Below are 70,784 nucleotides of genomic sequence, written 5' to 3' on the forward strand. Positions count from 1 at the left end.
ATAGCCTAATATTATGGTGAGACTTTATTCTTTCTTTAGGTTTTTAACAGCTCGAAACAAAATTAAATTTTCCTGATAAAAATAAAAAAGAAAAAGAAAAAGTCTTGTCGATATAGAACTTCTGTAGAGATTTCTTTTAACAATCATAGTTAATATCATGATTATCATAGTTTATATAAACAATTCTATCCCGAATAAAAGAATCAAAGGCTTTACAAAGAGCAGAAGTCGGGCATGTATTTCTAGCTAAAAATGATTTGATCAATGCAAAAATTTAAAGAGCATTATGTTAGCTGTGTCCCATAGGCATAAGTAATTGGAGATGTGAATTGATAAGAACTCAGAACATATAGTGAAGTGAAGTTATAGCGATATTTATTTACATTATACACAATGTAAAACAAAAGTAAAAAACATAAAGGAATGGTCAACGAAGAGACTTCAATCCCTGACCCTCTTTTATGGGTCCTTTATATTAGGGAACATAATCATAAAAATGGAAAACTAATTTATTTTGATTACCCAAAAATTTAAACAAAACTGTCTTAGCTATCTTTCTATAAGTAGTTGGATATGGGAGTTGGTAAGAATTCCCTACTTATACCTACGTCAAGTACAATATTGTGTACGCATATACACCATTTAAAAGAAAATGACCAAATCTTTCTCTTTTCCTTTTTTGGTTTTATAAAATTAGTGTGAGAGAGGATGGGAATTTTAATCTTAAAAGTTAAACCTAAGCTTTTAAGAAAAAAATAACAATTGTTTATAAATAATATATTTTCATTAAGTATTAGAGGTGTTTGTGAGTTTAAATCGAGTCAATTTAAAATGAATTATAAACATGACTTTTTAAATTTAAAGTCGACTTTAAAAATAATATACTTAACTTGAATGGATGGTGGGAGCTTGATTTTGGGTTTGCAAATATCATTGGGCTGAATTTGACTCATAAATGTTTTTATATTTTATATTGTCAGTACGTCATTAAATATCAAAAAATAATATTAATGGCCTTTTAAATAAGAGAAATGTGAAAAAAAATAATATAAAATCTCATACTTATCTTGTGAATTTGTCAAAAATTATGAATTTATGTAAACCTCTAATTTCATGCTCCCATTTTTTATTGTTTTCAATGATAGAAAAGAAATTATTGCTCACATAGAAAAATATATTTTTTGAGAGGAGAAAAAAATTGACCAAATTACAAAAAAAAGAAACTTGCCATATTTTGGACATTGACAATGCTATAAACCCATTTGAAGAGTTAAAAGTTAACCATGGTTAGGATTCTCAACCAATTATATAAAAAAAAATGCTTAGGGTTAACAAGAAAATGCAAATTGAGAGACAAAGAAAAGCCCATACCACTAAAAAATATTTGTTAATGTTATTGTGGTTTTATGGTCATAGGGGGAAAGGCTTGTCCTGTCTGGGTTAAGAGGGGTTTTGAGAAAAGGTCCAGTTTTTGGGGCATTTTTTAAGATTTGAGAGAGAAAAGAGGGGGGCATAAAAAAAAAATTGGTGATGGAGGTATGTCCATGGTGTCTCTCTGATACAAAAGAATGTTCCATCTATTAGCTCAGTTCTTATTATAAGGTAATAATTTCACCATATTTTTTTTCCTGAAAAATACTCTTCATAAGCTGATCATTTGATATGAAATTCTGGGTCTTGATTGATTAATCGTGATTCGCCTGTTTGCCTTTTGCATAAGCTTGACGTAGATCCATTGATGTTAGTTTGCGTGTTAATATGGATTGGTTTTCTTTGTAACTTGGTTTGGATTAGTTTTATTCTTAAACGTTTCTTTATACCATTCGATGTATCTTTGTCTACAATAATTGCCAGATAACTCATGTGGGAGAAGGAACATGGTTTGTGTTTACTTTTCTCTCTTTCTTTTCAGATGTCGCACTTTGTTGGCTTGTTAGTACATTTGGAAATGAATAACTTGACTGAGCTTTTCGCCTTAACAAGTTCTTTTCTTGACGATAATTGCATGCTCTTTTCAATTTGTTTTTCCTTTTTTGTTACGTATCCCTGTTTTTATGATTTTGGGCAGTGTTCTTACCTTGGTCTTTTGTGTTTGTATCCGTTTTGAAGTAGGCTTTGGGCTTTTTCTGTTTTTTTTTCCTCAAGTATGAGAAAACACAGAAGCTGAGGAATTGTTAAGTGGGGTGGCTGAAATTTGTAGAAATTTTCTGGTGGCTCTTCCATTAGAGAGCAACGCTGGCAAAGGGAAATGGAGTGCAATAAAGATGAGGCCACCAGAGCTAAAGAGCTTGCTGAGAAGAAGTTCATGGCCAAGGATATTGTGGGGGCAAAGAAATTTGCTTTGAAGGCCCAGAATTTGTATCCTGGGCTTGAGGGTATTTCCCAAATGATAGCAACACTCGATGTTCATTTTTCTGCGGAGAACAAAGTAAATGGGGAAGCAGATTGGTATGCCATACTCGGTGTGAATCCACAAGCTGATGATGAAGCAGTGAGGAAACAATATAGGAAGCTTGCTTTAATGCTTCACCCTGATAAAAATAAGTCTGTAGGAGCTGATGGGGCATTTAAACTTATTTCAGAGGCATGGAGTTTGTTGTCTGATAAGGCTAAGAGAGTAGCATACGACCAGAAGAGGAGTGGGAAGTTAATGCAAAAGGTTTCAACACCTAGTGCAGGTTCAACAGCATCAAAAGTGGCAAATGGTTTTCACAATGTCACCAAAACAACCACTTCAAGTGTGAGGAATTCCAAGAGTAACGCACGTGCTGCTCAGTCTTCGACCCCTGCTGGTCGTACGTCAAACCGTCCTGGTCAGTCTTCAAATCCGGCATCATCTCATAAGCCAAAACCAAATACGTTCTGGACTGTCTGTCACCGATGCAGGATGCAGTATGAGTATCTGAGAGTGTATCTTAATCATAATCTATTGTGCCCCAACTGCCATGAGCCATTTTTGGCTGTAGAAACCGCTCCCCCAACCACATCTACCTCTACCTCTTGGAATTATTCGCAACAGCGGCAGAGCACAAATAGTCAAGCAGCTAACAGAAACACAAGTAATTCAGGAAGAAACCATGCTTCCGCATCTAATGCCACAGGATTCAGTAGTCATGATTCATATAGTCAAAGCAACTTCCAATGGGGTCCTTTTTCCAGGACAGGTGGTGCCTCAACTGCAGCTCAAGCTGCAAGTGTGGTCCAGCAAGCATATGAGAAAGTGAGGAGAGAGCGGGAGGAAGCGCAGGCAGCTATAAAAAGAGAAGAGGCCATGCGGAGAAAGCATCATGCCTCTAAAAGGGCAAGCGGTGCTTCTTCAACTGGATACACTAATGCTGCTAAGAGAAGGAGAGGCATGGAAGATGGTAGTGGAAGCACCCATGGAACTAATATTACCAATCAAATGGGTGTAGGAAATGGAGGTACAGCTAATCTATCTGGATCTAAACTAGGTAGTTCAGAAACAGGTTGGATCAATGGAACCACTAAGCACAACAGTGCAAGAGATATCTCTCAGATAGAAATTGAAAGTCTGCTGGTGGAGAAGGCCAAGGGAGAAATTCGAAAGAAACTGCTAGAATTGAATTCGTCATCAGCAGCTACGGCATCCAAAGATATTATAGGCAATGAAGATGCAAATGAGAAACAAAACAAATCTTTGGTAAACAAGGAAGCACAGGATCAGAACAAGTTAGGAGGGTTTGTTGATAAAATCAATGGGGATCATTGTCCCAAGACTTTTCCTGGCAGTTGTGTCAAAACTGATGCGGAAACATTGGAAGCAATGTCCATAAATGTCCCAGATCCAGATTTTCATGACTTTGACAAGGATCGAACTGAAAAATCTTTTGGAGATAACCAGGTATGGGCTGCATATGATGATGATGATGGGATGCCTCGATATTATGCCATGATCCATAATGTTATTTCTCTGAATCCATTCAAGATGCGGATCAGCTGGCTTAATTCAAAAACTAACAGTGAGTTGGGTCCACTTAACTGGGTAGGTTCTGGTTTCTCAAAAACCTGTGGGGAGTTCAGAATAGGCAAGCATGAGATCAACAGCTCACTTAATTCTTTTTCACACAAGGTTAGATGGACAAAAGGGGTGCGTGGGGCCATTCATATATATCCAAGGAAGGGTGATGTTTGGGCTATCTATAGGAACTGGTCCCCTGAATGGAATGAGTTAACAGCCGATGAAGTAATACACAAGTATGATATGGTAGAAGTACTTGACGACTACAACGAAGACCTGGGTGTGACAGTTACTCCGCTTATCAAGGTTGCTGGTTTCAAGACAGTGTTTCACCAACATCTGGACCATAGAGAAATTAGAAGGATTCCAAGAGAAGAGATGTTTCGTTTCTCTCATCAAGTTCCTTCATACTTGCTTACAGGTCAAGAGGCTTCCAATGCTCCAAAGGGTTGCCGGGAGCTAGACCCAGCTGCTACTCCAGTGGAACTTCTTCAGGTAATTATAGATGTTAAGGAAGAAGAGATTCTGGAATATGATAAGAAGATTAATGAAGAACATGTTTTGGATGTAGAAAAAGCAAATGATAGAGGGGTAGTGGAGAATTGTGAAAAACCTAGGCAAGAAGAGGACAGTGGTTCTCAAGTTGAAGAAATAGAAATTATAGCCAATGGTAGAAATACTTAAAGAAGATGGGAGAATGGAGCATGATGAATAAGGCTGATTAATTGAGTTCAAGATTAACTGGTTTTGATGTGGATAGATGATATGGACGGTTGAAAAATTGGGTGGAACTGGTTTCATGATCATCCAATGTGTACAACCTTGGCCTGTTATCTCACTTAAACTTTTGGAGGTGACCTCAAAATGTATCTAACCTTGTGATAATCTGCAAGTTGATGATGTTTTAGGAGTAGATCCACAGGTTTTTGGGGTTTCCTGCAGTTCATCGTGAAAGCTTATTCTGGTGCCAGTTGTCATAAATGGAACTTCTAAGGGTTTTGAAAGCAGAGAGCTATACATGCTATTGTATGCTGTTTCAGCCTAGAGAACAGCTCTTTCTCTATCATAACTCCTTAACCTGCAGGCTTGCTGATAAGCTGCACTCTTACTATTTCAATTTTATAGTGTTTTTCTTGCACAATTTTCTCATCCTTAGTATTTGACAGTCATGGATTCATGTTCTTTTGTACTTGGCTGTAGAGTTGTACTATTAGTTCAGATTAGAGGTTCAATAACAGTGAAGATTGTGAGTAGATACAATTATTGCTTAAATCATATTAGAAATTATTGTTTACTTTTTACCAGAATTTATCTTTTGTCAATCAGATAGCCCTATTTCATCTAGTATCTTGATGTTATCTTGGAGTTGATGTCTACTTTGTTAATTTAAATTATAAAAATGTACTGAATGACTCAAATTGAGGTAATGTTTGGGGCAAAATGCTGATGCTTAAACCCTCATTTTCAAGGCACTACCATAACACTAAGAAGTTGGTTTCATCCCAAAGCATGTTATTTTCTGGCTTTGGATTGTGTATCAAATGTGTATATATAGTGGTTTTGCCTGCTATCGACAAGTGAATGAGGACTTTGATTTGGTTACATAGTGTGAAAACGCCTCACCATGTTTGAAACATTTTTATGGAGTTTGTTCTGCTAAATTCAGAAATGCTAGTTTATTAATAATAGACCCTTTGTTGAATGATTCTTTGCAGTTTCAATAACTAAACATTTTTGGTTTTTTTTTTTCTTGAGTCTGTGTTGTGTGCTTCAGAAAAGTAACATCTGAGCTCGCCCTTTACCTGTTTTCTTTGTTTTGCGTTGAGCTTGGCCTCCCACAATATTCAAATTTCAAACTTAAAATATGTTTCGCAATTCATTGTTCTTTTTCCCTTTTATTTTTTTAGAAGAATGATGTAAATTATTGATTCATCAATATATCTTACAAACTAAGCATAACTAGAACTTTTAATAAAAACATATCAGTTTATCTTAAATCCTTTCTTTATACGTAACTAAGAGTCTCATTAAAAACTTTTTCATAAAAAAACCTAATAAAATAAAAACCATGGAAAGGGAAAAAAGGTATCCTATAGTCACATAATCATCGAAAAAATACATTAACCTCTCCACATCTTAATGCTTTCAATTTGAGCTCCTTCTATCTCTACGCACGGCATATTGAACAATGCTGAACACATCCTCTATTTTCCTCCACACCACAGCTTCTTCAACCATCTCCTTCACTCCTTTTGCAATCAAGTGAGCTACATTGTTACACACTCTTGGACAATATTGTATAGATTCACAGCCAACCTCGTGCATTAGAACAATGCAATCTCCCACTATATTACCCAACACTCCATTAACTTCCTTCTCTTTAATCCAGTTAACTACCATCAAGTTGTCCAATTCTAATTCAGGTATCGTTAATCCTTCCCTCTTACAACACTGTAAAGACCACACAGCAGCTACCAATTTAGCTTCTTCAGCAGAGGTTCCAAATTCAATTTGGCCCCCCAGCAAGAATCAGTTTTCCATTCTCGTCTCTAACTACAAAGCCCGCACCCGTTTTCTTCCCAACTAATGCCGCATCCACATTCATTTTACAGACCCTTGGGAGACACCATGTTACTATCCTTGTTTGCTGAAGAGACAAGCTTCCATGTGCCTTATTAACATCTGTATTGCGATATAGTGCTGATGCCAATTTCCAACTCCTACACCGGCTGCAGCTTGATTTTTAAAAACCGCCGAGGTTCAAGCCTTCCAGACAGCCCATAAAACCCCCCATTATTTCTTCAAGTTGCTCTTTCTCCATTATATCACATAAATATTGCAGTCAATCTATCACTGTTCTGAAATTTTCTTCAAGGTATCGGAAACCCCATTTAGATATCATCCATACAGCCCTTTCCAATGGGCAACAACACAAATAATGGTATTCAATTTCCAGCTCATCTCTACAATTAGGACAGTTTCCTTCAACATATGCTCTTCTTTGAATCAGTGCTTTTTGTGTTTGAAGAAAACCGTTAATGGTTTTCCACAAGAACAAAATGATTTTCCTAGGAATATGTAATTGCCAGATCTTTTTCCAACGTCCCAAACAATTACCATTTGAGCAGTCCACTACATTATTCAGAGAAGTAGCTTGGATAAGTCTGTAACCCGATTGCACTGTATACCTCCCATGGTTGTTGAAGAACCAAACTTGCCTATCTCTAGACCTTCTAAAGCTCAAAGGTATTGACAAAACGAGATCCCGTTCACATGGAAGGAATATGTTATTTATTTTTTCCACATTCCATGTCACTGTATTTTCAATTATCAGCTTTGAAACCCACAAGTCGTCTTCTACAGCGCATTTAAAACTCATAATCGGTCTAGGTGAATCACATGGCAGCCAATTACCTCGACTAACACTAATTTCCTTCCCATCTCCTACTCTCCGAATTAGACCCTTAACTCTCTTTAAGGCTTCTCCACAAGTAGCTAGGATTAGATCCAATTGGAGCATTCTTAAAATCGGTTGTTGGGAAATATCTTGCTTTAAGAACCATAAACGCAAGAGTTGTCTCTTCCATTTGTAGTCGCCAGCCCTGTTTAGCAAGCATTGCCAGATAGAAGCTCTTGATGTCTTTAAAACCCATCCCTCCAATGAATCTTGAAGAGCACAATGACTTCCAATTCGTCCAATGAATTTTTGTTATCTTTACTATTACCACTCCACCAAAATTGAGCTATCACTGAATCAATTTCTTGACAAGTTGAGTCAGAGAGCTTAAAACAGCTCATTACATATGCTGGGATTGCCTGTGCTACTGCTTTAATGAGAATCTCTCTCCCAACCACAAAGAGTAATCTATTTCTCCAATTTGTGATCTTCTTCGCAATCTTTCCTTCCACAACATTGAAAATCTGCTTCTTTGAACCCCCTGCAATTAACGGCATCCCTAGGTACATTCCTCCCCATTGTACATCATAAAGACCAAGAATTCTCCTCACCATTTGTCTATCCTCTTCTGCAATATTCCTGCTAAAAAGCAAAGCCGATTTCTCCATATTTATTTTCTGTCCTAAGCTTTTTCGTATTTCATAAAAATGGCCTTCGAAGCACAAACCTCTTGTCCACGAGCCCTACCAAATATCATGCCACTGTTTGCAAACAACAGATGAGTAATGTTCAGTTCTCCTCGACATAAATTTATGCCCTATTAAGCAAGCCAGATAAAGCTCCACAAACAATTACAAAAAAGAAAAGAGAAAGAGGGTCACGTTGACGTAATCCTCTCGTTGGCACATATCTGTTGCTTGGCACACCGCTTACAAGAACGAAATAAGATACCGAGGTCAAACATCTCCATATCATTTCTACAAAAGTACCAATAAAGCCCATCTTCAACATTATCTCCATCACACAAACCTACTCCACTCTGTCATAGGCTTTGCTCATGTTTAACTTTAGAGCGAAATTTCCTACCTTACCCTAACGTTTATTATGCAAGGCATGAATAACTTCATGGGAAACAATCATATTGTTTGAAATTAGTCTTCTTGGCATGAAGGTGCTCTGATTTTCAGAAACAGCAACCGGTAGAATAGGTTTTAAGCTGTTGGGAAGGACCTTCGAAGCTATTTTATATAACACATTACATTGACTTATAGGCCGAAATTGGCTCACCTTTTCAAGTTGACAAATTTTCAGTGTGAGAACTATGCGTGTGTGTGATTAACATTGGAATTTTGGGCCCTCCCTTCCAAGAAGTTAACAACAAATCTGTCAATTTCATCCCCTATACTATTCCAAAATTTTTGGAAGAACATGGTCGAAAGACCATTAGGACCAGGAGCCTTTGATGGGTTCATTTGAAATAGGGTTGTACGGACTTCATCTCTTGATATAGAATTGTTCAACCTCACATTCATACATGAAGAGATCTTCGATTGAATACCGGACAAAATGTCATCTAAATCCGTAGGTCTTGAAGTAGAAAATAAATTAGAGAAGAAATCCATCACCTCTATGTGTAGTTCTTCTTGTGAGTCTATCCAGGCACCGTCATCCTTGAGACAAAATGTCATCAAAGCCCAAATGGTGCTTTTTTTTTTTTTTCCTTCTCTTTTTCGCTCTTTGATGGAAAAATTTTGTATTTGTATCGCCATCCTTGAGCCATTCTACTCAAGACCTCTGTTTCCGCGTCATCTCTTCCTCCCTAAGTAAACAATTTATTTCACCTTGAATCTGCTTAATCTTATGTAATTCAAAGCCGGATTGATGACTGGCCTGCAATTCGTCTATCTTTTTCATTATTGCTGCCTATAAGTTGTGTAATGGATTCGATTTGCTGTTACTTAGCTTACCTTTGACCAGTCCCAATTTTTTCATCAGACTTCTGTGACTGCCATCATTGTTACTCAACACTTCCACAATCATTCGCTTACAATCATCATCATATAACCACGCTTCTTCATAGCGGAGCCTTCTTTTCCACCTTACACGCTGAAGATGAAATAAATCAAGTCTTTCGGCGAAGTGATCAGATGCCCCAGGAGATTCATTAAAGATCGCTGCCCTCGGAAATAATTCATGCCAACTATCAGAACGCAATGCTTTGTCCAAACGACATTTAATGAAGGCTTCTTCCTCACGGTTGTTCCACCATGTAAACTTTGGTCCTCTGAAACCCAAACCTTCTAGTTCACAGTTATCACTTACTTCTCGAAATTCCCTCATCTGTGACTCTCTTCTGTCTTTCCCACCCTCCTTCTCGCTTGTCAAAAATATTTCATTAAAGTCTCCCATGCGTAACCACGGAAACTACGATCTGTTTTACAATTACCGAAGTAATCACCAACTTTGAAACCTATCAATCGCTTATGGCATCCCATAAAACCTAGTAAATCTCCATTTGTGACCTCGCACCTGAACCTTTGAATCAATATGGTTTTTTGAATATGAAACTACAACAATATCAACATCTCTTCTCCACATTAAAGCCAAACCCCCTTAATCTTCCTATAACATCCATTAGTAGACAACCATCCATCCCAAACAGAATCCATAACCTCTCCATCTCCGTACTATTCTTTTTTGTCTCCATGAAGAAGGCAACATCGGCATTTTGGCTCTTAAGATATTTTAGGAGCATTAGAATTGTCCGAGGATTCCCGAGTCCTCCACAATTCCAACATAGTATCCTCATTTTTCCCTTCTTTTTAAGAGAGAAAAGTAAAAATTTTCTCATTACTCCGTACATTTTAGGGATGTAAATAGGTTATTGTTATATAGGTACATGTGGGTATTCCACCGGATAACATAAGATTAGGGTATTTTTAAATCCAAACCTGATTACATATAATGTTATAAAAATTTTAAATTTAGTAAAATTTTAAACCTTTATCTTTTTTTCTTAACACTATCTTTTCCATCCCACTTAACCTACCTTTTTTGTAAAATAATAAACGTCATATTAATTTATATTAGTTGAACCAACCCACCTTTCTGTAAACTAATTAATATTACTTTTATATTAGTTGAACTATGATGCAAACTTAATCTTTACCAATTTTGTCAATTATTATTTGAATAAATATTAATAATATATTATTACACAAATATTTAACAGGTATCCAAATGAAAAAATTTACTTTATATAAACGAGTATTTAACGAGTTTGGATAATTAATGAATAATTCTTTACAATTAGGATTTGATTTTAGATAGTTTTTTGCAATTTTATACGAGTTTTAATAAAGTTCAGATATCGATAGCTAAATGGTTCCGAATTAGGCACCTAAAAAATAGTAAGTATCCCACCTGTTTATATCTCTAATACCTTCAAAGTTAGACTTCATCTTTCATATTTGCAGATTCAGCAAATACAAAACAACAAAATTCCTTACTTGTTTATATCTCTAATGACTTCAGGATACGTTTAGTTCACATAATAGAATAGATAATGAATAGAATCGTTATTCTGTAGAAATAGAATAAAATAAAAATAGTTATTATATAATTTGATTCATGAGAATAGAATAGGATAGAAATTATTATTATGATTTATTTCAATGATTGGTTGACAAGAATAGTTTTAGGAATGATTAAGGAATAAGTGGTAAATGATAAAAATACATTTTATTAAAATTAAAGAATTTTATTTTGTTAAAAGATAAAAGTATTCTAAGTAATAAAATCAAAATACCTTTTTACTATAATTAAATAATATTTTCACCAAAATACAAACATATTTTTGTTATAATTTAATGATATTTTGTATTAGAAGATAATTAAACTTTAATTATAATTAAATAATATTTAATATTAAAAAAATAAAATATATTCTTCATTAAATTTAAATAATACTAAATGATATTTTTTATTACATTTATTATATTCAAATAATATTATTAAATAATATTCTTCATAATATTTATTATAATTAAATAATATTAATATATTAAATAATATTAATATATTTTCATTTCTTTTTTCTTAAATAAAATAAAAAATTTTGTATCTTCTGTGCTTTTCACCACCACCGCCCATTAGGGCCCTTCGGAGCAGCACCTTGGGAGCATTACCTTTACCCTATGTCTTATGTGTTTTGGCCATCAGTTTTGCTTTCTTTGCCTTCCTCTCATCATTTAGCTTTCTTGATCTTCTCCTTGATTTCACAAAATGCAGCCTCTCGGGTAGCATCTCGCACTTGATTGGAAATAGATGGCGAAGCAACAAATAAGAGAGAATGGATAGCAGTGGAGCGAGGCGGCAATGATCAAAGCTCCAAAATGCAACTGCTTTAGAAAGAGTGAGGAAGAGAGAGAAAAAATAAGTTTAGTATTATTTTATAGTGTAATTTTTTAAATTGTAAAAAAGTATTTTTATCTAATTTTCTTTTTTTATTCCCAATAACTCAAAAAAGCCATTACCAACGGAGCCTTTGAAATATCTACTCGAGCCTCTCTTAGAATGGCTACGTTCCATTGAACTAAATGTAATTTTATCTCAAGAATGAGAATGGAGAAAAAATAGTTATTCATTCCCCTAATCAAGCATGCCCTCAAAAGTAGACTTCATCATCATATATTTGTGGATTCAGCAAATACAAAACAACTACTACTACAGTGATATACACATCATCGGATTTTATTTGTCCACAGCTTCTGCTTCATTAAAATAGTTGTCGATATCCTATTTCTAAAAATGTCAACAAATAGGATACTTGCTTCTTTTAGATATTCTAATTCAAACATAATTATTTGATAAAGTATCTGTGAACTTTATAAATTTTCGTTTAAATTGTAGAATTACTATTTGAATTTGTACTAGAATATTTTAGACATTTAATCATTAAATACCTCTATTTGTTAAATATCTTATTAAAATAAATTTAAAATTAATTTTTATGTATATTATTATTTGAAAATTAAATTAATAAATTAAAATTTCAAATAATATTTATAACAATTAATGAATTTTAGTGAATATTACATTCATTATGAAATATTTATAAATAAAAACAATATATAAAAAATTAAAAAATTATGATTTATAATTAGATTAGATAATGAGAATCCTAAAATGATTACTCAAACTCTACCCAAACTTGTAACAATTAATAATTATACTACTCAAATTGAATTCGATCATAAAATACTTTAATCTTCTTTAATTGGATTTTGGATTTGGGTACATACGCCTTACATACATATGGTTCTATCCTTTCGCATCGAACGTACGTTTTTTTCTTAATTACTTTTTTTCCTTCCATAAAAAGAGAAAAATATCGAATTTATTTGGATTCGGCCCAACGCTTATAAGGTCACACGTCCGATTAACCAATTGAACCTCGCCACGTGTTTCAATTTGGTCAGCACCAATGAGAGAGAAGTCGGTGACGTTACGCCCCGAACCCCTTCAATTGTCCGTCTTCCGCTATAAAGAGGTGACTCGTAAATCAGAGACCCGGAGATTTTCGCAATAAAGGGAGAGAGGGAGAGGGGGAGAGAGAGAGAGCGAATAGGCCTAGCTGGAAAGGGAAAGAGAAGAATTTGCCTGAAATTTTCGTACGCTTTCTCCCTGCCACCGTCTCCGGCTACCTGATTCCTCCGTCATCACTCATCATGGTAATTTTTCTATTTCCTCTTTTATTTGTTTTTGTGATCATCGGTTTCCGGTTTTTACATTTGTCTCTTTTATTAATTTGTTTATATTTTTCTTGATCTGTTTGTAGCTGAATTCGATCTGATCTGATTCTCTGTTTTTCTTTCTTTTCCTTTCATTTATCTTTTCGAATCCTCCTGGAAAGAATCGATTGTAGATTCCAGAGATTAGCTAAGAACAAAAGCTTTGTAGATCTCAATTTAGCAGATTTATATACCTAATTATTGGATCATGTAATCGTTTGAAAATTATTTGATTCATTTAATGGGAATTTTAAGTGCATTATCTTTTTGAAAAGTATTATTCATCATTGTTATAATCACTTTAGAATTTTTGAATGAAAATTTCTTTCTTTTCAAATTTCATGTAAATCGAATGTTTTTCTAATGTGTCTTTATAAATGTTAAATTCCGTCACCCAAAAACATTTTTTTTTGAGTGATTGGAAAAAGTTAAATTTTTTTTTTAAAAAAGAATAATTTGTAGTATCCAACATTAAGCGTTGTCCCATTTTTTCTGGTTTGTGCAGACAACATCAAGGCGCCTTGCAGACAGGAAGGTGGAGAAGTTCGAGAAGAACATTACAAAGAGAGGAACTGTGCCTGAAACAACCACCAAGAAGGGGAAGGATTATCCTGTTGGCCCTTTGCTGCTTGGGTTCTTCATATTCGTTGTTATTGGGTCATGTAAGATTCTTGCCAGTTAATCCTTCACCAGCCATCCTATTTCCTTATACCTTAATAGTCAACGCTGACTTTTTCATATAGCGGATGCAAGACATTAGTTGATGATGTAGTTTGTTATGTGCATGTTGGTCGTTGGCATATGATATGTGCTGCTTCTGTATCCATGAGTTTTCTTTGGGTTCATCAATGTTTTGTTTGGGTTATGTTCTTGGGTTGTAATCTTCAAGGACATTACAAATTAGAATCTAGCGTTTGCTTCCTAGCAATACAACCCACCAGGGTTAGTTGGTAATGAAAAATATTTGCACGGTTTACTGATCAAATTCTTTTTCATCTCTGTAACAGCTCTCTTCCAGATCATCAGGACAGCGACCAGCGGAGGCATGGCATAAGTCTGCATCATCCATGTCAAGAAATGGCAGAGGAGACTTGTCATATTGTGTCCGTTTTTTCTGCTAGTTTGTAGGGAACTGATGATGCATTTACTAGATGTGCTTACTCATATTGTGAAGTACTAAGATTTTGAATAAGACCTCCCGTCTTGTCTCTTATGTTCTATTTCATAAGTACTCGTTGTTACCTTTTTCATTTCATGAGAATCCAGTTATTCCTACTGCATGAATATGATGCTGCTTAACCAACAGATTCACCAGATAATGGTGTTTAATGTCAGCGCAAACTATGGTTTAAAGTTTTGACATGATGATACCTCGATGTCATGGCATATGGTTAGACTGGATAATCAATTTGCTTCTAAGTTATCTTGGAACTCTTGGTTCATAAATTTGCTTCTAATTTTCATGGAAGTTTTAATTCCAAAGATTAGATGTGTAATGTTCTTGGAATGTGCGCCCATTGAACTTCTATCTCGGCCGTAGATGGTAATACGGTTTAAGTGCTCCACTTTATTCAGGCAGAACTGACTTGCTGCCGATCCTCTGAGTCTTAAGAGAGAAGACAGTTGGGCAATGGCTGATCTTGGATTCAGAAAAAGATTCAGTGGTGGTGACATACCACCTGAAAGCCCTCTTTCCATCAAAGATTCAAAATCATCATTTCTAGTTAAAAAGTATGTTCTTCAGGCGTGCAACTGGCTCCCCGTGATCAAACGGTAGGTTGACTGAGATTTCAACAATCTTTTTACAAGGACTACCTAGCCAACCAAATATATTAAAACTAGAACTCTGTTCAGTAACAAACCTATCAGGAGGCAACTAACCACTCAATTCTCTGTGTACTATTATCTTAATTCACCATAATTAAACAGACTAACAGAGCTCTTGCACAGCTATTTGCAAACGGCTGCACTTAAAACAAGTCTCTTCTGAAACTAAAGTTATTCATCCACATGTTTGTACAAAACAAGAAAATAAAGAAAATGGTCAATCTTGTAGAACTGTCATTTACTCCATTAAAACAAATAAAGAAAATTCGGCTGATGAGAAACTGGCAGCAAAAGCTTGTTATCTGCCAAGCATAAATGCAGTGGCAGATTCAGAAAAATTGGAAAAAACCATCTTTTAAATGCCAGTGCTGCCAGAAACACAGTGAAGGGTTGGAAATCAAGCAGTCGCAGTCAGGCACGGGTGAAATGCAGTGCCACATGCAATCCACTGTCGCTTTCTTCCCCGTGGTACAACACATCCAGGAACCTTCAGCCATTCCCTGCTCATCACATTGTATGTAACTAATCGGTTCATTTGTCTTGATCTCAATGACAACATGAGCAAACCTTTGTTGCCCAAACAAGTCATTCTAACGTGCTTCCCATAAAACTCTAAGCACCATATGTTTGGCATTCTGTCAACCTCCTTCCACAAGAGCGTCATCTTCTGCAGCTCCCATATGCACACACAAGTGGCAGCATTTTTGGTCAGCAATCCCACAAGCATGATCCTGCCCTCACACTCTGCAAGTGTGTGGTCACTCAGATGTAGTGGGGCTGGGATAATAAATTGCTTCCACACCCCAGTAACCATATTGTAGGACACAATCCCTTCAGGGTCTGACCGCATGAAGTAAAGTGTGCTATCAATGGAAACTGCTTGTGACCGAAAGTTCAGTGATAGTGGCAGCTTAATGTTTGGGGGCATGTTTCCTGGTCGACTCCATAAATTCTTTACTGAGTCATAAACTTCATACTCTCCATCACAACCCACCCACAGGATCTGGTAACCTCTAACAGTTGAATACCCATTCAGAGTCATACCCACAGCAACACGCGACCACACTTTAACTGACCTAGCTGGCAACTCTTTAAATGACTGAGTCAAAGGGTTGCAGACATAAAAGTTCCTATGACCAATATCAAGAAAGCAAACTAGACCACCTGCAGAAGCAACTGGCAGAGCAATCATCTTCGCTGGCAGAAAAGTGATTGTGGGGTGGTGCCATTTCCTAAAGGAGGGGTCATACATGGCTCCAACATTCATATTTTCATGAGTAATGGTATAGAACCAGGGATTGGCTTGTGGGACTTCGGCACAATGCTGAGAGAAACTTTGTGAGTCCAGCAAAGAATTCCATTTACGGCATACTGAGCGGAAGCGAAAAAATGTGGCAATGGGAAGTCTAGCAATGACAGCTTCAAAAAGGTCTTCTGGGAATTCTTTCCAAATAACTTGTTCCATAACCTCATGTGTAGGGGTACTTCCAGGTAATTTCCCTCGGTTCCGCTCCTTTCGTGATTTCTTGCTTGGCGGAGGCTTGAAAGATTCCAACATCTTACAACTTCCAGATTTCCCAGCAGCCATTACGAGACTGTAGTAATCATCTGCAGAACTATCATCGATATTGGGGAAGCACCACCTGTATGGAAGCTAACATGAGTTAGTCATGTTTCCTACTTTCTACTTAAATTTGATATAACCTTAATGATTACTAGATAACTACAATAAATTTTAGAACATTTGCTTAAACATGTTTAAATCTTTAGTAGTAGTGCCAATTGCACCATTGAGCACCTCACATGGTACATATTTAGAATTATTATGATCTGTTTAGTTTAAGCAGGCATAAAGAGATAGTTCATCAACTTTCCTGTAAAGTGAGTGCAGACTGCAGAGAGATCCCAGATTATCTTTATAAATGAGTGGTGGCAGTAAGTAAAATTGGCATTCACACGTAAAAGAAAAAAAGAGGGACTTTTTAGCAGCATTTACAATAAATTTTCAGGAGAATTAGTTCACGACTGCAGTGAGTAAATTGATAAAAAACCAAACAGTCATAGAAAAAATTGAAGGATGAATAAAAATACAAATTATAGTAGAAAATTTCAAAACAGCATAATATTAATTTATTTGCATCCAATATGAGATGGTTGTGAATCAAATTTGAAACTGCAGTTGGTCTCTATGCCCTTTACTTGCAACCTAACCATACCCCCAAGCAGCAACTAGGATAAAGCTATAAGCTACTAATCAAATTTACAAAAAAGACAAATGTAAACATCCTACCATTACCCACAAATCAAAAAATCTTTCAACATCATATCCACATAAAAAAAAAGTTGCCTGTGTATGCGGAGCAACATGTTTCATACGTAACTACAGCCTAATGCTAGAGATTATATCCAAATTTAGTAGGTGATCATGCAAGTAACTAGCAATGCCATCTGGATTTCAATGTTCACATCACTTTTGAACTATGATCATTCAACCTGTCACCTGATTTCAATTAAGCCCTTATGTTGCTGGCATTCACTGGATAAACATCTTCGTGGACATTTTGTAATAAAAATAATGATGAGCCCAAGCAAAAGTATTGTGCCATGAGAATTTGTATGCTCCAGCCATGATATAATATCATGTTTCCAAACAAGTAAAATGTATCTTAGCATCTTCATAACAAAGTAAAACACACTTTAAAATTTTCCTTACCGGCCTTTACCTAACATTTAGAAAAGGAACCTCGAAATGCACCTTAGCAAGATATATGTTAACCAACTAACATTTTTGTTAGAAAAATAATAATCTTGACCAACTCCAGAAATTGCCTCCGGCACTAATATTTGGACAACGTGAGATGCCTATACTAGTTCTAACATACACTAATGTTTCTTGATTAACAGATGAACGAAATTATACTTGAGATATAACTGTTACTGGCTCTTAATCCTTTGAATTTCAAGAATAGCATGCCTGATAGGTCTACAGCAATCCCTAACAAGTAATCGTGGTATAAATTTAAGCTTAGGAGTTGAAATTTTTTGCTAAAATTTGGACCAAACATCAAGTACAGGAATGCATCAGAATCACAAACATAACATTCACAGTACTCATCAGAGTTTGTCAAGAATAAGTAACATTGATGAAACGATACATAGAAGGTAAATGTACAACTGGACCATGACAAAGCTACCTACCTAATCAGTTACACATAACTCTCCCAAGTCATTGTAATTGCTTTCACCATTCAGTCTGTATTTCTTAGTAATTTATATGAATCCAGAATATGTGCAACAGGATGTTTATGGTATCTAGTGAAAGAGCCCAAATTCATATCACTGCACAGCCAAAGACCTCATTTCTTCCTGTCATTTAATAGAATGTTGACACCAATATGCTGTCAAACTACATGAACTATTAAAAGAAACTTTCAACTATGTGAGGAATGCTTTTCCATAAAGCATATCTATACAGAAATATTGAGAGAAACACCTACCGTGGAGTATCAACAAGGGAACCAACAGAATTGACAAATGAAATGAGCACACACACACACAAGCTGAGCATTATGAATTGACCAAGAAGCCAGTCCACTCCACATTCATTTGAAAAATCAAAAGATTTTAAGGAGACCTTGACATGAGTAAAGTCCTACAACAGTTTGCCCAAGGCCCTGGATTTTGTAGAATTACTAGTAAATTAACTTTCTATATTTCTTGTCATTTAGGAAGGGAAAAGAATTAGGAGAGCTGATTGGTCTATGGACTGATAATTAGTACAAAATTAAGGTTTACGCCAAGGTTTTCCTGGAAAATCATGAGGCAAACAGTTAATAAATGAGATTCCACATTCATAGTCAACCATAATCACAGACTAATCAACAAGAGTAGATATTCAAGTATCATTTATCAAAAGGCAATGGTCAGCAAGTTCAAAGTTGACCATGACAAGATGAAAGGAAACAGCATCAACCCCTAATAAAGAAAAAAAAAACTAAAAATTACAAAAAGGGGATAAGGAAAACAAAAGCGCAAAGGAGTTAAAAGAGAATCTACGTGATTGGAATACGATGAAAGAATAGTGGTGAAAACTTAAAAATGGCATCACTCACTAATTGTTGTGCAAAAGAGTAGAGATAAGTAATAATGATATTTGCAATGTAATAAACATGCGGAAGCCTGAAAAGAAAAACAAAACAACAAATTGACAGAGAAACACGACAGCCGCATAACAGCAATTAAACAAAAATCTCAAAACGAGAAATGCAAACGAAAGGACCTAACATTGGACAACAGAGTAACACAAGATAACCTACGACTAAATCACCTAATAATTGTCAGAAATAAAAAGAAGAAAAAAAACCCAGAAATGACAGAAGCCGCGAAGGAAATACAAACAAAAATCGTGAAGAAAGACAGAGAAATGTGAGGCGAGAGAGCAAGAAGAAATTGAAGAGATCTATCTAAGGAGAGAAAGGACTGGAACCTGCGGTGGTGGTCCTCGGGGGGATGGGGCAGTTGGTGGAAGTGAAGAAGGTGAAAGGGAGAGGGAGGGGGAGGAGGAAGAAGAGGAGGAGAGCCGTAGAGTTGCAAGAGCTCTTGAAGCTGACCGATGAGCTGCCTGAGCATGGCCAGCCCTTCCATGCCCCAATAGCACCTCCCCAACAACAAAAAATGAAATTTCCTTTTTCTTTTTTTTGACTCTCCCACCCTTCCTACAAGGAAAAACCAACGCTCTTTCCTTTGCTTTTGTTTTTTCTCCCTTCAATTCTCTTCCTTTCCCTCTTGAAATGCTGCTCTCTGTCTTTCTTTCTCTTTCTTGTGAGTTAGCCAGTCATCTTTTTCCACGTCATCTGGCCCATTACGATAATTTCCTGTAATTATTCTGACCCGCACGCAACTTTGTCCTTGCAATGATCCCACTTGATTTTTACTCGAGTGTCATCTACCTTCTTTTCCACTTTTGTCCTTTCTTTTTTCTATGGTTGCCCTCCTCTTTACTTTTTGTCCTTTTTTTAAAATTTAAGAAAGAAAATGAAAAAAAAAAGCTTCAGTAAAAAACATATTTATCTCTTTAAGATTATTTGAAACATATAGTTTAGTAAAAAAATACATTCACCCTTTAAATGAAAAGATAAATATATTCTTTGTTATATTTATTTTTTAGTTCTTTTTATCTTAGGCTTTTTTGTAACTACAAAATTATGAAATTTAGTTAACCGTATTAGTTTTAAAATCATATTTAATTACTATTAAATTAAATTTTAATTAAGTTAGATTTTAATCGGATTACAGACTTTTCTTTAATTCAGATATATATTAACTTTGAGATGAATGTATTAAACTATTCCTAGTTCAAAAAAACAATGGTTAGTAATTTGTAAGAAAAAGTTCAAGGACAAAGAAATTGATTAAAACCAAAAAAAAAAGAAAACGGACAGAAAAAAAAAGGAAAAAAATAAACAGATTGATGGTATTTTTAGTGCTTGAAGTACAATTTGAACAAGAATCCTATCATCAATTACTCTTTCAAGAGAGACAAAGAGTGTTTTTCAAACTAATGGGAGTAAGTTTATTTTCAATAAAATTTCATGAATGATAATTATTTTTCCTAATTGAATTATATAATTTAACATATTTAATACATAATTCAATTATAATTTAATCTGATTAAAACTTAATTTGGTAGTAATTAAAAATGATTTTAGAACTAATTAAATCTTTTAACAGACTATATAGCTGATTAAATCTCACAATTTTGTAACTAGAAATAAAATGTCTTGAGCAAAACAAAAAAAGAGAAAAGTAATAATAAAAAAAGAAAAAAAAAGGGATAGTCTTGTCTTTTTATTTAAAATTAACTTGGTAATTAGCATCATTACATCTTTTAACGTGGTAATTAGCGTCATTCCATCTTTGGTGCATTTTCAACCGAATTTTAGAGAAGGAAGGGGGGGGGGGGGGGGTATGAGGCTATTTTCCGAAAGTAATGAGAGGTAATTATATTTTCTACCAAACTTGAAGAGAGTCTATATATATTTTATCTTTAAATTTACGTCAAATTTAATCAGGTATTATAATTGAAAAAAGAGAAATCAAAACTCACTTTAGGATGGAATTGCTCCTGGATATTTGTTTTGGTGATAACATGCATGTATTTTCAACTTTATATTAAAAATTATATCAAATATTGATAAAAAAATAATTGGAGTATGGAATAGAAAAGTTTTATGCATTCTTCAAATTCCAAATAAGTTTCGCAATGACCACCAAACAAACATAAGTCAATTTTTATGCCAAAAAAGCATGCTACTTGTGTTGTGATTAGACTTAATATCCAAATATTTACAGAGTTCATTAGATCCATTTATGAAGAGGTATTGGAATAGTCTGTTACCTAAATATTTTTTGAAAATTTTCAATTTTGCAAGAAATAATTTCGAGGTGAAGTAGGATAGATATGGGCTTGATCTAAAGGAAAGTTTTTGTGATTCATGCTCTCTCTCTCTCTCTCATCTTCTCCTTTTTCTCTTTTTCTTTTCCCTTAAGGGTTGTTACTAACTTAGGTATAAGAGAAGAAAACACTAAAAAAACCTTCGATACTCCATCTTTTGTAAATCCAAATGCCTCTTTCCAATCCAATTCATCCTAATTCAAGTCCAACCTTGGAAGAGACATTAACCATTTGTAGAAGCAAATCTTTAGTATTTTAAACTATTTTGACCAACGCATAATGCATCGATGAGTTTGAAGATTCAAAACAAGTTACCATATTTTATAAATTAAAGAATATATATATATATATATATATATATCTATTTTAATCAATCAGGTGATTTATATTCATTTCTTTAACACGAAATATTAACTCTAGAAATTACTTAGAGCATGCATTTTTTCATTCCCTAGAGCAAAAATCATGGAAGAAAACTAAGTAGATAGTAATATTGAAAAATTTAAAACTTAAAGCAAGAAACACTTTTTTACTACATTTTTAGACGAGGGCATTGAAGTAAAAGGAAAAAAGTGAACACGGTTGGGGTATATGATACCTTCAACAAAGTGGAATATTTAGTTTGGGGGGCTTAGAGTTAGAGCTTCCACGTGTGTCAAGTGTAAGTGTAGGCTTATTATGGTCAAGAAGACTAACTGACCTTTTTTGAACTATCTTTGCCTTTACAGGAAGAATATCAACGGCCGAGATAAGATCTCCTCCCGACACTTTCTCTCACTCATTCTTCGTTCCACGCACACGGCATGATTGTCCCCACCACTTTTTCCATATTATGATGATTTTGTTTGATTTACGGAAGTACCTACTCGAACTCGATGATGCCCTGCCCGTCTTCTTCTTCTTCTTCTTTCTTCCCTCTCAAATGACTTATTTGTCCTCCTTTCTCCATTTTCGTTTAGTCAAATTTTACTTTTATTTTTTAAGCTGAGTTAAAACATAACATTAAACAAATCAATGCTTATTAGTACACCATTAACGCAACCAAAGAAATTACATAAACGTATGAAAATGGAATAAATTTCAGATTTACCGCGAACATAAAATAGGATCTGTAATTTGCTACTATTAGATATGTACTTACAAAAAGTAATGGAATGATGAACATGATAACAAATTAATAAATTTTTTTTTCTTTTGCTACTCAACACAACATGAAAACTTTGTTGAATGTTTTGCCTTTTATGGTGTATGTGTTGTACCTTACCTTGGAAAAATATAAAAATCGATGGAGTTAGGAAAAGTATTTTCCAAGAAAAGCTTTTAAAACAGAATTAAAATGGGCTAAAGGGAAAATCAAGTGGGAGATGAAAAATAACGAATAAAACAACCTATTAATTGAAATGGGGGCGAGCAGCGACAAGTTCAATAAATAGATATATTTATATATGTATCAAGATTAAACATACTGCCACGTGGCATAGAAAGGAAATCAAAGAAAAGAAAAACAAAGATTAAGGATGGTTGCTAGTAATAATCATGGAGAAACTGCCAACTGGAATTAAAGCTCATTGTAAATTGGTTTGGTGGACACGTGGTTGGTTGCTACTGGTCGTTCTCGAGCATTAGGGTTCACTGCGGATTTCCCGATTCCGTGTTTACCTTTAAGAAATAGAAGCTGTTGTGGGTTCACTGTCATAATTGATGAAATCCTCAGCCCGGAAGTCATGCGGCGAATGATGCATCAACAACCCCGATCCTAAACGCCCCAGGTTTGCTTCAACGTAGCACTTGAACGTCCAAAACATTTGCTTCCCTTAATTCCCTACCTAAACTTCACGTTTCATCCTCACTTCTTTTTTATATATATATTATTAGCGAAAACTACTTCAACTTAAACTGACCAATTATCGCACATAATTCAAATATCACTCAGAAGCAAGAATCAATCTTCTCTTCTCTCTAAGTTATGGCTCTTTTTCTTTTTCTTTGGGAGGTCTGATTTTCTTTGATATTCTAATAAGTAGGACCGCCTCCCATTCAATTCGATTCAATTTTAATAAATTTTTTGATTAATTTACAATATTTTGGATTTTGCCCTAATTGCACTGATTTTTTGAATTTTAATGATTTGGATTGCAAAGTTCCTCTAAAAAATTAAAGATTTTTAACTTTTTTTAATATTATCTTTAGTTTATTTACTTAAAATTTAAAAATTTATCTTTAAAAATAAAACAAAACTTAATCAGTTTGGATAATTTTGATTTTTATATCTATAAATAAAAATTGAAACAAATCCAATAATTGTTGTTAATGTTCAAACCGAACACTATAATTGGCCTCTATTTTCGATTTTTTTTTTATCAATTATTTTCGTCAAGCCCTCTAAGAAGGAAGAAAAAGAGGAAGACTTTGGAGTGTGAAATTGAGGGGGATAAGCTCATGATAAAGGAGAGCGGGAAGTCATGATGATGGAGAGAGGGTAAAGTTATGGTAATAGGGAAGGGATTTAGAAGTGATAATGATTAGGTTTGTCAAAACCAAGGGCATGGGAAGGCGGTGGGTAATCATTTCAGCTGGTCTAGGGAACACAATTTCTTTTCTTTCATTTATTTATTTTGGTGGGAAATGATGGTGGGTATGTGTATTATGGCTCATCATGTTCATCATCATGGATTGTCTTCTTTTACGTGTGCAGTTCTTTTACTCGTGTGGGTTTTGCATTTTGTTTTTAATAACTAGGTCCCCTTTCCTGCTCTTAGTAGTCTGTACTGCACTATTTTTTGCAATTTGGTCACAGAGCTCTTTTGACTCAACCATACAAGTATATCACATCAGTCTTCAGGTGCCTTTGGTAAATGTAATTTTGGCTTGAAAAACAAAGTTGGGTGCTAAAGTTTTATGTTTCTCCTAATTTTAAAATTTTCAAACTCAATTTTAAAGTAAAATAAATAAATATTAAAAAATTAATATATTTTTTCTTTGTAAAAAAAAATCCATTATTAATTAATCGTTGAAAGACACTTTCTTAATAAATAAATTTAAAAATATTTTAAATTTTAAATTTTAATAGATATATTCTTCTTTACTATTTACTTTCTCTTTCACTTTTGACTAAATTTCCTCTCCTCTCGTAAAAATTAAAGATATCAACGAGTAGGGTACTCGTTAATTTTAAGATAATTAATAAGTAAGGTACTCGAGAACCCTGTAACTACATGAATACTTTTAGTATTTACTATCCAAACATGAACTTAAATACCATACCTATTAATCAGTAATTACCTGAACCCGTTTAAAAATTCGATTATATAAAAAAAATTATTAAAATTTTCATGAATATCGAGTTACCTAAACTTGAATCTGTATCCGTATATAATAATAAATTATATTTCATATCCATATAATTCATTAATAATTAAATTTATAAAAGTAAACAACTAATAAAATTAAAATTTAAAATCAAAAACTAATATCTCAAACAACAACTTGAATAACCCAAAGTAGATATCTCAAATAATAACTTATAAGTTATATTTATTATCTCTATTATGTTCTTATTGGTACTAAGGTTGTTAGCAGTTGTTTTTTGGTAGATGGGAGCGCAAACTGCTTAATCTACCATAGCTTTGGGCCTAGTAACTATTGGGATGAGCCCTGCAGTCAATTAGGATTGGTTAAGGTTTGATTTCAATCATGCAATAATATCATTCATGTTGAATGATTAAAGGTTTTTCTCCATTAATAAGACATCATTTATAACAAGTTATAAGTCTAATTGGATGAAGTCCATCAGATTAATATGTCTTGCAAGGGAACTGTAATGAGTTGCAGTTATGAGATCCTTATGTATCAAAGCATACTCTCTAAATATTCCTGGTCGATGTATAATTGAGACTGGTATATTCTATGTTCCTTACTTGATAAGTAAGTAACCGATCTTATAGGTTGAAGTATAGAGATACTTAGAACTAGAATGTAGGTGCTTGCCTAGGAAAGCAAGTTCATTGAACTTGACCTGCCATGATAAGTGCATTTGGTATTTCACTCAAGTATCTATGCAATACTTCGTACGTGTCAGTTGTGTAAATACTTCCTAGACTTGAGACATCAGGTTGTCTTATGTGTGAGGTACTATGCTTTGATTTCATCCCTAAGATGATTATTTCTAGAAATTTTCATGGCCAAACAAGCTGATTTAAGCCAGTAATTATTGAAAGTTTGAAAACAATTCAGAGAATACTTATAGCTTGGAAATCAGTTTTGAATGGCTAGGTAATCTTGCAAAATTAATTTTGAAAAATTTTATAATATTATCTTCATTTGAAAGGTTCAATTAAAGGATAAAATTTTGTATTTGAATTAATTTTTGAGTGGCTAGACACTTACTAAATTAAAGGAATGCCCTTCACATGTGAAACGGCACTCATGACAAAGGTTGTGCATGGCGCTGCCACACATGGATGCCATACCTCCCATTGCCATGGATGCAACCACTTTATGGAAAGAGGCTGTTTGCTGGAGAAATTGGACACTCAATGATTAGGAAGGATTCTTTCCTTAATTGATCATTGACTCATAAATGTTAAGGATACATGCCTAAAATCAAGGAGTTTGAATCCTTGATGGAATCAATCAATTTTAAATTGATTGATATTAAATCTCCAAAAAATATGAAGTCTTCCTTATTTGATGAGAACTCCCTAACTTGAAGGATTATGATTTAAATTATCAACATCTAATCAGATTAGATAATTTTAATTAAAATGGAAAGTCAACTTGAGTACATGACATCCTAATCTGATTAGGATAGATTTTAATTAAGATAAATTTACTAATAAATTAAGACTTTTAAAAATGATTAGAACTCTACAATTAGTGAATGGATAATACAAGATTAAAAGGTGGATAAGAACCTTCCTAAAATATTTAGGACACATGATTTGGATCATGTAACCTTTTAAAATGGTTTATGACAAATACTCAAATTAGGAAGTTTCCTAAATTTGTTTAGGTTTCTAATTAAAGAAGTTTAATTAGAAAGAACTTACTAATAGAATTAATTCAAATATTATTTGAGCTAGGTAAAGGCCTTGATATGATCAATTCCTTTACTAAGTAATTTTTAAAATTATTTTTTAGAATTACTAAATCTTTTCAAACCTAAGCACCACATGATTTGCACTATGATCCTTAATGGTTGAGTGACATTTTTCAAATGAAATGCAAGATCATCATCATATTGAGCATGTTTACTTTATATGTTTATAACTAGATTGTGGATGTTTGTTGATGGTTGTGGACCATAGATCCAATATGTTTGTGGATGTTTGGTTAAACTACTATTTATGGAAATCTTTTCAAATAGGGTCTACGAACCCTACATTATCTCTTATATTCTGGGTTTGTAAAATTCTCTTCTCATCTAACTCCCCTCGAATGTAACTCTAGGTTTCTACATTCATTTGTAATTAGAAATAGGATTAGATTAGCAAAGAAATTTTGTAAATTTGAAGATGGAGATTTAAGGTGCCATGAAGAGTTAAAGGTGGATTCAAGCTAAGGTATGAAGTGCTTAATGTATGTTATCCCCCAGGATTTGGCCAACTAGTTTCCTTTTATGGCTCAAGGAAACTATAGTAGAAAAGTCCATAACCATCTTAGTAGAATAGCATGTGATAGATTTAATTTTATGCGATATATTAAATGCTATACATGCTAATCAAATGAAACCTTAATAAAATGAAAAGGATAAAATCCCTCGGTAAATATTGAGTCACATACCGCGTATGATTAAGTTGTCTTCCACCATATAGCAAGATAACCTAGTTGTTCTTTTAATGGGAGGCTTGTTGAGCACACTTAAGGCCACACTTTTACACGAGTATGTTTGGTTATTAGTGGGTCTTACTCAACTAGTTTCATAAAATCTGAATGCTTGGAAACTTGATTATTATGGAAACTAGAGGCAAAGGCTAGGTGAAACATATATGATATGTTTAGGCAATGTGTTGTCACCTAACTGATCTAGGAGTTGTATAGAGATACAATTGGTAAGATCAGTTACCTACCTAATCCACTTATCATAGTTTATTGAGCACACTCAAGGCCATGCCTAGATGGATGGATCCTAGCCCATTAATAGAATTCTAGTAGAAATCTCTCGAGGTGATATGGAGGGTTACCATCTTGTAGAAAATAGTGAGAGAACTATTTAAAATTTTAAAACCTTGTTTTAAATAATTTATGCATGATATTTACTTATTGCTTTATTTTATCTATTTAGGCATAATTTATATACATGGCTAATAATCTGTCACTGCGGAGCATTTTGGATACAAATAAACTCACTAGCCCAAACTTCCTCGATTGGTTTTGGAACTTCAAAATCGTCTTGAAATAGGAGAAGAAATCATATGTTCTTGATACTCGTATTCCACCAGTCTCTACTACTGATGCTAGTGATTAGGATAAGGAAGGATATCAATGTCATAAGGATGATGATGATCAGTCAGCATGCATGATGCTAGCCAATATGACCTTTGAGCTTCAAAAGTAGCATGAGCACATGGATGTCCAATCCATGATTCTTCACCTTAGAGAACTGTTCGATAAAGAGGGGCGCATTGAGAGATATGAGATCTCTAAAGAACTATTCCGATGTAAGATAGCAGAAGGCAGTTCTGTTAGACCTCATATGCTGAAGATGATTGGACTCATCGAGAGACTTGGACAATTGGGATTAGCAATGGATCATGAGCTAAGTATAGACTTAGTTCTACAATCTCTTCTTGATAGCTTCAGTCAGATTATGTTGAACTTCCATATGAATTGATTGGAAGCCACTCTTCCCAAACTCTTGAATATGCTAGACATGGTAGATAGGTCCATTAGGAAAGATAAGGGATCATTGAAGGATATTTGCCATCATTGTGGCAAACTTGGGCATTAGAAGAAGAACAACAAGAAGTACCTAGCTATTGTGAGCAAGAAAAACAAGCTTACTGAAGTTTTTGATTCAGGTACCATTTGCTAAATAATTATACTTTATATATTAAAGGTATATGATACCTCAAAGTTGGTTCTCATATGTTTGACATATTGTAGGGACCAAAAATAAAGATGAGTAGGATCTTGGCTGAGGAGGTGACCCGATGGATGGACTACCTAAAGCATTAAATACTACATTGGATAGTTACATTTATATTTATCTTAACATGTTGGATAATTTATTCGAATGTTTTTGAAACATTAATTATGTTATTGCCATGGGAATGGCTTATGAAATATTTGTCTTTAGCATTTGGATGTGGAAGCTTATATGTTTCAAGTTTGAATAATTATTTGGAATAATTATGTCATATTTAATTATCCACGCTTCATGTTTATCCTGGCAATGATATTTGATCAATTATGAATTTTGTTCAATTGATCAAAAGGTTGAATATTGATTCATATAAAATGGAACTTTCTTAAGAACAAAACAAGATATGAATGTTCAAGAAAGAAAGCAATTTCATATTGCAATATGATTTGGTCCATATCTCTCCAACATATTAAGCCTATTATGATATTCCAAACCAATATGATTCCAAGTATACATTAAGATGCATATATATGTGTAACATTATGGAATATTCAAGAGAATTTGAATATTACTCTCACAAAGGATCTTGGATTTAGTGGGAGCTCAATGACAATAAAAATTTTAAAAGGGCCAAATGACATAACATAAAGTGACACGTGCATATGATGCATACAAGATAGTCTAGTTGAAATGGTCCTAAGGAGCAAAAAGGATTATACTTGTATATAAATAAAGTCATATACATCCTATTATAAAGGGCTCAAATAGAAAGATATTTAGATCGTTGGTTCATGAAACTAATAAAGGGTTTTGAACATTATTAATGTAACAATGGAGCCATAATAGTAGAGCTTGGGTCTCATTAGATCTAGATATAGTAATATGACATGATGTGATGCATGGACATCATGAAGATAGATAAAAGCAATTAACCACATTGAAAGGCACATGTGAGTCTACATGGAGACATGATTGCTAGATGGATTTGAATTTACATATGATGAGGTAGCAATTGGCTTTGTTCTAGTGGAAGATGTTAGGATGAGCCTTGCAGCCAATTGGAATTGGTTAAGGCTTGATTCCAATCATGCAGCAATATCATTCATGTTGAATGATTAAAGGTTTTCCTTCATCAATAAAACATCAATTATAAAATGTTATAAGTCTAATTGGATGAAGTCCATGAGATTAATATGCCTTGTAAGGGAACTGTAATGGGTTGTAGTTATGAGATCCTTATACATCAAAGCATACTCTCTAAATGTTCCTGGTCGATGTATCATTGAGACTGGACATCAATGATACTTAGAGACTAGTACATTCTATGTTCTTTACTTGATAAGTAATCAACCGATCTCATAGGTTGAAGTATAGAGATACGTGGAACTATAATGTAGGTGTTTACCTAAAAGAGCAAGTTCACTGAACTTGACCCGCACATGAGAAGCGCATTTGGTATTTCACTTAAGTGTCTATGCAATACTTCTCACATGTCAGTTGTGTAAATACTCCTTAGACTTAGACACTAGGTTGTATTATGTGTGGAGTGCTATGCTTTGATTTCATCCCTACGGGTGCCTAACCAAAGATGCCAAAACAAGATACTTTTGGGTATAACATGAAACATGTGAAGGCAAATGAGTGGTCAAGATAGAAATCATCACCCCAAGTGATTCAGGTGACATATCCCAATTGTTCTTGGTTGATATTAGCTTATTGAAGTCCTTGGCCAAGACGACTTAAAGATTATGAAAGGAGTTTCATAAGTTTTTATAAAGTTGATGATCAAACTTTAAGAATGAATATGGAGATCAATAAAAGTATACACTGCACCATACTTTTATCATCTTGTGGATATATGATGAGGGAATGAATTATATTGAAATGTTTATCACTGAGTCAGACTATCTTGACTCCTTTAACATTTGGGTGGCCATGATGGATTGCTAGATCCCAATCTTAGTTTATGAACTTTAGGTAATTGACTTGATTAATGATAAATTTAAAATAGTTTAAATTTATCTAATTTTAAGTTTAACTTAAGAATTATATATTGAGTTCATTGCCAACATATTAAAAGCCTAATGGGTCACACATTTAAAATGAATGTTGAAAATTAAATAGAAGAGGTGATTAAGTTGGACTTAATTAAATTAGAAGTTATGAGTTTCTCAAGCACTTGATTAAAATTGTTTAATTAAGTTGTGCCTAATTAATTAAATTGTTTAATTAAATTGTTGGGCCTAATAAATTAAATTGATTAATTAAATTGTTGGGCCTAATAAATTAAATTGTTTAATTAAGTTATTGGGCCTAATTGATTAAATTAAACAATTAAGTTAACTAGGTTTCTTAAGAACTTAATTAAATTATTTAATCAAATTATTGGATTAATTGGCAATTACAAAATAGCTTTGTAATTAGGGTTTAAAATTAATCCAAGGTATAAATACCTTGTTATAGCCTCGAAACAAATTGAGAGAGAATAGCACATTAGAAATTCCTTTTACCTTGTCGTTCCTTATGTGAAGAAAAAATAATTTTTCATTCACTTGATTTCTTTTGTGTGTTCAGCCCCACAATTTTGTGTGGATTATGAGTGTATGAAACTCATCTTTGCTAGCACATTATCAAGGCATAGCACTCCCAATCCTTAAATAAGGATTTTCTAATTCATTAGTGTGGATCACCATTAGAGGCTGTACAAAGATTTCTTGGACAACTTTGGTTTGCAACAATCGGGTTGAGGTGGTTGAGCTTTTTGAAGGCTGATTGGGTGGTTTAACAAAGGATTCATCAACCTTTGTTATTTAGGTAATCTTGATATGATCATATTTTTAATTTAATTCTATACTCAATTTGACATGAAAGAGATCCTAGGAAGATAAGGCGTAATTTAATTTTTAAATTTATTTTTGCTACATTTTATTTGTATTTGATGCATGATCAACCCTCACCCAATAGAAACACCAACCAAATCATTTTTAAGAAAAAAAAATAGCCCAATTGGTGGAGATTGTAGCTTAATAACTTTAAATTCTCCTAATTCAGCCTTCTTAGTAAGAAAATCAACATAGAAATTTGCTTCCCTATAAATATGATGTACCAAGCATACCCAATCTTTCATCATTAATTGCTAAATATAATGAATAATTGGTGAAAGAGGGTCTTTATCCTAAATTGTTTAGTGAATCTTCTAGACAACAAGTTTGAAGTTTGACTCAACCATAATCTGTCGATAGCCATCATCCTAAGCTAATTTAAGTCTTATATGAACAACATGTAATTTAACTTTTAGAATAGTGCCCGTACCAAGTTTGCCCATGAACCCAAAGATCCAATATCCATAGTTATCTTGGCATAAACCTACCATGCTAAGTTCTCCTAGATTAGAAGTAGCAGTTGCATCGACATTTAGCTTAACAAAGTTCTCTAGAGGTGGTTGCCAAGCAATAAGGCGCGACTATCAATGAAAGGAAGAATGAGGGCTTACTTGAAACTTCATAAAACCCTTTATAGTAGCAATTATAGTAAAACTAGTGTTAGAAGGCCATTGATATCCTTCCTCAAATAGACACTTATTTTTAAGTTTCTAGATATGCTAACAAGGAAGACCACAGAGAGTGATCCATGGAATGTTAGCTTCCACAAGAACATCTTTCCTATTAAAATTATAAAAGAGCCATCCATGCAAAGAAAAGACCATTACAATGATAAAGGTGAGCACCATGAATCCAATTTCTCCAAATGGCACTAGAGTTAAAGTAGTCCTTTAAAACATGTAATATATTCTCCATTTCAGCCTTACATCTTGGACACCGAGAAATGTTTGAGAGTTTCTATTAGAAAAAATAAGCTTGAAGTAAAAATGTGAAATCCCACCTTAATGTAAATGCTAAGTTACAAAATTATTAGGTGAGCATGATGATTTTGTGTTTTGAACATTCAAAATAAGCTTTAATCTTGGAAAAACTCATGTTTTGATGCATTAAGATGATTTGATAAGTTTAGTGTTAAAATGAGTCTAATTGGACATGTTTCTAAGGTTTATTTTTGTTTAGTAAAGCCTATCTATCGATAGATGTTCTTCATCTATTTATAAATGCAACGCAGAAAAGTTTTCTCAAAGCTACCCTAAAGAACATCTATAGATAAATGACCAAATTTATCGATAGATGGGAGCCATCTATTGATAGATATCGATCATAAAGCTTTTAAAAAGGGCTCTGAAGCCCATCTATTGATAGATAACGTTGATCTATTGATATATAATGCCATTTTCACAAAAATAAAAAGGATAAAAGTGTATTTCCACTTTTCAAACTATAAATATGCCATTTTAACCGAGGGTTTTCAACCTTTAGTTATTTTTGCAAGGTATTTCCTAAAACTCTAAGCTCTCTCAACTCATTTTTACTTCAAATCATTATTTTTAATCATTTAAAGCTTTGTTCTTTAACTTTGACAAAAAAAGATTCACTTGTAAGCTTTGAAATCTAAAAAGCTCATCTTTTTTACTTTGAAAATGTTATTTTAATACCTAAAAATTCTATTGGAGATTAAAGCTTAAAGGTTTTGAGATTTTACTTATTATATAAGCTAATTTAAAGTAAGAGTAAAGTATTTATGGGTTTCTATAATGGGTTTAATTAGAGAAATAGTTGTAGTTAAAAGCAAATAAATTTAGAAAGAACTTAAAATTAACATTTCGAGATTTTTATTCTAGGAACTGATTGTGATAATTGTTTTATGTTAGGAACGCTTGAAAGTCCACGAATTTGGCTAAATAGGATTTTCGATTGAGTCTTCGATTAGGTGAATGGATACACCACTTTCAAACTATTTTAATATGTAAAGGTGAAGCATGATTTGATGAATAATGATGAGTATTTTTTCCATAAAATGCTTAGTAAATAAAATGAGTTTGTGGGTGACAAAAATTTTTTAGAAATGGATTTAAAATATATTATATGTAATATTCTATTATGTAATAATTTTCAACAAGAGGGATAAGTACCTTTATGTTTGAAGTCCACTTGATTACTCTAACCTTCAAGCTAGTGTGTGTACAAGATATCATTTATGTTAATGTATGAATGCTATAATGAACATGCTTGATATGTTGATACATGTGATGTATGATGGATCATATAATGTTTTCCATCTAAGATACTATGTTTTCAACAATAGGGGACAAGCACCTTTATGTTTGAAGTCCACTCAATTTCTCCAGTCTTCGAGCTAGTGTGGGTACGAGATATTATTTATGTTAATGTATGAATGCTAAGATGAACATGCTTGATATGTTGATACATGTGATGTTTACTGGATCATATGATGTTTTCCATCTAAGATACTATGTTATGTATATGATGTAGATTCCATATACTATATAAGATGATTAAATAAGTATGATGAATGTCATAAGACTTCGTATATGATGTTGATTCCATTTATTGTACGAAATGACTAAGCAAACATAATAAATGCCATGACATTGTGTATATGATGCATATTCCATGTACTATTGGATATGAGTAGACATGTATGATGAGTAATCTATGCTAGTATGTAAAGTATTTTCCACATACCAAATAATATGAGTTTGAGTATTTGATTTGAGTGAAGTATAATTCCACTCTCGGAGTGAAATGACGACTTCACTCCCATGATGCATCATAAGCGCCCAAGGTGTAATGGAAATTGTAAATTGTTGGCCGAAGGAGCAATGGGGATTGTACATTGCTGGCCCAAGGTTGATGGGGTTCAAACCATCACAATGTATGAATTTAAAGTTATTTGAATAATGATGATTATAATGTTGTTGAGGAAGTTGGCATGCTAAGATTATTTAAGTATTATTATGATGTTATATTCCACTATGGCATGAATGTAGGCTTTGTTAAACAGAACTTAGCCTTAGAAACACCTCAAGAGGTAAAAAGACTTTTAGTTTGGCAAAATTTTCAAAAAACAGAATTTTAAAGGCTATTTATCGATGCTTAAAGAACATTTATCGATAGATAGTACGCAAAATGCTACAATAAGCCCTCCATGTTCCATCTATTGATAGATACCCCTTATCTATTGATAGATGAGGTATAGAGTTGATTGTTTATGCTTGTTTAAAGGTTTTCCAAAGGTAAAAAGTTTTCTAAAGGTTATGTAACTTGTTTCCATGCAAATGCTATTTAAAATGTGTTTAAATATTCATGAACTTTATGATTCAATGGTTTATGAATGGCATGAGATTATCCCTTGGCTTGTCTCCTTCCCGGATCTAGTCACCGAGTCTTTGTGACTCACGTTATTTTTCCTATTTATTTTTGTTTCAAATAAGTAATGACACTCTTTTACTAGTAGCCAATGTCACAAATTCGTGATTTGTTTATTCTTCATTGGTAAGTGTTTAGTAGTCACTTGATGCCTAGTGAGTCATGTCATGTTCCACTAACGAGTCGGTCTTTATTTTTTAGTTTCTTTATATACCTGTTTATACTCAAATGTTGAGCCTTGGAATGGAAAAATTATTTTCATAAGATTATGTGAGTATTATGATTGATGGCCCACAAGCCTATATGAGCACTTGGGGTGCCTTTATAGATTTTATGTTAATTGTATTAGGTACACAGTTAATGAATGAGAAACATGTACATTTTTTATATTGAGAAGTCCATAATCATATACTTACACCTATGCATGGATGTTTATGTTTACATTTATCTATGCTTATATGTGATTAATGATTGACTAAGGTTAAGAGGCTTGCTTAGACTTAGTGGGCCATACTTATCTAGATCTATGCATTTGTCACGATCCCTTCAAGAAATGGGATGTGACAAAGTTGGTATAAGAGAACTAGGGTTATAAAGTCTTAAGATTTCTTTAGTTGTTAGGTAAAAGTTTGGAGTTGTATATAGAAATCTTGTTTTTGTTTTGTGTATCCAATCATAAATAGAGAAAGGGAAACCCACATATAATTCTTTATCTGTTTAACCCCTTTATGCTTAAAAGATATGTCTAGTATTATTGTAAGTCTATAATGTTGAGTCTTACAGTATACGTTGCTCTTATTTGAGTGAGATATTTCGTCTTGGACACGAGTTAGTGCTAAAGACGTGATAGAGCGTGACGCTCCCACGGAGACCACTGATAGACCACATATGCCTACCATTAAAGGTTGTGACAGACACAGCAAGGCCATCAATTTGAGGAGGATTGATGCCCTTGTCAGTGCATAAATAGAGAGATAGGGCCCCGAGGTAGTAGTTGAGAGACAGGCTCCGGATGTTGTAGCATCCTCAGCTAGGGTAGTGAAGTTAGAGAATTTAATCATCAGTTTACAAGGAGTCAGTCAGATTATTAGCTACTAGCTCAAGAGATATTACATTAGAGGAGACGAGGTGAAGGCCACCTTACTATTTAAGCCTCTATTGGAGCATAGAGTCATGATAATCACCAACAGTCTGGAATTGCCAAGGTTGTATTTAAGGTTTCGCTGTTAGAGTTTATGAGGTTGAGATCTCCATGATTTTCAGGATTTGATACATTGGAGGATGCTCAAGAGTTCTTAGATGAGATTTTAGTGATATGTAATGCTTTGAGTTGCACCAGCACCAAATCAGTTCAGTTTGTCATCTTTAGACTCAATAAGGTAGCTTGAGAGTGGTATGAGATGTTGCTTAGTGATAAGGCAATCGATGCTGCTTCGATGACTTGGGATGAGTTCAACATGGCATTCTTAGAGCGTTTCTTGCCAAATAGCATGCGAGAGGCTAAAGCACATGAGTTTGAGACTTTAGTACAAACACTAGGCATGTTAGTGGTAGAGTACAGTGTAAAGTTCACTGAATTGGCTAAGTATGCTCCCTACTTGATCATTAAGGAGAAGATGTGGACCTAGAGATTCATGAATAGATTGTCAAGGCCTTTATATAGGGTTGTAGCATCGCATGAGTTCACTAGCTACTTCAAAGTGGTGAACTACGCTCAAAGGTTAGATCTGAAGAATGTCGAGGGTCGATAAATGGACCTTGGCCCAAGTGGGCCAAGACTGGAAGCTGCTAGGGTTGTAAAGATTTATTAGGCCGAAAAAGCCATCAGAAAGGTTCAGAGGGATCACATCAGAGGAAATCTATTGATGGAGAAGGAACTAGTCAAGACCACAAAATGGCTCCACCTTAGGGATAGTAGGGTGCTAGATAGAGTTATCCTCTTTTTTCTCCATGTTCTATTTACGGTAGGAATCATTAAGGGCGGTGCATGCAAGACTCCACCTCGTGTTATACTTGTGGACAACTTAGGCACTATTATAAGGAGTGTTTTTCAAGTCATTCATCTCAGGGAGATACTTAAGGACACACCTAACCAGCTTTACCACCCCCACTTATTGCTACACAACTTATCTAGGGCATTGGAAGAAGTAGAGGTAGAGGTATTGGTATAACTACTCAAGGTAAAACTTCAGGATCTAGATCTAAAACACAAGGTACTACTGGTCGTGGGTAAGCCAAAGTTTATGCATTGACCCCATAGGATGCATAAGCATCAAATGCCGTTGTTATAGGTATTCTACCAATCTGTTATATTGATGAACGTATGTTGTATGACCATGGCGTTATGCATTCTTTTGTTTCTCCATACTTTGTATTTAGATTGCGTACAGAGCGCTCTAAGATGGAGCAAGATTTAATGGTGAGCACATCCTTGAAAGAAGTGGTTGTGGCGTGCTATGAGTTTAGAAATTGTGTAGTCTTAATTAGGAGTAAGGACACCATGGCAAATCTAGTTTTGTTGGACATGTTAGAGTTTGACTTGATATTGGGTATGGACTAGTTGTCACCTAACTATGCGAACGTTGATTGTCACTATAAGGTGGTTGATAACTTTATTTTATAGAGTTATCTTGCATTCTTTTGAGCTTAAAAATGACTAATGTCCTATTATTTTTAATTAATTTAGGACTTATTTTTACATTTTTCTTAGTATTTACTTTATGCACGCTTTAGTAGTTTAATTAAGTAATTTGAGTTCATTTTCATGTTATTAAGTTTTGTTTGTACCTTCTATTGATTGTGCTAAATGTTGGTGAAGCTGCAAAAGAGCTCAGAAGTCAAATTTGCAAAGGATCATACACGTTTGTTTCGATTGACTTTAGACCATGCTGTAGTAATTAGAACATATCTTGAGCTACAAAACTTTGATTAACACAATCCTTGGACCTATGGAAAGCTAAGAGGAAAAGCTGAAACTTTGATGTTTAGTATTGAACCCATTTTAGAAGGGATCATGGTAAGAGATGTAGAGCAAATGGACTAATTGCAATTATAATACCTCATACTTTGATATGGTGACTAATAAAAACTTACTGGATGCCAATTGAGGTTAATTATGATGTTCAGAAATGATGAAAGCTGAAAAGAATAATTTGGGATAAATATTCCGCACATGAGGAAATAATAATAAAATAATGATATTTTTATTGGATAAGAATATGTGAGATAAAAAGTGATTTGGAAATCAATTGAGGCCTAATAAGGTATTTTGGGTACCAAGGGGACAAGAGGAGATAAAAGGAAATTTTTAAAATAAAATAATATTAAAATATTAATATTTTATTCAGTGTCAAAATCTTTCATGAAAAAGGAGTATATGGTCAATCTAAGTGGGGGAGAAGAAGAATGAGAGAATTTTGGAGAAAAATGACGTTAATGGGACAACGTGTCTTTATTAAGTAAAGATAGGGCGGGTAAATAAATATTTTAAATATTATGGAGACACTGCGTTGGAGTACAAACTTTATACTTTGTTTGTACATGTGTAAAAGAAGGTAATAAGGAAATTGGAGTTAAATGAATGTTGGGAGGACTAAATTAAAATGGAAGGAAACAAAAAGGGACAAAACGATCATTTTGCATCTCGAGTTAAAATTTTTAAGTTTTTATGAACCCGAGCATTTCTAGACCCTTATGGACCTTGTCTCAGTGTCAAAGAAGTAAAAAGATTGTATAAAGGCAATGGAAAAATAAAATGACATAGTTAAGGGTATTTTGGTAATTTTGCTAGAAATGGATAAACTAAAGCCATAAAAATCTAAGTTTCTAGGATGTTCTTTAAATTTCCAACACTTCTTCTTCTTCTCCTTCCTCTCCCATGTTCTCTCACTCCCCCATGGAAGCTTGCCTTGAATTTTCATATATTTCCTTGAATTAACCTAGATTTTTCATGTTTTTGTGTACCCTTTCACAGAGTTCTTTGTGCTCTTCTATTTTTTCACCATAAAACCCTCAAAAACCTTTCCTTATTACACTCTCTCACTAGCTGGACGTTCTAGAAAGAGAAAGTGAGATTTTCATGATAGTTTGAAAGCTTTTGGAAAAAGAAATTCGATTGTAAAGCTACCAAGGTGAGTAGTGAAACAGAGTTGATTTCTTTTTAGTTGTTGAGAATGGCTAGTGGCTAGATCGGTGAATGTTTTTTAGTTGAGGTGGGTTATTCATTATAGTGTGACTAGAATAGTGAAAATATATAGTCACTTAATGGTAGATGGAAGCTAGTTAAAAATAACTAGCAAAACATGATTTAGTGGATAGCTTTTAGAACTATAATTATGCAAATCGGGTTGGTTGTGATGTTGTTGTGATGGTAGGTCCCAACGAGGCCCCACAGTTCTATTTGGACCATTAGTGGAGGTTGGAGTAGAGTAAAGATTCAACAAATATCGGTGAGTGAACCTGCACTAAAATGTTTTAGGTAGATGTACATACGTTTGAGCGAACCACTTGAACTGTTTAAATTATCTTTTCTTCAAAATGCATGGGAACAAGCCTTTAGTGAAATATTTTTGTGATGTGGAACATGATTGTGATGAATCTAGGTATTTTTATATGACGCTGATATGTATATAAAGATATATGATATATATATATATATATATATATATATATATATTGTTAAGTAGTTTTGTATAATTGATATTACCGTGCATGTGCGGAGTGGGCAGTGCACATGCCGGTTGAGTGATAATGTAGCTGCTCGTTGCGAGGGTTGTCCTCTACGAGTGGAGCCACCGTTGAAAGAGGAAAGGGCTGCTTGTAGAGAGGGTCGTCCCCTACAAGTGGAGCCACCCATAGTGACAAAGTTGGTATCAGAGCAAAAGGTTGTAACTCGATCCCTGAGAACTCTCGCGTGTAAATAGTAACGAAGCATGACTCTCCGTCCAGGGGCTTGTAGAGAGGGTAGTCCCCTATGAGTGTTCTAATAGGTACCCTTTGTTGCCACCATTGAAGAAGGAAAGGGTTGATTTTAGAAAGGGTCGTCCCCTACGAGTGGAGTCACCCCTAGTGACAGACTTGGTATCAAAGCTCTAGGTTTAGTTGAATCCTAGAGATTTTTGTGTGGTCAGTGGAGTTGTTAGAGTCCGTGTAGAGTCTTGTCCTTAGATTGTGGGTGCGCAATGCAAGTCAAGGACAGGAGGCTACATAAGCCCCTACTTCATTAGAAATCTGCCTGTTTTTATGATGTATTAATGGATGATGCCATTATGAATGTATGATTGGGTTTTCTGAATCGTTTTCCAAGAAATGGTATTTGAACATTTCGAGCTTTGGATTTTAAAGCAATAAGGATTAATGTATAAGATCAATTAAGTAGGCTTGCTTGGGCTTAGTGGGCTGAGCCCATTAGGCCTGTGCACCGGTCATGGCTAAAAAATTGAGCTGTGACAATAATAGATTGTACAGTGCAAGATAGCAAGTTTCTCGCTGCAGCGAGATCCCATTTTGGCTGCATCTAAATTTTCAACCATCCTTATCACTTCCAGTCAGAGACTTTCTAGCTGTAGCGAGATCCATTTTGGCTGCAGTGAGATTTATTTTGGCTACAGTGAGAATCCAATTTAGCTACAGTCAAAACACGTCATTTAATGAGAAACTTTTGCACGTGTTTTTGAGTTAAGAATATGGAGTTTTTGAAAAAAAGAGGCAAAAAGAAAACTTTTTACAAAAGAGGAAAAGAAAAGGAAAAAGAATTTTTTGGGGATTTTTCAATCATCTAATCGAGCTCATCTTTCTCTCACTAGTTCTATTTCTTTCTCTTTCTCTTAATTTTTTTTTGTGGAAATGAATATTTTTCTAGAAATGTTGGATTTTGTTATAAATATGTGTAAGTATGAGCACTACAAGCCAATTTATGGTTGTATAAGAATTACAACTTTGAGATATTCATGTATGACATTTTGTTATTCATAATAACATTGAGGTAGTTCTTTATCCATAAATTTGTGATTTAATTACTTTTTGTACTTATGTAGATAAAGCCCATGGACCTATATATGCCTTGTAAAGGAATTGTATTGGGATACATTTATGAGATCCTTATTCATCAAAGCATTAATCCTAAAAGTTCCTGATCATTGAATTATTGAGACGGGGCATTAATAATACTCAAAGATCAGTACATGTTATGTTCCTTTCTTGTGATGTAAGCAACTGCTTTTTTAGATTGAAGTATAGAGATACTTGGAACTAACATGTGGGTGCTAGCCATGATAGAATGAATTCAATGAACATGACCCGCAGTGAGAAGTGTATTTGGTACCTCACTCAAGTGTCCATGCAATACTTCTCATGTGTCAGTTGTGTAAGTATCCCTTAAACTTAAGACATTAGGTTGTTTTATATGTGGAGTACTATATTTTGATTTCATCCCTATAAGTGCCTAACAAAGGACGCCAAAACATGATTTTTTTGGATATAGTATGAAGCATATTAAGGCAAATGAGTGGTCAAGATAGGAATCATCACCCTAAGAGATTTAAAGGGAAATATCTCATTAGTTCTTGGTTGACATTAATTTAATCTGTCACGACCCGGTACTCCCTTCGAGCCCGTGACAACCGTCACGATATCTCGATAGACATTCATTACCCGGAATGTCAACCGAAATCTCGTAAAGCTCTTGCATCAATTTTATGTCTCCCTTGTGAGCAATAGTTACTAAATATCATGTTTTAAGGGAATATAAACTATTTTTAAATAAAAAATAAACAAAAAGTAATTCCTACCACATAGGGGTATTTTAGTCATTTTTACCCAAAAATTTTGAAACCTGGTGAAAATACAGCATACGATCGAAAAATGTACATTTCTTATCTAAAAATAATTTTAGTAGTCTAAATCATCCATTTAAAATGAAATTATGGCTAATCAAACTAAATAAAAATATTAAATAAAATAATCCATTTTCTTATAAAACAATATTTATAGAATTCTGCATAAATAATTTTTGTAGCGTAAGAGCAAAATAAATGCATATATATAATAGCACACTAAACCAGGTATACAAAAATATTCTACAATGACATGTGGACCCCAATATAATTGAAAATATACAAGACTATAAACCTTCGATTTCTAAGGATGCAAATCCAAAAGCAATCATTGACAAAATCGACTGTCTACAAACTGTCTTGAGCCTGAAATGGTTAAAAAAAAAAGATGTGAGTTTTATGAACTCAGTGAGTAAGTAGAGTTCGTATGTATTATCTAAAGTGATTTATACTTGTTTTAAGATTTTAAAGAATAAGGCCCTTAATTTGCAAATTATTATGTTTTACATTTTAAATGTTGGTTAAATGAATGAAATTTATAAATTATTCTGAAACTAAATGTTGATTTTCGAAATAGAGTAAGTGGAGGCTATACATTCGTATTATATATATATATATATATATATATATATACATGATTTGAATTGATGGCTTATGAAATTGTGGTAGCATGAATGGCTGAAATTGTGGTTTTGTGAATTATATAAATTGTTTTGTCTTACATTGACAGGTTGGATAGTACTATATTAGCCATGTTATGTTGTCGAAATTTTATTGATTTGGTGGGCTATGTATTTAGCTTACTACAGTCGACGGGTTTTCGTAGACCAACCTATTTGAGGGGTACGGTAAACCCCGTTATATTTACCTTAGTACGAGAGGCGCAGAAGGTATCTCCTAAGGTAAAGTTTAGAGTTCACTTCACGCCGAACCACCACGTGAAAGTGAAACTCAACCAACGCCAAGGAACCCACTATGTTTTTAAACGTGAAAACATGTTTTATGTGTATATGTCTTTTTAACTGCCTTGGCGGGCTCGGTTGGATGCCCGGCGCAAGGCATCATCGAGTACTAATTTTTGGCACGAGTCAAGTTTTTAAGAAAGTCATAAGCCTTGTTGATTCTCTTGATGAAATGTGATTGTTTTTACATGGATTGAAATGGGTTTTGATGCTATGAATTATATATATATATATATATATATATATATATATATATTGATGTGATGATTTGACTATCTCCATTTACTCGACTTTAGATGCTACAAACGAACTCTGCTTACTCACTGAGTTCATAAAAACTCACCTCTTCTTTTTTTTAACCATTTCAGGCTCAGGATAGTCCGTAGATAGCTGATTTCGTCGAGGATCTACTTTTGGATTTACATCCTTAGAAATCGAAGGTCTACCTTCTTGTACATATTTGTTTTTTTTGGGGCCCACATGTCATTGTAGAATATTTTGTATACCTGGCTGCGTGTGCCACTGTATGTATGAATTTATTTTGCTTTTACGTTACAAAAATTATTTACGCAAAGTTCTATAAATATTATTTTATAAGAAAATAGAATATTTTATTTAATTTGAATAGCTATAATTTCACTTTAAATTGATGAATAAGACAACGAAACTTATTTTTAGACATGAAATGGATGCTTATTACTCGTATATCATATTTTTACTAGGGTTCAAAAATTTTGGGTAAAATGACCAAAATACCCCTGTGTAGTAGAAATTACTTTTTGATTGTTTTTGATTTGAAATTAGTCTATATTTCTTTAAAACATGGTATTTAATAACTGTTGCTCACAGGGGAGAAATAAGACTGATGCAAAAGCCTTGCGAGGTTTCGGTTGGCATTCCGGGTAATGAATGTCAATTGAGACATTGAAGCGGTTGTCACGGGCTCGATGGGAATTCTGGGTCGTGACAATTCAATTGGTATAAGAGCTTTGGTTTTATTGTTATTTTAAAAACTACAGTGTTAGTGTGGCCTCAAGTTAAGTTAGATTGAGTCGAATGTATGTATCTACATATAAAGCCTAAGGTTGTCTAAATTCGTTATGTTTCTTTTTATAAATCATCATGCCTCCTCGACGCGGATGCCCATCCTCCTCTAGATCAATCGGAAGAGGAAGAGGTTGTTCTCGACATTGTCAGCCAGATCCTGTAGAGAGGGAATCAACTGCGTCTACCTTTCGTGCAGCACCTGCTGCTGAACATACTGAGACTCCTCCACATCCTCCACCTCCTCCACCATCTACTAATATTCCTGGTGTTCCTGCCATGTCTCTTGAGGCAGTTCAGGCATTGGCAGTTTTTCTTACTACTATTACTGGCCAAGCTTCTCCTGTTATTCCTCTAGCCTCACCTCTAGTGCCACCACCACCACCACCACCACATCCACTTTCGCCACAGTTGCCTGATGTCTCCATTTCTAAAAAATTTAAAGAGGCTAGGCAACTGAGTTGCATTTCTTTTACGGGTGATCTGGATGCACCGCAGCTAAAGACTGGATCATTCAGATATCAGAGACACTTACGGATATGAAATTAGATGATGATATGACATTGATGGTGGCCACAAGACTACTTGAAAAGAGGGCCCGTACTTGGTGGAATTAAGTAAAATCTCGTTCAACTACTCCTTTGACTTGGTCAGATTTTTTGAGAGAGTTCGACAGTCAATATTACACTTATTTTCATCAAAAGGAAAAGAAGAGAGAGTTCTTAAGTCTGAAACAGGAAAACTTGACAATAGAGGAGTATGAGGCTCGTTTTAATGAGCTAATGTCTTAGGTGCCTGATCTGGTGAAAATAGAGCAAGATCAGGCTAACTACTTCAAAAAAGGGCTTCGAAATGAAATTAGAGAGCGCATGATAGTGACAAGTAAGGAGTCATATAAAGATGTAGTACAGATGGCTCTACGGGCTGAGAAGCTTGCGACTGAGAGTAGGAGAATTCGGACTGAGTTTACTGAAAAAAGAAATCTCAGTACATTTTTTGGCTAGCCCTTGAAAAAGGGCAAGGACTCATCTACTTCAGGGAGTACCACCATTGCTTCAGTAGCATCTAGTCGCCCCACATCTCAACAGCTGCAACAGAAGTCTTCTAAATCCAGTAGATCGGGGACGAGTACTCTTAGGAAAAGTTTTGGAGGGTCTGACAGATGTCGTAACTGTGGGAGATTTCATGCTGGGCTGTGTAGGGAACCCGTACGGTGTTTTCAGTGTGGTCAGCAAGGTCATATAAAGAGTGCTTGTCCGCAGCTAGGACAAGCTACTATAGGTGCTTCATCCCCACAGACTCGCACCGATACACAGAGAAGAGATTCTTCTGGGTCACAATTGAGACAGGGTGTAGTGATACGGTCCGATGTGGGGAGTAATATCCAGGCATATCCACCCTCTAGACCATAGGCTCATACTTTGACTAGGGTGTTTGCGATAATAGAGGAAGAGGCACGAGTCTGACCTAGTGCAGTGACAAGTATTATGTTTGTATTTGACAGAGATGCTTATGTTTTAATAGATTCTGGTTCAAATAGATCTTATGTGAGCACAACATTTGCATTCTTTTCTGATAGAAACTTGTCACATTTGGAGGAAAAAATTTTAGTTCATATCCCTCTAGGAGAACAGTTGGTTAGAAACACCTGTTATAGAGACTGTGGAATAAAGGTTAGTGAGGAAGAATTCAGGGCTGACTTAATTCCCTTAGAGATTCGAGATGTTGACTTGATATTGGGTATAGATTGGTTGACTACACATCGAGCAAAAGTGGATTGTTTCAGGAAAGAAGTTGTGCTTCAGAATTCTGAAGGAGAAGAGGTTGTATTTGTAGAGGAACGTCGAGTATTACCATCTTGTGTAATCTCGGCTATCAAAGCCTTGAAATTGGTACAGAAAGGGTATCCGGCTTATCTAGCACATGTAATTGATACCTCAAAGGGGGAACCTAAGTTAGAGGATGTCCCAGTAGTAAATGAGTTCCCTGATGTGTTTCCAGATAAATTACCGGGACTACCTCTTGATCAAGAGTTTGAATTCACTATTAATTTACTTTTAGGTACTGCACCTATTTCCATTCCTCCGTATCGGATGGCTCCGGTGGAGTTAAAGGAGTTGAAAGTTCAGCTGCAAGAATTGGTAGATAAGGGTTTTATTCACCTTAGTACTTCTCCCTAGGGTGCACCAATCTTGTTTGTAAAGAAAAAAAATGGCACTCTTCGGCTATGTATCGACTATCGTCAGCTGAATCGAGCAACCATAAAAAATAAATGCCCTCTACCACCTATTGATGATCTTTTTGATCAGCTACAGGGTGCTACAGTGTTTGTTAAGATTGATCTGAGGTCTGGGTATTATCAGTTAAAGATCAAGGAGGAGGATGCACCCAAGATTGCTTTCAGGACTCATTGCGGGCATTACGAGTTTCTGGTTATGCCTTTTGGTCTGACTAATGCCCCGACAGCTTTTATGGACCTCATGAACAGGGTGTTCCACCCATACTTGGATAAGTTTGTGATAGTGTTCATAGATGATATTATGGTGTATTCGAAAGATAATGATGAACATGCTACCCATTTGCGCATTGTACTGCAAACTTTGTGCAAGAAACAACTCTATGCCAAGTTTTTAGAACGTGAGTTTTGGTTGAAGGAAGTGGTTTTCTTGGGACATGTTGTGTCTGGAGCTGGAATTTATGTCGATCCCAAGAAGATAGAGGCCATCGTATAGTGGGAGCAATCGAAAACAGTAACAGAAATTTAGAGTTTTCTTGGTTTAGCCGATTATTATAGGAGGTTCGTTCAAGGGTTCTCATTGATAGCTACTCCTCTGACTCGTCTAACTCGTAAAGAAGTCGAGTTTGAGTGGGATAATGTTTGCGAGAGTCGGTTTCAGGAGCTAAAGAATCGATTGACCTCCGCTCCCGTTTTAACACTACCTGTTAGTGGAAAAGAATTTGTGGTGTACAATGATGCCTCTACATTGGGATTAGGGTGTGTGTTAATGCAGGATGAGAAAGTAATAGCTTATGCTTGTCGACAGTTGAAGAAACATGAGACGAATTACCCTACCCACGATTTAGAGTTGGCAGCAGTAGTCTTTGCATTGAAAATATGGAGGCATTACTTATACGGTGAACGATGTCGGATCTTTATAGATCACAAAAGTTTGAAATATTTGCTCACTCAAAAAGAACTCAATTTGAGACAGAGACGATGGTTAGAGTTAATTAAGGATTGCGACTTAGTAATTAATTATCATCCGGGGAAAGCAAATGTTGTAGTAGATGCCTTAAGCTGTAAATCCTCATCTTTATTAGCATGACTTCGAAATTTTTATTTTCCAATGCTACGTGAGATGAAATCTTTAGGGATCCAGTTGAGTAATGGTAAGGATGGAACCCTACTTGCTAGCTTTGTTGTGAGACCCTCATTGTTGAACCAAATCAAGGAATTGCAGAAGTCTGATGATGAGTTGAAACGAGAAGTTCAAAAGTTGCAAGATGGAGAAACTAATGAGTTCAATCTTGGTGATGATGGTATTTTAATGCTTGGAGACCGGGTTTGTGTCCCTAAAGATGATCAGCTGAGACAGGCTATTTTGGAGGAAGCTCATTCTTCCACCTATGCTTTACATCTCGGAAGCACCAAAATGTACAAGACTATCAAGAAAAGTTATTGGTGGCCGAGTATGAAACGAGACATAGTAGAGTTTGTGGCGAAATGTCTCACATGCTAGCAGATCAAGGCAGAACATCAGAAATCATCGGTACTCCTCAGCCTCTACCTATCCTTGAATGGAAGTGAGAGCACGTAACTATAGAATTTGTATTGGGTTTACCGTGGACCTAGAGTGGGAAAGATGCTATTTGGGTGAGTGTGGATAGGTTGACTAAGTCCGCCCATTTCTTGGCTATCCATGGCACGTATTCCATTGAGAGACTGGCTAAGCTTTATATAGATGAGATAATGAGATTACATGGAGTCCTAGTTTCTATTGTGACAGATCGAGACCCCCGATTCACTTCTTGATTTTGGCCAAAATTCCAAAAGGCTCTCGAAACTAATTTGAGGTTTAGCATTACCTTTCATCCACAGATAGATAGTCAATCTGAAAGGACTATTCAGACTCTAGAGGATATGCTACGGGGCTTGTGTCATTGACTTTACTGGGAGTTGGGATAGACACTTGCCGTTGGTGGAGTTCGCGTATAACAACAGTTTTCAGTCTAGTATTGGGATGGCACCATATGAGGTTCTGTATGGGAGAAAGTGCTGAACTCCATTTTGCTGGGATGAAGTGGATGAGAGGAAATTATTTAATGTAGAACTGATTGATCTGACTAATGACAAGATCAAGGTTATCCGAGAACGATTAAAGACAGCTCAAGACAGACAGAAGAGTTAATCTGATAGACAGAGAAAAGATTTAGAATTTGAAGTTGATGATAGAGTTTTTTTTAAGGTCTCTCCTTGGAAAGGTAATGATTTGAATACTTTGAGGTATTAAGTCTTATTTGATTATATTATTGTCACAAATTGTGGTATCTTGTTGGATAATGAAAGGTGTGATCCGATTTGCAAAACGAGGAAAGCTTAATTCGAGATACATTGGACCTTTTCGTATTATTGAAAGGATTGGGCCAGTGGCATATAGACTAGAATTACTCCCAGAGTTGGATCGGATTCATAATGTCTTCCATGTCTCGATGCTGAAGAAGTATATATCTGATCCCTCCCATATCCTCGAGGCACCTCCGATTAAGTTGCAAGAAGATTTGAAGTTTGAGGTGTAACCTGTACATATTTTAGACCGAAAGGATCGAGTGTTAAGGAATAAGAACATTCCAATGGTTAAGGTGTTGTGGAAAAATGCTTGGATGGAGGAGATGACGTGGGAAGTTGAGCACCAGATGAGAAACCAATACCAGCATCTTTTCTCCGAGTTCGGTAAGTGAAATTTTGAGGTAAAAATTTTACTTTAAGGGGGGAAGTGCTGTCAAGCCCTACTCTATTATATACTTATCATGTCATTTATGTACTTGATAGAATGTTTGCATAAGTGAATGTATCGAAAAACCATTAAAAGTCGGTATTGTACCTAGTGGTACAAGTAAGTTGATTAAAGCCTCGAATTAGCCCAAATAAAGATTTTACAATGTATTTGAGAGTTATTGAATCTTAGAATGTCTTAATATGATGATTCGAAATTCGAGGATTGATTTAGAGTTAATTCGAGAATTTTCATAACGTAGGGACAAAATGGTCATTTTGCCACCCAAGGGCAAAATTGGAATGTTGGATGATATTTTGATTAAATTTGATTAATTAGAGCATTATTTGAATTTGAGAAGTGAAAAATTTCAATTTTGATATTTTTCGAAACATAGGGGTAAAACGGTCATTTTAAGTGTCCATGAGGATGAAATCGAAAATTTTAAAATTTTACACCACCATGACACTTGTCAAACCCATGAATTTCACCCATTATTTTTTTAAAGTGAGAGATTATATGTGATGGGAATGAAATGCTTAATTATTAAGTTTTTAAATATGGACCAATTAAAAGGTGACAAGTGTCAAGCTTTAATATTATTTTAATTGCCTATATAAACTCACTTAAAACCTTCACATTCACACTCTTATGGCCAGCCAAGCAAGGGAACAAAGAGCAAAAGAAAAGAACAAACCCTAAGAAGGAAAAATCCAAGAGAAATTGTTGGATTTTAAGGAATCAAGCAAGTAAAGGTAAGATTTTTTTATTTTAGCTTGTGATCTACCTTTACCATGCAGTCTTTTTCATTCTCCATGGTTGAAATTCAAGTTTTCAAGAGAGAACCTTTGCTGGCCAAACCTAGAGAGAGAAGTTTTGGTGATGAATTTTGCTAGATTTCATAACATCCGAGTGTTTTTAGTCATTTTGTGATGTTTGGAAGGAAAAACAAGCAAGAAAATCACATGTTCTTCAACCACCCTCATTTGGTAGAATTTTCTATAGGGCATGTTGATGATGGATTTGGTTATAATTCATGTTATTTAGCTAGGAATTGATGAATTGGGATGTTGGATATCGAAACTGGTTATTGAAAAGTATAGTTCCTTTAGAAAATGGCTTGATGGAAACTTAGAAAATCATAGTAAATGGACTTGGATTTGATTCCTAATGATATATATGCATTTACGAGACTGTGTGGACATTGATTAGTATGTTAGTTCGGAATCGAAATGAATTTTGAAAAATGGTGTAGTTAGTCAAAAATCAAGTTCATTGTAATGCTTTGGTGTATTAGATTATTGGAAGTGTGATGAATATATTTGGAGTTGAATCAGATGTTTTGGTAAAATCAATGGTGTATAGTTTGAATTAGGTCGAATACAAATTCCTTCCAATCACAATTGAACCTACGTAGAACACCGTCTTTAAGTGACTATCCGAACATTTCTCATTCAATTTCATGCATTCATATAGAGTCTGAAATAGTTTTATAACAATTTGACACCAATGTATTGAATTATGTATTGTGTATTATGGATAGGTGCTGAACCCCCCGATAAGGGCAAAGATATCGTGTCGGAGGACCGAGAATAAGAGTACTCCTACCACTCCAAATTCCCATTATAGTGAGTAATCTGATGTTCATCTTAATTATCTAAAGTGGTTTATACTTGTTTTAAGATTTTAAAGAATAAGGCCCTTAATTTGTAAATTATTATGTTGTACATTTTAAATGTTGGTTAAATGAATGAGATTTATAAATTATTCTGAAACTAAACGTTGATTTTCGAAATAGAGTAAGTGGAGGCTATAGATTCGTATTATATATATATATATATATATACATGATTTGAATTGATGGATTACGAAATTGTGGTAGCATGAATGGCAGAAATTGTGGTTTTGTGAATTATATAAATTGTTTTGTCTTACATTGACAAGTTGGATAGTACTATATTAGCCATGTTATGTTGTCGAAATTTTATTGATTTGGTGGGTTATGTATTTAGCTAATTGCAGTGGGCGAGTTTCTGTGGACCAGCTTATTAGAGGGGTACGGTAAATCCCGTTATATTTACCTTAGTACGAGTGGTGCGGAGGGTATCTTCTAAGGTAAAGTTTAGAGTTCACTTCACGCCGAACCACAACGTGAAAGTGAAACTCAGCCAACGCCAAGGAACGACTATGTTTTTAAATGTGAAAACATGTTTTATGTGTATATGTCTTTTTAGCTGCCTTAGTGGACTCGGTTGGATGCCCGGCACAAGGCATTATCGAGCACTAATTTTTGGCACGAGCCAAGTTTTTAAGAAAGTCATAAGCCTTGTTGATTTTCTTGATGAAATGTGATTGTTTTTACATGGATTGAAATGAGTTTTGATGCTATGAATTATATATATATATATATATATATATATATATATATATATATATATATTGATGGGATGATTTAACTGTCTCCATTTACTCGACTTTAGATGTTACAGACGAACTTTGCTTACTCACTGAGTTCATAAAAACTCACCTTTTCTTTTTCTAAATCATTTCAGGCTCAGGATAGTCTATAGATAGCTGATTTCGTTGAGGATCTACTTTTGGATTTACATCCTTAGAAATCGAAGGTCTACCTTCTTATACATATTTGTTTATTTTGAGGGCCCACATGTCATTGTAGAATATTTTGTATACCTGGCTGCGTGTGCCACTGTATGTATGAATTTATTTTGCTTTTACACTACAAAATTATTTACGTAGATTTGTATAAATATTATTTTATAAGAAAATAAAATATTTTATTTAATTTGAATAGCTATAATTTCACTTTAAATTGATGAATTAGACAACAAAACTTATTTTTAGACATGAAATGGATGCTTATTACTCGTATATCATATTTTTACCAAGGTTCGAAAATTTTGGGTAAAATGACCAAAATACCCTTGTGTAGTAGAAATTACTTTTTGATTGTTTTTGATTTGAAATTAGTCTATATTTATTTAAAACATAGTATTTAATAACTGTTGCTCACAAGGAAGAAGTAAGACTAATGCGAAAGCCTTGCGAGATTTCGGTTGGCATTCCGGGTAATGAATGTCAATCGAGACATCGCGACGGTTGTCACGGGCTTGATGGAAATTTCGGGTCGTGATGTAACCAAATCCTTGGCCAAGGTGATTAGGAGATTATAAAATGAGTTTCATAAGTCTCCATAAAGTTAATGATCTAATTGCAGGAACAAATATGGAGGTCAGTAAGAGTAGGCACTGCACCAAGCTCTTATCATCTCTAGGACATATGATGAGGAAATGAATTACACTGATAAACTGTACATTAAAAGGCTGTCAAAGAATCCTTTAACTCTCCTAACAATTGAGTAGCCATGATGCATTGTTAGATGCCAATCTTGGTCTATAGAATTAAGTTAGTTAATTTAAAATTGAATATGATTTATTTAAATTAATTAATAAATAAAATTATAATTCAATTCCATTGCCAACATATTTGGAATTTAATGGGTCACACACAAAGGTTGTAATTTGGATTAAATTGAGAGTGTGATGATTTAAGTTATACTTAAATCAAATTCTAGGTTTTAACTACTAAGGACCTAATTAAGAGAGTTTAATTAGGAATTAGTTATATATTATAATTGTTATAATATTAAGGACTTATTTTTGCAAATTTTAATAAGTCTAATAATAACATTAAACCTAGATAATATCACATTATAGCCACTCTTTCTAAGGCAACAAAAGAAAAAAAAAACTAATAGTTTCTCTCTTGAGTGCCTCACTCTTGAGAGTGTTTTTTCAGAAAACTTCTCCATTAATTCTTTGCTGGAAATCAAAGAAGAAAAAAGACAAATCGTTGTCTATTTGCTAGCACAAGCCCATGACATAAAGCTTTCTCCTTGAGAAGGATCCGTTGCAATTAACATTGGAGGCCAAGCGATTACATGGCTGGGATTCTTTCACACATAAGGTGTTCATGTTTTTCAGCTCCAAATGGAATCCATTTGATTATAATATCATTTGGAAAGGTAAAAACCTTTTTCTGATTTTCTATGGTGTTTAACTTTGTATTAAACAACTAAGGTGATCTAAAGGTGGGAGGCATGATTTTATTTCGTTTCAATTTTCTGTTAATTCGCTATGTTGATGCTCTAATCATGCTGTTTCTAGCAATATGTTGGACTAATTTTTTCTATCTAGGACTATGGAAGATGTTAATATGTAGATTGGATATTTGGGTTGGTTGATAAATACTCTTTATAGTTCTATTAATGTTTATTCAGTTCTATACTTGTTGCCTCTTTTTTTGATTAATCACCAGCAAGATGAGATTGGGTGTTTAGATGATGCTTCACAAAGATACTCAAATGGACCTAGAGCTGGATAGTGTATGTTCATTCATTTCATGAGTTGAATGGATGATGAATTGATAGGATAGACTTATACCTATTAATCATACTTAGTCAATCTAGGACTTAAGCTAAAAGTACTTGGTTGGATTTAATACTCCATAGACATATAAGAGGTAAATTTAGTTAGGTAATTCTATGATATCTCGATGGAGAATCGTATAAATTGGTGGATCTTAAACTAACATGGAAACTATAAAGAGCAGGTCATTAACCCATCTATTATCCAATTAAAATATTAGCTAATTCCATAGTCCTAGGCCTTAGTCTAATTCTTCTTCATTAAATTTTCATAACAACTCTTAGTTTTAGTTTTGTTATTTAATTTGATTTTTATTTCAATTCTTAATTCACGATTACTTAGATCAAATTAGCTTGTTTAATGTTAAGACTTAGTAATGATCATTAAGCTAACTCCCTATAGGATCGACAACCTTTCTTTCACCACTGTATTACTTGTTGATGACCGTGTATACTTGCATGAATTTCTTGGTAAATTGTTTGATTTCTTAAGGCAATTATCTTAGTAATTTAGAAAGCAACAGTGGTACACTTTAACTACCTAAGAGAAGAACCCTTTAGCATTTTAGGGGACCATAGCATGATATTGGGTAGTATAGTTTCAGCCTTGGAAGCTATGAGGTTGATTAGTCATGAATGCCATGGATTTTTGGTGTGGTTAAGGACACCCAAATGATGGTGGGTGAGGTGGCCAACGTGCCAATTATGAGGAAGTTCATTAATGTGTTTCTCGAGGACTTGTCAAGATTACCCCTAAATAAGGATGTAGAGTTTTGTATCGACTTGGTACAAGGTACTAGTCCTATATCTGTACCATCATATCAAATGACACCGACAAAACTCAAAGAGCTCAAGTATCAACTAGAGGACTTATTGGACAAACGCTTCATTCATCCTAGTGTGTCACCATGGGATGCACCGGTGCTATTCGTAAAAAAGAAAGATGGGTCCGTAAGATTGTGTATAGACTATAGGTAGTTGAACAAGGTAACGATAAAGGACAAGTATCCCTTCCCACGTATTAATGATTTATTTTATTAGTTGCAAGGGGCCATATACTTCTATAAAATTGATCTACGATCTGGTACGACCAATTGAGGATTAGAGGTGTAGACATACCCAAGATTGCGTTCTGCACTTGGTATGGACATTATGAGTTTTTGTTATGTCATTTGGATTGACTAATGCTCCTGCAGCTTTTATGGGTATGATGAACAGGGTATTTAAACCATACTTGGATAAGTTTGTGGCAGTGTTCATCGATGACATACTGATCTACTCAAAGAGTTGGGAGGAACATGAACAACACTTGAGGATTGTGCTACAGACTTTGAGGGAACATTAGTTGTATGCCAAGTTTTCCAAGTGTGAGTTTTGGCTTGATAGTGTTAGCTTCTTGTTGTTAATTTTTCGCGCAAGTGGACATTATCACAAACAAGTAATATAATGTTAAGTAGAGTATCATTCGCACAGGGATTTGTTTCCAAAATTTTACTAAATACTAAAATCTTGTAACAAATCAAGTCTTATTTAAGTATCTAAAATTTACAGAAAATTAATTAAAAAAAATTAAAATAAGCACTAAATTATCTAGCAAAAATTAAATATACTTGAGAAAGACAATAGACTAAAAACCTAGGATTATAAGTTCATTCAACACTTCATCTGATACCAACTTCTCTTATTATTTATCTTCCTGGATGGTTTTACTAATTTAGGATCCAAAACTATGTACAAGTCTCTGTAGAGATGCTTGCACAAATATCTAACTTAATTAGTTCACTATATGTCTATAGGAAGCAATTAAATTAAGTTCAGTGTCACCAAGTAACGTCCCTTGAGCTCTATTGTCAATTATGCTTGCCAATTGCCCAACTTGCATCTTAAGGTTTCTTAACGAGGCTTTTGACTATTGATAAGGGAGTCTATCTTGGCCATTAATCGCATCATTAACTCCTCTATTGATGACCTCTTGTCAGTAATGGGTGCTCTCGATTGATGTTGAAAACCAGACGATATGTTCGGTTTCGAAACTGATGCTTTCTAGTTGTTTTCCAATGAAAACTTTGGATGGTTTCTCCATCCAGGATTATATGCGTTGGAAAATGGGTTGTTTTGTTATTTGTTTCCAATGAACTGAACAGTTTCTATGTCTTTACTTGGACACTGATCACTGCCATGTTCATCTCCACAATGTTCACTCATTTCAAAAGGACTTTGAACAGGATTAATGCTAAAAGAATCAAACTTTTTAGTTAAAACAGCTACTTTTGCAGTTAAAGCCATGATGACAACAATCTCATGAACTCTAACTACTCTCCTATGTGTGGATTGTTCTGATGGCCACTGATAATTGTTTGATTCCATCTCTTTTAATAGGTCATATGCTTCATCGATAGTCTTTCCCATAAGAGCTCCTCTTACAGTTGCAACAATTGTGTCTCAAACTTGGCTACACAATCCATTGTAAAATGTCTATACTTGAAGCCATTCTAGAAGACCATGATGTGGGCAACGCCTAAGTAAGTCCTTGTATCTATCTCAGGCTTCACATAACGACTCACTATCAAAATGTATGAATGAAGTGATATCGTTCCTTGTTTTAGCTGTCTTTGTCAGAGGAAAGTATTTTGCAAGGAACTTCTAGGCAAGGTCATCCCATGTTTTGATTAAACCCATGCATAATGAATTCAACCACACCTTTGCTCTATCACTCAAATGAAAATGGAAATAATTTAAGCCAAGTGGCATCATCCGTGACCATGTTGTGCTTAAATGTGTCACATATCTCCAAGAAATTAGATATGTGAGCATTTTCTTGGAGATATGTGAGTGAAGACCGCCAAACTGAATTGATGTTTGGATCATAGTGAAGATGGTCGGCTTGATCTCAAAATTATTTGTTTGAATGGTTGGCCTTTTGATGCTTGATAGGATACCTTGTACTAAAGGAACAACATAGTCCTTGAACGAACGATTTTCTTCAACTACCTTCTCTTAGACTTGCCACTCTCTTGGTTGTTCATCCATTGAATTAGAAGAAACAGAACCTGGTTGCTTTTCTCATCTCAATCTTCGAAATGTCTGCTCGATCTCTAAGTCACATGAGATAACCTCTAAGTTTCGTGCTTTGAGCATACAATGTCAAAATACACTTGAAAAAACACAAAAGAAAAAGAAAAGCTTGGTCTAAGATAATTTGTTTAATTTAATATCAGTAAGGATAAATAGGAAAACAAATCCCCAGTCACAATGTCAAAAACTTAATATTAGTTTAATATATGTAAGTGCACATGGTCGTATAAGTAATATAAAGGTAAGTCGAATATTTTTTTCCACAAAGATTATTACCTATTCTTACCAAGTACTAAATTTATAACAAAATCTATCTTACCCAAACACTCAATTTGAAATGGTTGATTAAACTAAGAATGCTCTTTAAAATTAAGTAAATAAAAAAAAATTTCACTAAGAGAGATAATAATTTAAAAGCCAAGGATTATGGTGTGTTTTAAAACTTCATTTGAATTTAATCATTGTCCTTAACTTAGATTAATGGGATACATGGCTAACCTAGAATCCATATTATGTACAAGTTTCCAAACTACTTCCATATATTTATGCAAATTAATTAGAAAAAGTTCATTACTTTTGTGTTCTAATTTGGCTGCCTAAGGTATTTAGGTATATGTATATCCTAAATACAAAACTATCACCTAACTCCGATGTGAATTGAACAAAGGTTATTCAAAACTATGGTTTATTCTAAACTCTCTCTGTCAAGTTACATTTAGAGACCTAAGACAATTCAACTGGTGATCAAGTAGTGTAAAGCAACAAGTACATAATTGAATAAACCACACGTCATCCATTAATATTACACAAAGAAAAATTATATATTCGAACTACATAATGAAATAACCCATAATCCTTCATCATTGTTTTTATAGCAAACATAATTATTTCAAAAGAAAAGATCATTTCTAAAGCAAAAGAACAAGAAAGAATTGAAGAGTAATAAGAATACCAAAGCCTCTTTCAATTCTCAATCTTTGGTTGCCTTCGATTTCTTCTTGTTTCCCTATCAAAGAACCTTTTTCTTTTCTCTCAAAAACTACTGTTCATTCACTTTCCAAGCCTCCTCTCTTAGCTTCTGAAAGTCACCCTTTATAGCATCCAAAAAACCCTAAAAACTCATTTCCTGAATGATTGCACTTTAATAATCTACATCAGAGCACCATGACCTTGGTCTAGGGGCGTCGAGATGCTCCTACCTTATATATTGTTTTAGTCTTTTTTTAATCAATGCCTGATAACTCTATTATATAGAGATCTTTGAGATTTTAGGTTTGAATTTTAACATTTTAGGTGCTTTTCTAGTTTAAGTTTGATTACATGTTGAGTAGTTAATTTAAGTTATTTTAGTTTAATTTTATGCTATTTTATTTTAAATTACTTTAAGAGTAGTTATTACTGATTTCTCTTATTGCTTTTGTAGGAAATTTGATGGAAAAGACTCATTTGATGAAAATCCATACAAGTATAGTGATAGCTTTATGTGTATATGTTTTGGTATTTTGACCATATCTTTATCTCCAAAACTTCAAATGAGCTGATTCTTAGGCCACTAAAATGCTAAGAGGAAAGGCTACAACTTTTTTTGTTTACAACTTCACCCAGTTCTAATCGGATCATGGTCAAAATATTTGTCTAAATTGGAGCATTGTAGTAATATGCATGGACTAAACATGATGTGATATTTGGAGCATATCTTTCACTTCAGAAGTTTGATTGATGTGATTTATAAGCCATTGAAAAGTTAAGAGACAATACTAAAACTTTCATGTTTACCATTTCACCCAATACAGATCATATTGAGGTGAAAATCAGGTTTAAAATGATCAACTATTGCTGACGAAGCCAAGGCTTTAGCATTGAGGAGAACAAGGCTGTAGCGCTGGTGAAAGGAAAGGCACCATACAAAATTTTGAGGCTAAAGCACCATGGCAGCAAGAGAGAAAGGCCGTTGTACTACTGTAGCAAAAAAGGCAGTGCTATAATTCCAAGAAATCATGGCTGCGGTGTCAGACGATTTTCCAAAAATAAAAATTGGACAAGATTTTGGAAATTAGGTTACTTGGAGCCTATTTAAAGGTCCTTTTTTAGAGGTTTTAAGGAGGAAGAAGCAAGCAACTATTCTGGAGAAAAGAAGCCAAGAATAAAGCAAGAAAACAAGAGAATTTGACAGAGAATTGAGATTGCAAAGCTTTTACAATTAGTTTCTTTCTCTATTTTTGTGTTTTTCTTATTTTTTTTGACTTGGATTCATAGCAAAATTTCTTTAGATATTGTTTTTATTAGATATTATGAGCTAAACTATTTTTCTAGGATTGTGTTGGATTTCAACATGTAATCTGAATATTAGTTTGTCTTTTATTTACAATTAATGGGTATAGTTTTGCTTATTCAAATATGATCTTAATGCTTTAATTGTCTGGCTAACAATTAACTGATTTGTGAATCTAATTGAGACTCAACAGAGAGATTTTAGATTGGACTAAGGTTTGAATAGTGTATGTTCATGTCACTTAGGTGATCTAATTTGTGATTCAGGTAGACATACACCAATTGCCATACATAGCCAAATTAGAACACTAGCTTAATGAACCTTATTTAATTGATTACTGTAGACATATAGTGACCCAATTAAGTTAGGTATTTGTGCAAGCATCTCAATGGAGACTTGTACATAGCTTTGGATCCTAGGTTAATAAAACCACCCATGAATGTAAATAATAAGAGAAACTGGTATCAGATGAAGTGTTGAATGAACCCATAATCCTAAGTTTTAGTTTGTCGCCTTTTCCAAGTAATTTTAATTTCTATTAGCTAATTTAGTGCTTGTTTTAATTAATTTTTTTAAAAATTTTAGTTAGTTAAATAAAAGTCATTTGTCATAAATTTTAATAGTTAGTAAAGATTTAGGAACAAATCTCCATGGGAACGATACTCTACTTTACTATATTACTTGTTCGTGATAGCATGCACTTGCGTGAAAATTCGACAATCGCATCGCGACGCTCCTCCTTGGGGGTTGCGGTGTTGGCCTCTCAGGTTTTTGTATGAGATCCATGATGCTCCCTTGGGCGCTGCGGCCTTGAGCTTTGCAAGGCTGGTGGCACTGCTCCTTGTCTGCATTGGTTCAGAACTACTGTAGTATCTCATTTTTAAAATGTAATTTTCTCCTACTTCGAGGCTGATTTGGGTAAAATGGTAAAGATGAAAGTTGTAGGTCTGCCTCTCAGAGTTTCAATAGTTTAAGAATCATGTTGATTGGATATCTATATCTCGAATTATGTCCAAATTACCACAACATGTTCAGTAAAAATCTATACTTAGTCTGCATTGCATAGTTCATCATTATTGAACGTTATGCATTTGAAAACCTATAAACACAAGGACTAAATTATCATTGGCTTAAAATAGGACTTTCAACATGAAAATGAACTAGAATTACTTGAATTAACGAAGTTAACATGCTTTAAAACTAATGCTCTGCAGCATTCTTACTCATTAATGCCCCACCAGCAATAACATCAATTGTGGTTTTTATTGAACCAACCAGCCATTGTAGAATGTCTGAACTTGCAACCAATCAGGAATCCCATGATAGGACATCTTCTCAGTAGTTTTTTAAATCTCTCCCAAGCTTCATACAAGGATTCACCATCAAATTGTGTGAATGAGGTGATATCGCTCCTAATTTTTGTAGTCTTGGCAGGCAGAAAGAATTTTGCTAAAAACTTTGGGCCAAGTCTTCCTATGTAGTAATAGACCCATTGGGCAGTGAATTAAGCCAATTCTTTATTTTGTCCCTCGAAGAAAATGAAAACAGTCTCAATCTAATAACATCATCAATTACTCCATTGTATTTGAAGGTATCACAAATCTTTAAAAAATTCACCAAATAAGAATTAGGATCATCACTGGGTAACCCACCAAACTGAACTGAAGACTAAATCATCTAAATGTAAGTTGGTCTAATTTTGAAATTATTTGCATTGATGGAAAGTTTCCTAATACTTTGCTGCAAACCTTGCAAAAGAAGAACAACATAATCTCGCAATGCTCTATTTTCTTTGGGAACCAAATTAATGGCATTATTGCCATTGTTGTTGTTATCCTTAGCCATTGTTTGATATAAAGTTGCAACTTGCAAATTCTCCTTTCGACGTCTTCTAAAAGTTCTTTCTATCTTAGGATCAAAAGGAACAAGATTCAAGTTGTTTCTCCTTTGCATACAATGACCAAAGATAACTGCAAACGATAAAAAACTAATATTAAGACTAGAAAAATAAAATTTGAAGTAAGATTAAATTGCTTAGTATTAGTATTAGTAAAATTCTAGAAACAAATCCCTGGCAACGGTGTTAAAAACTTGTGAATTAAAATTCTACTACACAAGTGTACGTATCTAATAGATAATATATAAGAAAGCAGAGTATCGATCCCACAGAGAATTGATATAAAATTTTACCAAGTACTAAAATTAAAACATTTTAATCTTATCCAAACAATTAAAATTAATTAATTAATTAACTAAAACTAAATAACCAAAATTTAAAATAAAAATCAAAGTAATAATAATTTGAGTAAAAATCAAATCGAACAAGCTTAGGATTACAATATCCCTCACACTTCATCTAAATCTTAACTCTCTTCCTTAACTTATTTCAATGGGTTGAATTGCTAACCTAGAGTCCTCAATTATCTATAAGGGTCTCTTGACTCATCTTATAAAAATATCTATTTTAACTAAAACATTATATCCTTATATGAATTAAAATTAAAACAGACTCATTAAGTTCAAGCTTTAATTTGGCTACATATGGCCTATAGGTATATTTTTATCATATACACAAATCAATTGATATGATCATATGCTATCCCAATTTTAGTCTACACTAAACTCCTTTTCCCCAGTTTGTTTAGGTTTTTAAATCAATTTAATTGGTGATTAGGCAATTTAAAGCATTAAGAAAAACTAAGAATAAACAATTCAAATCCCATTAAAGATAATGTGAGACCTCGACCTCTATAGGCCCGTAACTAGGTGTAGACGCGATAACACTAGCCAGGGGTAATTTTGTCATTTCCTTAGTGAGCCCCTAGAAATAGGCTTTCAAACAATATTAAGGCCTAAGTAGGCCTAAGGCATAAATGAATGATGAAAATAAAGGTAAAATGACGAAGGGAATAAAATAATGATGATTTCCAAGGTATGAGCAAAATGGTCATTTTTCATCTTGAGTCGAAATTTTAAGTTTTCGTGAACTCGAGTATTTCTAGACTATTATGGACTTTGTCCCAGTGTCAAAAGAGTAAAAATATTGCATCAAGGATTGGAGAAGAACAAGCCAACTTGTTAAGGGCATTTTCGTAATTTGAGTAGAGATTGGATAAACTTTAGCTATAAATATAATTTTTTCAGCAGTTTCTTCATTTCTCCAGCAGCTTTTTCTTTTTCTTCCTCCCATCTCACGTTTCTTTCATCTTCCATGGAAGCTTGTTTTGAAACCTCCATAACTTCTCTCAAGCTAGCTCTAATTTTCATGCCTTTGTGCACCCTTTCATAGAACCTTTTATGCTCTTTCACTCTCTCACTTTAAAACCCTTGAAAAGTCTTACTTCCATACTTCTTCTCACTAGCTAGGTGTTTTAGAGAGAGAAAGAGGGAGCTTCTATAATAGCTTGAAGAATTTTGAAAAGAAATTCAATTACAAACCCACCAAGGTGAGTGAACTTGCATTATAATGTTTTGGGATTAGGGCATAGGTGTTTGATTAAATCCATTGAAATATTTTATCTATCTTTCTCTAAAATATGCATGGGAACAAGCTTTTAATGAAACATTTTGCATTATGGAATGCGACTGTGATGAATCCATGTGCCCTGTGTTATGTTGATATATATATATATATATATATATATATATATATATATATATATCTAAATATATATGATATGTATTGATAGTAATATTGTTTGTAATTTAAACTGAGCATGTGCACGATGTGGGGGAGCACATGCCGATGATAATGGGTGTGGGAGTGTGGATGATGAAATTGCTTGTGCGCGATGTGGGGGATGCACATGATGCTTCCAGCTATGTGCACTATGTGGGGGTTGCACATGAGCTAGGTGAGGCGGTGGTGGTATTGGTGGTTATGTATGTGTATATATATATATATATATATATATATATATTTATGCAATAGAAAGTTCATGAATATGATATATGGTTGTAATGTATGTGAAATCTTGCATGTTGAACCTTGGAAATTGTTGAGTATTTTCAAGTTGATTTTGTCATTGCAGTAGAATGGCCTTTGCTTGACATAATGAGAATTTTTCTTGATGTTCTGTTTCTCGCTGCAGCGAAAAACTCTTAGGTTGGGAGGTTCGCTGTAGCCCTGTAACTCACTGCAACGAGATGTCTATAGGGAATTTCGTTGCAACGAGAAACCTTCTGTTATGCTTGTTACCTTGTTTGGTTGCTGCCTTATTTTCCACTTCTTTAGCACCATAGTTGATCATGAACTTCCAACATCAAGGAATTAATTAATTAAGTTTGAAATGAGGGGTTTTAGTGAGAAACCCTCGGCCAGCTAATAATTTTAGCCAAATTTCACTGCAGGGAGGACCCATCATTTCACTTGACTTGCTTGAATGCTACTAAAGTTTTCACTCTTCAAATTCTTTTTTATGTATTCATCAAGTGATTAACCAATTAGGGGTTTAATGAGGGGTTTTAACAAGAATTAAACTAAATTGCATTGTTTTTGAAAATAAGTGCATCATGATTTCTTAAAATTTTCTTATCGTTTGCTTGTTCCCTTCCTTTGTTCACTCACTGGGTTTATACTCACTATTTTCAACTTCATGTTTTCAGATCAGGAGGCCGTCAGTAACTAGGTCGAGGTGTCCTCATAGATTCATCTCCTTGGTAGGTATCTTGGCATTTAATAACTGTACTTTTGCCCAGGTCTCTCCGCTGGAAGTCAAGTATCCCTTTTGTTGTGTATAGACAAACCCGATGTAAATTTTTAAGATGTATGTTTTAGATGTTATATGTATATTTTGATTGGTAATGCCACTATGAATTGGCAATGGTTAGCATTATTTTGAATTGAAATTATGAAATGTGACTTTAGCAACTTTTGATGGAATGATAAACATGTCATATAAATAGGCTTGCTTGGGCTTAGTGGGCTACATCCATTGGGCCCATGCGCCGGTCATGGCCCAAAAATTGGGTCGTGACAGATAAGCAAAAAAGAGATTAAAAATTTAGATTATATGTGAGTTTAATTGCAATCCTAGAAAAAGAAAATTAGCTACTCATAATTGCAAAGACCAATAACATTGAGAGTAACAAGAAACATAAAAGCTAAGGAAAAAAACAAAATAAATATTTACAGCCTTGCTCTCCAAGTTTCAGCTTCAACTTCTAGTTTCTTGAATCTCCAAAAGTTGTCTAACCTAAGGTCTCTTTAAAATATCCTATTTATACTAACAAACTTAACCTATAATTTCCTAAGTCAACCTACTGATTTAATTGGGCTTAAAAGTGTAATGAGAGGCCCAAATATCAATTATTAGCCTTAAAATTGTCATTCCCGTAATAGTACACCTAATCATCTTTCGATGCAATTTTCTCTATTTTTAGGTAGAATTGGGCTAAGTGATCTTCATAAAAGTTGTAGCTCTATCTCTTAGCTTTCCAATGGAATAAGAATGGCATCATTTGGAGTTCTTTATCAGGAGTTATGATTAAAATATTGAAGTATATGTAAGCAGATTTTCAGATCTTTCAACACCTTACTTTCCAAAATTAAGCTCAATTTCCTTAAGTCCTTCAAAAACATAAAAACTAATAAATAATAACCAAATTAAAAGAAATAAACATAAAATTAAAATAACTCACTTAAAAATAAACTAATTATAAAAACAACTAAAAATAGCTAAATTATAATTGAAAATTAAGAACTTGGCTAATATTTAATACCAAAATTGGACTAAAATCATTCTATAAAATAGAATTATCAATCCTAAAATGTGGCTAAATAACTCTATATAATAGAGTTATCAATATGTCTGGTCGAGTACATATCATAGCGTACATTAGACTTCCAACAGCATTTACATATAATACGTTCGCCATTTGTTTCTTTTATTCTTTAGTTTTAGGACATTGTTCCATGCTAAGATATAAGCTTTTCTCCATTAGAGTGCCTATAAGCTTGGAGTTCTGCATACGAAATCATTCTAAGACCCTTTGAATGCAATTTTCTTAAGATAAGCTCAAGAACTTCTTAGAATGATTTCTCGATATCTTAACCCCGAGGATGTATTCAGCTTGTCCCATGTCCTTCATCTTGAAAGTGGAGGACAACCACTTCTGAATAGTGACAATTAACTTCATGTCATTCTTGGTTAATAGGATATCATCCACATATAATAGAAGAATAAGGAACTTATGCCCTAATCTCTTTACGTATACACAATGGTTCTTCAATCATCATTATGGAAATGAGAGCTTGATGAAAACAAAAATACCATTTTCGGGATGATTGTTTCAGGCCATAGATAGAACGTTTCAAGCAACACACATAGTGTTCCTTTTCTTTGGCTTAAAAACCAATTGGTTGATTCATGTAAATCTCCTTATCAATTTCTCCATTGAGAAATGCAATTTTTGTATCCATTTGGAACAATTCCAAAATCTAGATGTGCCACTATAGCCAAGATAAGGTGAATTGATGCAAATCTCACCACAGGAGAAAACATCTTTTCATAGTCCACACTCTCTTTTTGGTATAGTCTTTTGCCACTAAACGAGCTTTATATTTGTCAATTGGTCCAGTCACTTTGCGCTTTACCTTCAAAATCCCTTTGTTTCCGATGGCCTTGTGCCTAGGTGGAAGGTCAACTAACTCCCATACTTGGTTTTCAGTCATGGATTTCATTTCATCTTCCATAGCAACAAGCCACTTGTTTGATGATGGTGAGTTTAAGGAATCGTCATAAGAAGATGGTTCATCAACATCCACAAAAATACCTAAGAAAGATTTATCTTTTATCTTGAATGGTTTATAGGGTATTTGCCCACGTTCAATCCTTCACAATTGTGAATGTTAGTGGAGCTCAAGTGGTGTACTCCTATTGACCTTAATAATATTTTGGATAGGATGTGTTTCCACATCCATTTCCTTATGTTGGGATACATTTTCTTGAGGCTCTTCCATCTTATAAACCTCAAGGTTTTCTTTAACCTCACCTATGCTTGGGAAATCATATTCTAAAAAGTCAACATCACAAGATTTCATCTCAGTTAGCCCTCCATTAAAGTGTTCCTCATACATCACGCAGCCCTTAGAACGTTTTGAGTATCTAATAAATACACATTTATTAGCTTTAGGGCCACGTTTCCCATACTTATGAAATGAGTGATGTACGTACCTTACTGAGCCTTGAGGATGTAAGCCTTCCAAATTGGGCTTACTCTCATTCCATAACTCATATGGAGTTTCGAGAACAGATTTAGAGGGCATATGATTGAGGATGTATGTTGCGGTCAAAAGGGCATCCCTCTAAAAACTTATTAAAAGGTTGGCTTGTGCTATCATCGACCTAACCATGTCTAACAAGGTATGATTCCTTCTCTCTGCAACATCATTTTGTTATGGAGTTTTAGATATTCTAACTATCAACGTATTTCTTTGTCCTCACATAATTCTTTAAACTGATCAGATAGATACTTACGATCTTTATTGGTGAGAAAAATCTTAAGTTTCCTATCTTTCTAGTTCTCAACCTCTGCCATAAAGCATTTGAAACAATTCAAAGCTTTAAAATGGTGAGAAATAGAAATATGGATTCATATAGTGAGTAATCATCTCTGAATGTAATGAAATAGGATGTGCCATTGCGTGCCTTTACATTCATAGGCCCACAAATGTCCGAATGGACAAGTTCTAGAAGATGGGTGGCCTTTTTAGCCTTCCCAAAAGGCTTTCTGTTGGACTGACCAACAAGACGTGGCTCACATTTAGGAAGTTTAACTTTGGCAAGTGACCCAATAGCCTTTCTTTAGCTAATCTAGACATTTTATTTTGCCCAATATGTCATAATCTAGCATGTTATTTCACAGAATCATCTATAACATTAGAAGAAGAATTTGAAACAAAAGCAACATCATTATTAGAATATGAATATAACATAATCAAATTGTCTTTAAAATAACCATGACCAAAAAACATGTCTTCAAGGAAAATAGACAAACTATAATTCTCAAAAGGAAAATTAAATCCTAAATCCATCAATGCTAAGACTGAAAGTAGATTACATCGTACAAACAGTTGCTAGTTATATGCTTGGTTGCTCTTGTATCTACATATCAACTAAGGAGAGAATGAGCTATAAAAATATGAGAACATACATAAGTTCTAAAGCAGTTTAGAGGATGAACCTTCTTAGGCTCAATGCACTATTTAGCAAAATATCCCTTCTTACCACAATTAAAGCATTTCAACTTGGACTTATCCTTTTTCCCACCACGCTTTCCTCTTTGGCACTTGGTGACTCCATCACTTTTGGGCTTTAGATTTTCAATCTTTCCCTTTTTTGTTGTTTTTTTTTGCTAAGGAACATACTCTTTGCAATTTCTAGCTTGAGCTATTAGGGCAGTACTGCGAATAGCTTTTCTACACTTTGTCTCAAGCTCTAGATGGTGGGAAATGTTGTCAAAAGTCTTTATCCCTTCATTGTGTGTTAATACAAGCTTAACATGTCCCGATAAAGACTTAAGGAATGACTTGATAACAACTAAGACCTATTGCAGATCTGTGAGATCATAGTCAGCTGCTTTCATCTCTCTTATCGTGGTTGACGTAGTCCTTAGGTGCTTGGAGTCCATCACATATTGATTGAACCTAAGTGTCAAGGCACGAAGCCACGTAGCTGTGGTTCCACCATACTTGAATTTTAGTTGTTGCCACAACTGTTTGGTAGTTGGAAAGTTTTACACTCCCTAATGAGATCATAGTGCATGCAACTTAACATGGCAAAGTGCACACTATGATCTCTCTTATATCAAGTTTCATTGGCCTCTTGGTCAAGACGATGCTAAATAGTGTTTCCAACTTCAAGTGAGTTCATCTCTTTGGTTAGATGATCGAGCAACTCTTGCTCGTTGAGAAGATATTGAACCTTCTTATGCCAGATATCATAGTTTTTGCCATCAAGTTTGGTACCTTTGGTCAAATCAACAATAATTTGTCTTGAAGTCATATCACTACATCATTGTACAAGATTTAATTAGGTACATATCTAATTTTTCAATCAATTAAAATTAGACATATTTAATTTTTACTTATATTACTAGTTCGAAAATTTCACATGCATGCTAGTAATCATCACCAATAGTATAAACATCAATTAAAATGATGAATCTAATTTAACCTTGGCATATGGGAACAACTCTCACTGTCCTTAAGCATGGAAACAACTCCCACTTACCACATAATATAATGAGTTTTACTAAAGAACCCTATTGATATTTATTGGTGCCCATATCCAGAATAATATTATGCATAAAGTAAGCGCAAAATTATATCCCTTTACATGGCCTTAATAAATAATTAATACAAACCTAAAATAAATTATATCATAAGGAACCTATTGCATCAATCTACAAAAATAGGGATGTCGCACTTGCTTATACATATTTATTATTTTGAATGATCAAAATCTTCCATATAAATGTTATGCACACAAAAATAGCATTAAGTAGATTATAATTTTCATACGCTTCCAAGAAAGATTACAATAATCTTCTTGACAAAGAACCTTACTTCTACAGTAATTTCTAGAAAAGGCTAGAGGAGTCACAAACAATCTTTTTTAAAACCCAATCTCATTTAACAAATTACTGAGATATATAATTACCGTATAATCTTTTTGCATACAATTTTACTTAACAAATAAGTAAAATCATTACATCAAGCATTTTATAAAATTTACTTAAAAATAGGTAAATTATTGCTATCATACAACATATACTCATATGACACATAACATTTTACAACATATGTAAAATAATTGATTTAACAAACATTTGCTAAATTCACTCAAATCATATATATGTTTTAGAAGAAAAATAATTTCTAATATACAACATATAAGTAAAAAATGTGTTTAATTAATATATTAATTAACTATATATATAATGCATGTGAATTTAATAAAATTTAACATGCCAAAAACATAAATAATATTTTGAATTTTTTTTTGTTTTGATGCCATCCATAAGGCGCCACGTGGCCTTAGACCAATACATCTATTTGCTCTAGATTAAAGCCTACTCCTTCCCCATATCCGTTCAGTAAAACAAATTTGTAATATTATTTTTTAAATGATATATATAATACATATAAGATATCGTTAGAAAGATAATGAAAAATGGAACACATCTATTACAGATTTATACATAATAAATCATATACTAGTAATTTAAATTAAACAAAATTATGACCAGAATATGCTTTCAAAATATACACAAATTAAAAAGGTAAAAGCAAGCCAAAACTCTGATACTGCTATTGGGAGGTGGGCCTACCTTTTTAGATAAATATTTCACTGCTTATTTGATCAAATAAGCTTGCCTTACGAATCCTCTTTCGTGCACACAACGATTGCTTCGTTCTCGTTGTTATGGAACGGCTACTAGAGCCCTCCACAAGAAATTACACGTTCCAAAACCATTTGACCTTGATGGTGCCTTAAGAATGAAAAGAAAAAGAAAGAGAAGAAATTTTGGTGTTTTCTAACCTACAGAAAAATCACTTTCACTCTTGGTTGTGTAAAAGAACTAGTACGTTTGCTCACTATTTATAAACGTGTTAGGGATATAGAGATAGTATTTTTTTAAAAATTAAATAAATTAAATTTAAATATAATTAATCTTTATTTAAATTTAAACAAATTAAATTTAAATACAATGAATTACTACATAGATAATCGTTATTTAAATTTATATTTATATTCTATCCCAAATGTTTTTCAATTATTCAATTAAGATATATCAGAATAATATCCAATTTTAATTAATTAAATATTTATTAATTATTTATAAATTATTAACAAAGTTGCATGACACGTGTACGCACAACATTTAAATGCAACAATTCAAATTGCAAATGGGTCAGTCTAACTAATTTATGCTTTGCTATTGACCTTAATGGTTCTAAGGAGTCAATTCTAGGAATTTTCACACTTCAGGAGAAATTTTAGTCTATGTCAGGTTTACAGTTGAACGGCAGCAAAACTAAGATATTATTATTCCCTCCCCAGTGCTCAGTGAAACCCAGAAACCCAACAAACTACTAGGTCAGCCAGCCATAGGCAAAGGTGAGGTAGGATTGAAATTGTCAGGCAAAAAGTGAAGGAGGTTTGGGCTTGAAAAAGCTTAAAATCTAGAATATTTGCTTGTGTATTAAAGCATATTTGGTCTCTTTTTTGTGCTTCTGGCACTATCTAGGTGGCTTGGATTCAAGCATATCCACTAAGGCACAACAGTTTCTGGCAAGTTAAAGTTTTAAAAATTTGCAACTGGAGCTGGAGGAGATTCTAAAAACTAAGGAATATAGCTAAAAGACCTGACAAATTCCCCTATTCCTGGTGCGACAGAAAGAGTAGTTTGGACTGCTTCAAAATCTAGAAGGTTTTTTACTGTTGACAACTGAAATTGGTTAAGTAGCAAGCAAAACCAAAGTCCTTAGCATAAACCAGTGTGGTTTCCACTTCATGTACCTAAATTCTCTGTTATTACTTGGTTGGCAATGTTATTTAGACAAATTAAGCACTCTGTCTGGGATTAAGTCCTGGGATGTTACCTTAACATTCCAGAAAGTGTTTCCTTTTGCAATGAAGAAGAGGAGCGTAGGGATCACTTGTTTTTCTATGGTGGCTACTCCAAACAACCTTCAAGCTTTCGCCATTCAAAGTGTAGCTATAGGCTGGTCTGATGTTTTGAACACAGCCTATTTTGAGATATTAATTCTGTCCAAATTCTTCTTATCAACCTTTCCTGTTCTGCTTCAGTTTATTATATTTGGAGGTAGAGAGAGAAACTCAAGAAACATTCCAGCAAGATGAACTCTCCTGAAGCTGCATTCCAACAAGATGTTAGTGCTAGATTCTGTTTTCTTGCTTATATTCTTGATAAGCCTGTAGGAATTGAGATATAAGCCAAACAAGTTTAGCTAGAAAGCTCATGTTGGAGAATTTCCTCTCATAAAAAACAAATAAATCATTGTAATTGAAATTTTCAATATATTGAAGCATTTTCATTCTTTATCAAACAATATGAAATTTCATTTAATATTGTAATTTTTTTATGAAGTACAAGAAAAATTATAATTATAATCATAATCAAATATTACATCTCCTATAAAAAAAATAAACAAATATAACTAAACAAACAAATCAGTATAGTGTATAACTAAACAAATCTAACATAGGATTGGATCAAACCCACATTTGGTGGGACTTGAACCTGGGACTTAAGGTTCCAAGACCTCTTTTTTGACACTATGTTTGAAAATCGTAATTAAATTTCAAATTACACTTGAAAAAAT

The 70,784-nt window shown here is 34.0% G+C and overlaps 3 protein-coding genes and 2 non-coding genes across 7 annotated transcripts; 4 read left to right on the top strand and 1 right to left on the bottom strand.

Annotated features, from left to right (window-relative positions):
- Positions 1-1,370: 1,370 nt before the first annotated feature.
- LOC18608980 (uncharacterized) lies at positions 1,371-5,239 on the top strand. Of its 2 annotated transcripts, none has more exons than XM_007043916.3 (2): positions 1,371-1,602; positions 2,110-5,239. In XM_007043916.3, the coding sequence occupies exon 2, from the start codon at positions 2,249-2,251 to the stop codon at positions 4,661-4,663; it is 2,415 nt and encodes an 804-aa protein (XP_007043978.3). In that variant the 5' UTR covers positions 1,371-1,602; positions 2,110-2,248; the 3' UTR covers positions 4,664-5,239. The 2 variants fall into 2 exon arrangements, with proteins under 2 accessions (XP_007043978.3, XP_007043977.3); XM_007043915.3 differs by having other exon boundaries at positions 2,113-5,239.
- Positions 5,240-12,931: 7,692 nt separating this feature from the next.
- Positions 12,932-14,454, top strand: LOC18608982 (Ribosome associated membrane protein RAMP4). Its single transcript, XM_007043918.3, has 3 exons — positions 12,932-13,108; positions 13,674-13,830; positions 14,176-14,454. Exons 1-3 carry the CDS (start codon positions 13,106-13,108, stop codon positions 14,220-14,222), a joined length of 207 nt encoding a protein of 68 aa, XP_007043980.1. The 5' UTR covers positions 12,932-13,105; the 3' UTR covers positions 14,223-14,454.
- Positions 14,455-15,039: 585 nt separating this feature from the next.
- Positions 15,040-19,769, bottom strand: LCR (Galactose oxidase/kelch repeat superfamily protein). 2 transcript variants are annotated; one of them, XM_007043919.3, is made up of 2 exons: positions 19,482-19,769; positions 15,040-16,638 (listed from the first exon to the last, which is right to left on the bottom strand). In XM_007043919.3, exons 1-2 carry the CDS (start codon positions 19,637-19,639, stop codon positions 15,393-15,395), a joined length of 1,404 nt encoding a protein of 467 aa, XP_007043981.2. In that variant the 5' UTR covers positions 19,640-19,769; the 3' UTR covers positions 15,040-15,392. The 2 variants fall into 2 exon arrangements, with proteins under 2 accessions (XP_007043981.2, XP_007043983.2); XM_007043921.3 differs by lacking the exon at positions 19,482-19,769 and adding an exon at positions 18,194-19,462.
- A 35,813-nt stretch (positions 19,770-55,582) lies between these two features.
- Positions 55,583-55,688, top strand: LOC148764115 (small nucleolar RNA R71). The gene has a single exon (XR_016025014.1). It is a non-coding gene; the product is annotated as a small nucleolar RNA R71 (small nucleolar RNA).
- A 4,058-nt stretch (positions 55,689-59,746) lies between these two features.
- Positions 59,747-59,852, top strand: LOC148764116 (small nucleolar RNA R71). Its single transcript, XR_016024887.1, has one exon. It is a non-coding gene; the product is annotated as a small nucleolar RNA R71 (small nucleolar RNA).
- Positions 59,853-70,784: the final 10,932 nt, after the last annotated feature.

The sequence above is a fragment of the Theobroma cacao genome, chromosome 2 (genome assembly GCF_053813885.1).
Source record: "Theobroma cacao isolate CCN51 chromosome 2, ASM5381388v1, whole genome shotgun sequence".
Lineage (NCBI taxonomy): Eukaryota > Viridiplantae > Streptophyta > Magnoliopsida > Malvales > Malvaceae > Theobroma > Theobroma cacao.

What these genes read in the sequence shown, in the direction of transcription:
- LOC18608982 (XM_007043918.3), top strand. An exon ending in ATTCGTTGTTATTGGGTCAT is followed by an intron (nt 13,831 to 14,175) that starts GTAAGATTCTTG and finishes TCTCTGTAACAG; the next exon opens with CTCTCTTCCAGATCATCAGG.
- LOC18608980 (XM_007043916.3), top strand. Translation starts at nt 2,249, where the DNA reads ATGGAGTGCAATAAAGATGAGGCCACCAGAGCTAAAGAGCTTGCTGAG.
- LCR (XM_007043919.3), bottom strand. Translation starts at nt 19,639, where the DNA reads ATGGAAGGGCTGGCCATGCTCAGGCAGCTCATCGGTCAGCTTCAAGAG. An exon ending in CCCGAGGACCACCACCGCAG is followed by an intron (nt 16,639 to 19,481) that starts GTTCCAGTCCTT and finishes GCTTCCATACAG; the next exon opens with GTGGTGCTTCCCCAATATCG.